At 48.1% G+C, this 71442-nt stretch overlaps 3 protein-coding genes and 1 pseudogene across 3 annotated transcripts; 1 reads left to right on the top strand and 3 right to left on the bottom strand.

The window, feature by feature from the left end:
- Window positions 1-20591: 20591 nt before the first annotated feature.
- On the bottom strand, window positions 20592-22813 carry LOC136454572 (uncharacterized; annotated as a pseudogene).
- Window positions 22814-31430: 8617 nt separating this feature from the next.
- On the bottom strand, window positions 31431-32338 carry LOC136454571 (tropomyosin-like). The gene is made up of 3 exons (XM_066454953.1): window positions 31690-32338; window positions 31510-31614; window positions 31431-31438 (listed from the first exon to the last, which is right to left on the bottom strand). Exons 1-3 carry the CDS (start codon window positions 32336-32338, stop codon window positions 31431-31433), a joined length of 762 nt encoding a protein of 253 aa, XP_066311050.1.
- A 16710-nt stretch (window positions 32339-49048) lies between these two features.
- On the top strand, window positions 49049-53747 carry LOC136452079 (uncharacterized). The gene is made up of 9 exons (XM_066452718.1): window positions 49049-49563; window positions 50698-51234; window positions 51693-51758; window positions 51848-52014; window positions 52114-52261; window positions 52348-52435; window positions 52533-52888; window positions 52978-53082; window positions 53174-53747. Exons 1-9 carry the CDS (start codon window positions 49450-49452, stop codon window positions 53441-53443), a joined length of 1851 nt encoding a protein of 616 aa, XP_066308815.1. The 5' UTR covers window positions 49049-49449; the 3' UTR covers window positions 53444-53747.
- Window positions 53748-56103: 2356 nt separating this feature from the next.
- On the bottom strand, window positions 56104-61219 carry LOC136452078 (pentatricopeptide repeat-containing protein At1g02370, mitochondrial-like). The gene is made up of 2 exons (XM_066452717.1): window positions 60718-61219; window positions 56104-57585 (listed from the first exon to the last, which is right to left on the bottom strand). Exons 1-2 carry the CDS (start codon window positions 61054-61056, stop codon window positions 56479-56481), a joined length of 1446 nt encoding a protein of 481 aa, XP_066308814.1. The 5' UTR covers window positions 61057-61219; the 3' UTR covers window positions 56104-56478.
- Between the last annotated feature and the right edge of the window lie 10223 nt (window positions 61220-71442).

The raw sequence follows: 71442 nt of genomic DNA, 5'->3' as shown, positions 1-71442 counted from the left end.
GAGGACGCGGGGCAGCGGGCGATCAACCGCGCTCATGCCGACGCGCAGAAGAGGCGGAAGGATGCTAAGGCGGCAAAGCGCACGAGGCATATCCTTGCGCGCGAGGCGTTGGATAAGCGCCGCCGTCAGCAACGGAAAGATGGTCTCCTATTGGAGGAATCCCCGTCGACGTCGTTGTCGACGGAGGCCTTGGACGGGAATGACAAGGGCGAGGGGGGGGGCGAGGCCCCCTAGACCACCTTCCAGACATCGAGGAGGTGGCGCCCGGGGCGTCGGTAAGCAGCCTGGCACCCCCGGGAAGGGGAGGGGAAGCGGACCCGGGGCCGGTGGTGGCCCCCTCCGGGGCCGAGGCCGACACGCCCGAGGCGCAGGCGTTAGGCAAACGCGCCGTCAGCCTGGTAAGTTCGGCGGTCGCGGCGGAGCCGGTGGCGGTGGAGGCGACGCCACTGGCCCCGTAGAGGATCGAAGGGGCGCCGGGGTCCGCCGAGGACCGACCGACGCCGATGGATACGGATGCGACGCCACTACCGCCGCCTCCGCCATTGCGGAGGAGGTTTGCTGTGGCGAAGCTGGGGCTACCCCGTTCAAAGTAAGTGTGTTTTTGGCGAGGTTGTGGTGTCTTCCATCCGCTTTTTTGGTCTCATGCTGACCCTGTAGGTTGACTTTCTTTAGTCGGAAGCGACCTGCGGATGACCTCCCCTTGGCGCCCCTTAAAGCGCTTAAGGCGAGCCCCGGCTCCTCTGCCCACTAGGTGGCGGAGGCACAAGCCGCCATCCAGCGCGGCGCGGCGTCGGCGAGGGCTGACCCACAGGAACCGGCTGCCCAAGGAAGGGTTGCCGAGGCGGCCCCTACACGGTCGGATGGGGCCATCGTGCCCTTTGCTGCCGAGGCTCCCACGGCCTCTGGGGGTGAGGCGATGGGGGCCCTAGCGCCCATGACCACCGAGACCGCAGTGTCCGCGGCCGGCGCTTCTGCATCTGCCAAGGCCATAATGTCAGAGGCCGGAGCCCCCGAGACCGCCGAGGCCGTGATTGCAGAGGTCGGAGCCCCCGAGGTCACCACGGTCATCGTGATGGTAGCGAGGCCGTCTGTGCAGGAGGCAGAGATGTCGGTGGCGGAGGCCTCGGCCGTGCCCTTGGCTCAGGGCCCGCCGTTGTTGCGGGAGAGTGCCCGGGAGACGGAGGTCTATCCGATCTCCTCCGACGATACTTCCCGGGCACGGGAGGTGGTTGGTGCCGAGGAGACCGATGCCGTGGAGCAGCCGGCGCCGCTCTTAGATGAGGGAAGCTCGACCCTCGTGCGGGTGCGACCCGAGCCCCGTGGGTGGGATCACCCACGGGTACTATGGCGGAGCCAGGACGACCCTGAGGGCGAGCCTTTATTCGCCCTCGAGGATACGGCCGAGGGCGGGCGCTGGAGTACCTTCGAGCAGTACCGCGAGTTGGCGGAACGGTCGCTACGTACGACGCTGTCCGTGGTGGCCGACAAACTGCCCAGAGTCGTTCAGGTTCGTGTTTTCCTTTCTCGCGCGATGTTGTTCTTTCCTTGGTTTTGTCGCAATTGACGACCTCTGCTTTGCCTCCTCAGGAGCTCGAGACCCGGTCCCTCAGGAAGTCAGTCTTCCTCCGGCGGGAGAGGGGAATCTGGGACCAGCTTCAGAGGCAGAGGGGCCTTCTTGCTGATGCTAATGAGCTTCTGTCGGCCCGAAGCGCGGAGGTGGAGGACCTCCGCCTTCGCTGTGCCGACGCGAAGGTCGAGGTGGCCACAGCCTAGACGCAGCTCGCCCCCTTGGCGACGCGGATCAAGGAGCTGGAGGAGGAGCTTACCCACGCCGTCAGCAACCAGGATGCCTTCAGGTCCTGGGCTAAAGAAGCGACGACCTCGGGCAAGGCCCTCGTCGGGCAGCTGGGGGCAGAGGAGAGTGCGCACCGGCTGACCAAAGGTGCTCTGAACGAGGCCCTTGCTGCGGTTGAGGCCTCGCAAATCGAGGCTGTGGTTTTGAGGGGGACGGTCGAGGGTGAGTTTGAATCCCCTTGTTTTGTTTTCTTCTCCTTATGCTCGCTTCCTAACTTCCTTGTATGACACAGAGCTAGGGAGTGAAGCCTCCAGGGTGGCCGAGGCCTCTCGAGTCGAGGCCCAGCGGTTGAAGGAGAAAGCCGAGGCCTGTCAGGCCGAGGCCCGACGCTGGGAGCTAAAGGCCAAGGGTGAGCTCTGTGGGCCCCCGTCCCTAACTTAGGTTGTTTTTTCTCTGGCTCGACCTCATTTCATTTTCCGTGGTGCAGAGTCAGAGGCGGAGATCGTTCGGGCCACCGAGGCTTCCAGCGCGGTGCAGACGGTGCTCGAGACCGAGATCGGGGAGCACGAGGCGCTAAAGCGTGCTGCCCTCTCCGCCTGCGAGGCCCTGGAAGTCGAGGGGGTTCAATCGGGCAGCTCCCTGGTGAGCCGCTTAATTGCGCTGAGCAGCCAAATGCGCGAGTGGCTCCGAGGGGCGCTGCACACGGGTGTCAAGCGGGCGATGGCCGTTATCTCCTCTCACTACCTTGGCGTTGACCTCCCAGCCATCAGTGAAGGCTACGTTCTGCCTGATGATGACGAGGAGGCCCACGCGGCAGTCGTGAAGCTGCTGGAGGCGGCTGAAGGCCCTGGCACGGCGCTGGCGACGCTCTTTGAAGACGAGGTGGTTCCTCCCCTACCCTCTGCCGGAGCTGAGGGCCCTGAGCCTTAACCTGGGCCCCGAGGGTTATGTAAAGATAGAATAGGGGTTATTTTTGTATCATAACGCTTGTGGCCATTGAGGCTTTTATTTCTGACGTATTTGTGTTTCTTAGTTGTTTTTCTCATGTTTTCGAGCCTTTGCCCTCTGTTGCTCCTGATCTGATTTCGTTTGCAAAACACCCCTTTGGGGCCTAAGCCGTCCCTTGAGCGAGAGGTAGTGAGGGAGTGCCGTAGCCCGGGGGCGTAGGCCGTCTCGCAACTCAACCGGCCTCTTGCTTAGGAAACAGACCTTGGTCCGAGGGGTCTCTACAAATGATTCATCAGGGCCTGCTAGAGACTTGGCGTAGGAACCTTTTCAAAAAGCAACTAAAAAATGGTGCGTGGGACCTAGGGGAAGTCCCCCATCTAGCCCCCGAGGGAGGCTTGGTTCTGCTGAGGCAGAGCCGAGTCTTCCTTATTGTGTTTATTGTACTACCGAGACCTACGGTGGGCTCGGGGGGTTTCTCGAAAAGTAAAGACCAACTAAAGAGCGCTTCTTAATTGCATTTCGAGAAACGACATATACAATGCTTGGAAATTTAGGGATAAAAGCGACGTAGCTGTTCTATGTTCCAAGCGTTGGTGAAGATTTCGCCCTTCTCGTTGGCCAGCTTGTAGGTCCCGGGCTTCAGGACTTGGGCGATGATGTACGGTCCTTCCCATGGCGGGGTCAGCTTGTGGCGACCCTTGTTGCTCTACGCTAGCCTCAGCACCAGGTCGCCTACCTTCAGGTCTCGGCCTCGGACGCGTCGGGCCTGATAGCGCCATAGGCTCTGCTGATACTTGGCCGAGTGTAGTAGCACGATGTCTCGGGCTTCCTCCAGCTGATCGAGGGCGTCCTCTCGGGTTGTGCGATTGCTTTGTTCGTTATAGGCTTGCAGCCTCGGGGAACCATACTCCAGGTCGGTGGGGAGGATGGCCTCGGCCCCATAGAGTAGGAAGAAAGGCGTGAACCCCGTGGCTCGGCTCGGAGTGTTCCTCAGGCTACAGATGACCGATGGGAGCTCGGCGAGCCATTTCCCGCCAAACTTTTTCAACCGGTTGTGAATTCTTGGCTTGAGGCCTTGTAGGATCATGCCGTTGGCATGCTCTACTTGGCCGTTGGTTCTTGGGTGCCCTACGGCCGACCAGGTCACACGGATGTGGTGGTCATCGCAAAACGTCAGGAACTTTTTGCCGGTGAACTGCGTCCCGTTGTCGGTGATGATGGTGTTGGGGACCCGAAACCGGTGGATAATGTCAGTGAAGAACAGCACTGCCTGCTCGGATTTGATTCGAGTGATCGGACGGGCCTCGATCCATTTGGAGAACTTGTCGATTGATACCAGTAGATGGGTGTAGCCCCCGGGGGCCTTTTGCAGAGGCCCGACCATGTCGAGCCCCCACACGGCGAACGACCATGTGATGGGGATGGTTTGCAAGGCCAGGGCCGGGAGATGTGTCTGCCGAGCGTAGTACTGGCATCCTTCGTAGGAGCGTACTAGCTTGGTAGCGTCGGCGACCGCCGTCGGCCAGTAGAACCCTTGGCGAAAAGCGTTCCCTACGATCGTTCGAGGCGCCGCATGGTGCCCGCAGGTGCCTGCATGTAGGTCCCAAAGCAGGGCTTGGCCCGCCTCGGTACTGATGCATAGTTGCAGGACACCTGAGGGACTTCGCCTGTATAATTCGCCATTGTAGAGGGCGTAGGTCTTGGCTCGGCGCACGAGCTGTCGTGCTTTAGTTCGGTCGTCGGGAAGCTCCCCCCGATCAAGCCAATCGAGGAACGGGACTCGCCAATCCATGTCCTGATCATTCTACGGAGGCTCGGCGTTGACCTCCATGACCTCGGGCTCGGTCGAGGGTGTCTCGGCAGCAGAGGGGGCGTCGGGCCTTGTCATGAGTTCCCCAGGTGGGCCCTCCTCCGCTGTTGAGGTGCAGCCGATGGATGGTTTGTGGAGGTCTCTGGCAAAGACGTTCGGGGGGACCGGAGCCCGTGTCGAGGCCATCTTTGCTAGCTCGTCGGCGGCCTCGTTGTACTTTCGCGCGACGTGATTTAATTCGAGGCCGTCGAACTTGTCTTCTAGGCGACGTACCATCTTGCAGTAAGCCTCCATTTTAGGGTCGAGGCAGTTTGACTCCTTCATCACCTGATCTATGACGAGCCACGAGTCGCCTCGGATGTCGAGGCGCCGTGCCCCAAGCTCGATGGCGACTTGCAAGCCATTGACGAGGGCCTCGTATTTGGCCACGTTGTTGGAGGCGGCGAAGTGGAGCCGCACCATGTAGCGCATGTGTACTCCGAGGGGCGAAACAAAGAGCAGACCTGCGCCTGCCCCGGTCTTCATCAGGGATCCGTTGAAGTACAGGGTCCAGCACTCCATCTGAATTTGAGTAGGTGGCAGTTGGGTATCTGTCCATTCAGCCACGAAATCGGCCAAGACCTGAGACTTGATCGCTTTTTGAGGTGCAAAGGTCAAAGTTTCCCCCATAAGCTCGACAGCCCACTTGGCTATCCTACCTGAGGCCTCCCGGTTATGAACTATCTCGCCCAGGGGGAAGGATGATACCACGGTTACTGGGTGCGACTCGAAGTAGTGGCGCAGTTTGCGCCGGGCCAGGACCACGGCGTAGACTAGCTTCTGGATGTGGGGGTAGCGCACTTTGGTCTCGGAGAGCACCTCACTGATGAAATAGACAGGTCACTGGGTAGGCAGAGTATGCCCTTCTTCCTGCCTCTCTACTACTACTAGGGCCTCGTCCATGACCGGGGGTATTAGCACGGGAGGATTGGTGAGCAGCCTTTTGAGTCTGTCGAGGGCTTCCTCGGCCTCAAGGGTCCAAGAGAAATGCTCGGACTTCCTCAAGAGTCGGTACAGAGGCAAACCTTTCTCACCGAGGCGCGAGATGAAGCGGCTCAGGGCCGCGAGGCATCCCATGACCCTCTGCACTCCCTTGAGGTCTCTGATTGGTCCCATGCTGGTTATAGCCGAGACCTTCTCTGGGTTGGCCTCAATGCCGCGTTTCGAGACTATGAATCCCAAGAGCATGCCTCGGGGGACCCCGAACACACACTTCTCGGGGTTGAGCTTGATGCCCTTCTCTCTAAGGCATTTGAAGGTTACCCTCAAGTCATTCACGAGATTCTCAGCCTTTCTGGTTTTGACCACGATGTTGTCTACGTAGGCCTCGACGGTCTGCCCGATGTTGTCGCCAAAGACCTGGGTCATGCACCGCTGGTACGTGGCACCTGCGTTTCTGAGGCCGAAGGGCATCGTCACGTAGCAGTACATGCCAAATGGTGTGATGAAAGAAGTCGCGAGCTGGTCGGACTCTTTCATCTTGATCTGATGGTAACCAGAGTACGCATCGAGGAAAGACAGGGTCTCGCACCCTGCGGTGGAATCAACGATTTGATCGATTCGAGGTAATGGGAAGGGGACCTTTGGACAGGCTTTGTTGAGACCGGTGTAGTCTACACACATTCTCCATTTCCCATTTTTCTTCTTGACTAAAACGGGGTTAGCCAACCACTCAGGGTGGGATACCTCCTTAATGAACCCGGCCGCCAAGAGTTTCTGTACCTCCTCTCCGATGGCCCTGCGCTTCTCTTCGTCGAAGCGGCGCAGGCGTTGCCTCGCCGGTCTAGATCCAGCCCGGATGTCCAGGGCATGCTCGGCGACTTCCCTTGGTATGCCCGGCATGTCCGAGGGACTCCATGCGAATATGTCGGCGTTCGCACGGAGAAAGTCGATGAGCACGGCTTCCTATTTGATGTCGAGGGTGGCGCTAATCCTCAGCGCCCGGTCGTCGGGGCAGGCGGGGTCGACCGGGATGAGTTTGATGGTTTCAACGGGCTCGAACGCCCCTGTGCGACGCTTGGAGTCAGGCACCTCGCCACTGAGTTGGTCGAGGTGGGCGATGAGGGTCTCGGCCTCTGCCAGAGCCTCGGCGTACTCGATGCACTCGATGTCGCAGTCGTATGCATGTTCGTACGTGGACCCGATTGTGATGACACCATTAGGGCCTGGCATCTTGAGCTTGGGGTAGGTATAGTTGGGCACTGCCATGAACTTGGCGTAGCACGGTCGCCCTAGAATGGCGTGGTAGGCTCCCCCGAATCCGACTACCTCGAAGGTCAGGACTTCCTTGTGGTAGTTGGAAGGGGTGCCGAAGCAGATAGGAAGGTCGATGCGCCCGAGGGGTTGCATGCGCTTCCCTGGCATGATGCCGTGGAAGGGTGCGACGTCACCTCGTAGCCTCGACCGGTCGATCTCCAAGAGCTCCAGGGTGTTGGCGTAGAGGATGTTGAGGCCGCTGCCTCCGTCCATCAACATCTTGGAGAGTCGGGTGTTGCCGATGATCGGGTCGACGACCAGTGGGTACTGCCCGGGGTTCGGAATACGGTCGGGATGGTCACCTCGATCGAAGGTGATCACCTCTCGAGACCAGTTGAGGTACTGGGGGGTGGCCACCTTGACCGAGAAGACTTCACGGTGTTCCCTCTTGCGCTGCCGCGCCGTAAGGCATGCCGAGGGCCCACCAAAGATCATGAAAGCGTTGCGTACCTCGGGGAACCCATCGTCCTTGTCTTCGTCCCGACCGTCGGCGCCCTTCTGCTTGGCGTCGTTGTCGGGGAGCCTAAGCCAGGCGTAGTAGCGCCGCAGCATGGTGCAATCCTCGAGAGTGTGCCTGACGGGGCCCTGGTGGTAAGGGCAGGGTTTCTTGAGCATGTCGTCGAAGGGCCTAGGGCCTTTGGGGCCTCGGGGATTCTTGCGCTCTGTGGTCGCAACCAGATCAGCCTCCAGGACCTCCTGCTTCCCTAGGCGCCCCTTTTTCTTTTTCTTAGGGAGGTGGGAGGCTGAGGCCTCGAGGGCCTCTTCCCTCCGCTTACCCTTGGTGTCGGCGTCGGGGAAGATGGCTCCGACGGCCTCTTCTCCTGAGGCGAAGCTGGTGGCGATGTCGAGGAGCGCTGTGGCAGAGTGCGGGACGTTGCGACCTAACTCTCGGACCAAGTCCCGACAAGTGGTGCCGGAGAGGAAGGCCTGGACGATCTCCGAGTCGCCGACGCTGGGTAGCTCGGTGCATTGTTTGGAGAAGTGTCGGATGAAGTCTCGGAGAGACTCGCCCGACTTCTGGCGACAGCTCTTAAGATCCCAGGAATTCCCAGGGCGCACGTATGTGCCCTGGAAGTTCCCGACGAAGATCCTAACCAAGTCGCGCCAGTCATGGATTTGCGAGGGAGGGAGATGCTCGAGCCAGGCTCGTGCCGAGTCCGACAAGAGCAAAGGGAGATTGCAGATGATGAGCAGGTCATCGTCCGCGCCACCTAGCTAGCAGACCAGGCGGTAATCGGCGAGCCAGAGTTCTGGGTTGGTCTCGCCGCTGTACTTCGCGAGATTGGCCGGCTGTCGGAACCGGGCTGGATGGCTCTGCTGAAGACCCGAGGGCCTGGCGGCTCAGGGGAAGGACTGCGGTCCTCACCGCTGTCGTAGCGACCGCCTCGGTGTGGGTGGTAGCCCCGAGCGGGCCCCTCGTTGTCGTGGCGTCGTCGCCTGCTGACCGCCTCATGGTCTCCTTGCACCTCGCGTCGATTGCCGAGGCGGTCCAAAAGCACGGGGACCCTATGGTCTATTGGCGCTCGGTCGGGCTCGGGACGAGCTGGGGCTTCCCTGTCCTACCGAGGCGGTGCCGTGAGAAGGTTCGAGGCGCCCCCGCGCCGTCGGGAGGCGGAACTCTCGGCCTGCTGAACCGCAGCGGTCTCTAGGAGATCGCGGAGCTCGCCGCAGACCCGCCGCCCCTCCGTGGTAGAAGGCTCGGGCATTGCGCGGACTAGCATTGCCGCCGCCGCGACGTTCTGGCTGGCGCGATTGAAGACTGGGGGTTGCTCGCTCCCTTCATCGTCATGGATGCGGTGATGCACATCGCGGGCTCTTCGTCGGGCTCCCCCGCGTTCGCTGCGGCCTTGCTGTTCCTGTTCGAGAGAGTCTCAAAGCTGCTGCAGAAGAAGTTGGTCCTGCTCGACCTTGGCCTGGAGCTCGCGGAGCTGCTCTAGGTCTGGGCGCTGAGGTCGTGCAGGAACGACGTTCTCATTTCATGTGGCAGGCAGGACATTGCGTGGGGGCGTGACGGCGCCCGCCCCTGGACGGAGTGGGGAGCGGCTACCTGCCCCCTCATCCTCTTCGCCTGCCCTCGGCATCCCAAGCCCGACGTGGAAACACTCACGAGAGGGGTCGTAAGTGCCTTCGTCGTCGGAGTCGGAGTAACCGAAGCAGTAGTCGCTTGCGGCCAAGAACTGGCGCAAAATCCCAGGGTCGTGGAGCCCGGAGAAATCCACTCCGGGCCATGCCTCATCCTCATCCGAGCAGTCGGCGTGGGTGCTTAGGTCGAGACCGAAGCGTAGGCAGCGCTCTGAGGGATCCTCACGAGCGGCGGCGTAGGTGTAGGCGTAAGGAACAGTGGCATTTCTCAACCCAAAGGGGTATGGGGATGGTGCCATCGCCAGATTCTGCTCCACCAGGGTCAGTTCTCTAGGGAGTGCTGGAGTGGAGCTTGACGACAGGGTACCATCACAAGCCACCGGCGTTTTCCCTTTGTCCAAGCTCAGGCCAGACAGGTCCCCAGCCAGGGACCCCGTACCAACAGCTGGTCGTAGGGTATTGGCGGGGAGTGGCGTGCCGCCCCGGGTTCGCGTAGCGTCGGGGTGGCCTTGCTCGCGGCGTGCCTGGCGAGCGCGGCGAGAGCGGCCGCCCGGGCGCCGCCTGCGCCTGGGCTGCCGGTGCGTAACTTCATCGTCGGACGGTGGGGCTCGTGGAGTGAGGAGTACCATGTCGTACTCATGCCCTAGAGACATGAACTCTAGGCTCCCGAACCGAACTACGGTGCCGAGACGCAATGGTCGTACGGGGTCTGCCATCCGGAACTTGCTAGGATGATGAAACCGACACGCAGAATCCCCTACCTGGCGCGCCAACTGTCGGTGTTTCGGACCGGGGGGTCCTCAACCGACTAGTGAATTTGTTCTGCGTGATCCCGAACCGGATGGTGATGTAAAGAGACACAAGGTTTGTACTGGTTCAGGCAATCGGTGCCCTACGTCCAGTTTGAGAGATTGAACTTGTATTCCTTGCACCGAAGTGCTCGTAGTAGGGGGTTACAAGCTAAGGGAGAGAGGGAACTAGTCCCAGGTCTCGGCAGGGTGTCGTGCGGACCGTCTGAGACGTTGCTCTCAAGCGGCTGGAGTGTGTGCGTGTGGGTTTTTTGGTCCCCCCCCTAAGTGACCCAAGTCCTCTCCTTTTATAGTTGAAGGGAGGACAAGGGCAGTACATGTATTACTATGCGGCGTCGTGTCGATAGGGACGGCATGTCCGAGCCCTGTGGCCTGTTCCTGTGGCGGCGTGGTCGTCGGAGTGGTCCTTCCTTGGAGTACTGGGGCGGCGTGGTCGTCCCATCAGGTCCTGTGCGTCGTGGGAGCCCAGGGAGTGTCTCGGAGCAGACGTGGCGGCGAACGCGCAAGCCATGGTGGACAGATTGTGCGCGAGGCTGAGGCCTGGTCGGTGCCGAGGTTTGTACTGCGGTGGGGGGGGGTCTCGGCAGGCACGAACCCCAAGACTGCCGAGGCCCTGGTGTACAGTGCCGAGGCCTCGAGCGGGCGGCGGGTCGTGGGCACAGTGGTAGGACACAGTGACCGGTAACCCCCGTCATACCCTGTCCCAGGCGCTGATCGTGGGCATAGTGTTGAGACACAGTGGCCGGTAACCCCCGCCGTGCCCTGTCCTGGTCGGTACGGCGCTGATGCGACTTCGGGTCGCGTCGGCCATTCTGTGACGTTGAGCCACTGTCCGGCTGAGATTGCGGGAGTGGTTCAAGGTATTAATGAGACGTGACGCGCTGTCGGAAGGGTCGGCCGAGGCGGGGGCGACGGACCGCTGACGAGCCGGCCTCGAGCGACACGGAGAATGAGGCCTCGCGCGAGACGGAGACCAGGCTCCTTTCCGAGGCCTTGCGCGAGAGGCCTCGCGCGATATGGAGAATGTGCCTTCTGCCGAGGCCTTCCGTGGAGAGCCTCGGGCGAGGCGGAGACGGTGTTCCCTGCCGAGGCCTTCCCTGGGGGGCCTCGCGCGAAGTGGAGTTGGTGTCAGGATGCCGAGACCCCCTGCTTGAGGCTTGAGGCGAGGAGGGGGAGGACCCAGTGGGCCTGGTCGCGACGGGGAGGGGCCCACGACTTACCTTTTTGCCTTTATTATTTTTTAGATGGGACTTGGGCAACCCATTTGATGTTTTGCTTGGGGTACCCCATTCCGAGGTACCCGACAACTTGCAACATTTCCTCCGAAACATCTGAAACATACGCTTGCAACATGCGCTTTTAACAAAACCTAGCAGCCAGGCGGGTGGAGCACTGCATAGCGGGATCCGGCTCTGTGGTCGCAGTGGAGAAGGAGGATGGCAGCGGTGGGCGGCTGTGCGGCCCCATGTGAGCGGCTACGCTGCCCCAGCGAGCGGTGCCCGCGGTGGAGGCGACAGCGCCTGTGCAGTCGTGGGGGAGCACGTTGCAGCGGTGCGAGCGCGGCAACTGTCGAGAGGAAGGGCGGCAAGAGGCGCGGTGGAGAGGAAGGCGTGCGGGAGGCGCGGCGGAGCCGGTGGCAGAGCGCAGTCGCGGTTGCGTTAGTTTTTTTTATAATCTATTGTGACCGGAGGGGAGTGGAGGGAACAGATATGAACATATAGGCTCCTGGACGTCGGGTCCACCAACACAGGCATCCGGCGTGGACAGACGTCTGACTGCTAGCATTACTTTTTCAAAAAATATTACTTGGTATATACTTTTGGATTAGCACAGAGACCAATATTATTGCCAAAGGACCTTAATGCACCTATAGCACGAGAATGCACAGGGGTGAGTTGTGTGGAATTTTAGGTCCTAGCCCCACACAAAAGCTGTTTCTATAATGCTAGCCTCATAACCCTAGGTGTGTTCCTTTTGTTAAATTTTAAACGTTAGATTAAAAGTGCATTCTTTTAAAGACGGGGGAGTATGAACGTTAAAAAAAACAGATTTGTTGTGACTTAAATGTCCGATAGTACTATTTGAATACAAACAATTCTTAAAGAAGGGACATAAGTTTTCTTTTTGTTTTTAACGCCGCTGAAACCTTAAGATTTGGATTTGATGCCTGCTACAGCCAGTTAAAAAGAGACCGCTTGGTTCCCGACAAGTCTTACCTTGCCTAGCCTGCCGAGCGAGTCTTGCCTTGCTAGCGTGGGCGAGCTAATTTTGCTCTCTCACATAAGCAAGGCAAAGCCTTGTCTGTACAAACTACTACGAGTTCACCGGCTCAAGATCATCTGATTTCTACTGCATGCACAAGACAACACAGGAGCGAAGAATCCAACCAATCAAGCAGGCCCTAGAGCTCGATTGTTTTGACGTCACGGAGGGGGAGGGTTTGGTCTACCTTCGGGCATTTCTTGCCGTAGGATTGGACCTTTCTACTCGAAACGTGACGTGACGCGCGTACCCAGCTGCTGGCCGGGCTCGGGCTCGGGCTGGCCACTTCGCGCGGGGGCACACAGACACGGTGACACTGGTTGACTGTACGCACGGACACACCACTGGTCACTGAGCTTGGCCTGTCCCTGACGTGACGCGAACGTGCCACGCACGGACCCGGACCCGGACCCATCCATCCATGTTCTCTCGCACTCACGGTCACGACACGGCTCATTGACTTGACTCGCCGAGAAAAAACAACTATACTCCGCACTGCGCTTGCTGTGAGCCTGCCTCGTGGTATGAACACAAGTGTATGTACACGCGCGCCCTTTACTCTCTGCTGTCGCCATCACGTACGCCCCGGTGGCCGGGCGTTCATCTGTTTTCTGTGTTGTGGTGCGCCTACCTCTACAAACGAGGAATCCAATCGAATCGAATCGCTCTCGGTTCGTGGTTGTCCGTGCGGCCGAGCTGGCTTTAGGCGGAAGCGAGGTGCGGCGTTGAAAGGACCTCGAAGGAAGCTTAGACGGGGTGAATTGGTCTGTAAAAATTTAACTCGAAACTCTGTTAAAACATAGAACGGCATTGTCGGCTTTATAGAGTGGTGCTGCCACACTTCAAAAATAAAGCAGACAGCGTTGAGATTTTACAGATATGCTCAACTCTGCAAATTCAACTCAAAACTCTGTTCGAACAGAGGGTGGCACTGTCGCTCTTCAAAAATAAAGCAGATAGTGTTGAGATTTTACAGATAGTAACCTGACCCTCTCAACTGCTCAATCCTGTAACAGAAAGATAAAATCCAGTTCGAAGACTGGATACCACAGAAATCTCACACAAGATAGGATCGAGCTACCAAACCCTAACAATAGCTAGCAAAGAGCTGAACCAGCAAGAACACAAAGTGAAGCACGCGAGACACAAAATTTATCATGTGGTTCAGCTCGCCACCAAGACTTGCCTAAGTCCACGTTGTTGAGGCATCCACAAAAGGATTGACTCGCCACCATTCTCAAACCAAAAGAATAAACTCTTGATTTGATGGGTAATTTCTTAGCTGTAGGATGAGATTATAAACCTTCCAAGGCTGCCACACGAGTTGACAAGCACAAGGGCGATGCCTAGCCGGCTAGGAGCAAGCTCTAAGGGTAACAAATCCTAGAACCGCCGGCCAAACGTGAACCAAATGCTCTTACACTTTAGGAATCAGTGGATCTACTCTCCAATCAAGTTTTATTATCTTTTCTCTCAAGTTTTGATGGTGGAAATCAAGAATTGCTTGGGAGCTTGAAGGAGCAACAATGGAGGAGAGAGATGTGAGCTTTGGTCTGTTCAATTTTGAACTGAACCGTTGGAGAAGAAGGCTCACCGTTGTGGGTCGGCCCAAATGGTATTTATACCTCTTGGGTCCCAACGGTCGTTTATGGGCGGCACTGCCGCCCTCATAGGGAGGCACTGCCGCCCTAGCCAAAACAGGTAGAATCAGGAGATTTTTGGCTAGCTGCTTTGGCTGGATAAGAGGATATAGATCTGTAGTTTTAAGCATCTAGTTGCACAGTTGACCAACTGTACTAGAATCTCTCTTTATAGTACGACTTTTCCTAAACTTAAATTCAAAGCATAAAAGAATGTAAATGCCTTTGAGCTGGTTGCCACTTTATTTGGCAATTGAGGACTTCTATTATCGAATATGTTTTCCTCATTCTCATTATACCTTGATTATGTGACTTGAACCATTTCCATACATATGAGTTCACCTTCATGGCTTCAAGTCACTTCCACTAATGATTTGATCTTCAACACAATATGACTCTTCATAGCTTGATTAGTACCTCGACTCAATGCAAGTACTCTCTTCTTCACCTTAGCCATGGTACCTTGGTCGCCAAGCTATCGCTTGCCCTTCATCTTCGCTTAGTACCTCGAAGCCCTTTCCTTGCTATCTTCACCCTATCAAGCCATACTCAAGTCATATTATATTAAGCATCAATCGAAAAACATTTCTTCAATATTTTGATCATTGCTTGAATATTTTCTAGATATGAATGTTGAGATCAATCAAGCTTCAGTTTATCTCACATAGAGACATACATGGATCAACATCAATATGGTCAAGCTAATTCATGATTCCTTATTCCCTTCTCATTTTAGCTTGATATTCCAATTGATCTTTCATATATTCATCCATGTAAGCAAACCAATGTAGAGACTAACTTATATCCACTATACATTGTCATTTACCAGTATGTTTGCTTTCACATGATGCTATGATATCCTACAACATAGAGGCTATTTCATTGATTCTATTTGCATTGTTGTCTTTTGCTTGAACTAGATTGCTTCCAAAAACTTCCAATACAACAATACATAGTTTGTCATTCACTTTAACACAATGTGGCATATCATCAAGTTTGTCTACTAGTTGAACCTTATATATACTTATTAATACATAACCCACAAGTATATGCAATAGACTCAATTTCCTGTTCAACACTTAGCAAACTTATTAGACCTTTAATTGTGTTGTCATTCAATTTACCAAAACCCACTAAAGGGCTAGATGCACTTATAATCTCTCCCTTTTTGATGATTGATGACAACACAACTAAAGCTTACAAGAGATTGATAAACATTAAGATTTTGAATCCTATTATATAGTGAGCTCCCGCTAAATGTGTGCATTGAAGGAATTCAAATTTTACCCTCAAATACCAAATGCACATATTTAAGATGAAGTGTGAGAACTCCCCAATATCTTAGCATCCATGGGGTGCAAGGTATAACATGATAACCGTGATGCTCATGACAGTTCATGCACTCAAAGATTGCTGACCAGCAGAGGGCGTCACTGCCACACCAGAGAGCGACACTGCCGCACCTGCCTGACCAGCATAGGAGAAAATAAGCATCACTCAAGGCATGAATGCCACACACTAGCATAAATGGTTCTTATCAAGAGCATCAATTTAAACTATCCTTGCACACACCACAATATAAATTTTTAAACCTTATATGTATGCCTCTCCTTTACCCCTTTCCATCTTTCATCCTCATATCAATCTCTCTCCCCTTACATTCTCCCCCAATATTTCTTCTCCTTTGGCATTAATCTCCAAAAAGGATCTCTCCACCAAAAGAAAGAAATGATGGTCGATAAGTGAGGGCAAGAGTAGGTAAAAGTTTAGCATATGAGATTTCTCACTTATTTTCTACCAAACAAAGTATGCAACTTTTAGGTCAAGATTCTTGAGAGGTTAGCATGTTTGGTTCATACCTCACTTAGATGACAGTATAACATGAGATAAACTCCTTCCATCACCACAAGAGGTATCAACCAAACATCTAAAGAATTCTCTAATCGCCACCACAAGAACAAACTTATGGTGTGACTCAAAAATTGCATACACATGCACACACTAGCATGTAAAGGCCTAGATGCACAAAGATAATACATGAGTTCATGGAGCGATATACATTTGTTCTAAGCCTCATAATCTTCACTATGAAGATGATTTCAATACTTGGATTTAGTGCTTTGATGGGACTAGTACTTTTTTATGTAAGATAATTTCATTTGTGCCCATCTCTCATCATCATCATCTTCAAGGAGATATCATAAACTTGTGCTTGATATCAATTGAAAGTCCATTGCTAGCTCTTGTTCTCATATTGAGATATCAGCTAAAGACATATTTCTTGATATACCAAGTTAAAATTATCAATCAATACCAATTGAAATATGATCTTCATAATTTTGACACCAATTAAGAGTCTCCATAAGGCTTTGTAATGTTTTGGTCGTCAGCAGCTAGCCCAGGGGCCGTGGGATGAGTATATATACACCCAAAACCAAAACTAGTCATTGGAGTTCAAAAACTAGCCATCAAGACCTGTACAGGTGTGGCACTATCGCCCTTATGCGCGGCACTGCCGCAGCTCTTAGAAACAACACAGGTCACCTCACGAAAAACGTCATATCTCTTTACTCCAAACTCCGTTTTTAGTGATCTTGGATTTTCTGGAAAGCTTGTTTCAAGAGCTATCCAGCCCAACCAAGAGAAATCCCAAAGATCAACAAGTGCGAGTGTTGTTCTATTGAAAGGATCTTCACTAGTTGATGCCAATTGAAATGAATGCTCGTATCTCATAATGTCACCTAGGAAATGCTCATAAAGACAAGAGATAGCATTAAATTGCACAAGAGAATTTCACAACTAGTGATCATTTTAGATGTGGAAGGCATGTAGATCACTAATTGCAAAACCTTATAACATAGAATAAATTCCCTTTTTTTGATAGTGCATACATATACATGTGAAAGGCAAGAACATAGGCACTTTTGGTCAATTAAGTCTAAACAAGGGAATTTAAGCTATATTATGGAGAGTAGCTACTTAAGAGATAAAAATACAATCCAAATAAATATGAGAGACAACCAATTTGGATTGAGTCAATGTAGCATACTCATGAGAGACTCATTCTCAGCAAGAGACTACACAAAACTCACTATAAGAAAAGGTTAGTCTTAAAAGACACAAGGCATAGGATGGGCTCCCCCTTAATATGTGCATCAAGTGCTTGAATTACTTGTGAAATGCACTAGAATCGGTTTAAGAGTCGAGGGAAGTTCATCCTATATCTTGGTCAAGGCATGATAAATTTGCAACAATTGAAATTATGCCAAGGAAACATACCACCACCAAGATAGATAGATCACCACATAAATTTTCATCGACATGACCATCATAGGTGAGACTTCAATGATTTGGATGGCTATAGTTCTCACTTGATGAAATGTGGTAAAACTGAGCTCTTATGATCATCCAAGATCCATATTAGTTTCCTTGTTCTTTCTTTACCTAGAGCAACTCACATAGAGAGCAAATGTAAAATTCATGAAATTTGCAAGTTATGAACTAGGAGTTACCACTCTTTGTTGATAAGATCCTGGGAGATCAATGGGATGAATCATAGGTACTTGATGAGCACTTAGAGAGGAGAAATAGCAATGAAAGCCCACTCTTCAATTATTTTCTCCATCTCATCCAAATCTAGGTCCATTTAAAGGATTGGGACATTCAACATTTAAACTAGGAGCAATTGGCTTATAAAGACCGAGACCTCCTAGAATAATTGTGAAACACCTAGAGAATCGAAAGGAACTACCCATCCTCCTTTTTTCATGTGTGGGACTGCACATTAAACACTTGAAAGAAACCAATAATCCCACAAGATATAGGCTAAGCTCCCCCTAAATTTATACATATAAGAGTACGCAAAGTTCACTTAAGCACAATAACAATATGAGGTCAAGGGAGTGACTTGCACTATACTTCAACTGATTTGAACTCCTTGAAACTGCTTGCAATTCAATAGTTTCAGCTGATTACTTCTTGTTCCAACTAGTTGCAATCACTTGCTGCTGCTTGTACTCTGATTGCAACTTATTTGGACCCTTGTGTGAGTTCTTTTCTTTCATTAAAACTCCTTTAGACCAAATTTATATTTCTCATATTTACTGATTCTTCATGACCAACTTGAGAGCTAACTCAATCTTGTTGCTACAATGCAGTCCAATTCCATTTAGTCAGTTTTTAGATTCTGTCATCCTTAGAAAGGAAAAAGAAATCCTTATCTCTCAGACCACTAGCCCAATATGCATGAAATTTGGTACAGATCTTCATCTATGAGCCCTCTAACTTCTCTAAAAAATTAGCTCATTTGAACTCTATTTGGTCTGTGAAAATAATTTTCTACCAGAACTACTCAAATATGAAACTGCACTGTTGAAGCTAACAGAAACCAACTCAAAACTGATTTTCTTCAAAACCAATCTTCATACCAATTGTACAGCAACAAGTACTAGATGTGTATAGCATGCTCACAAAGTTTCAGATCAATCTATCAGTATTTGAATCTCCAAATCCATGCTTGAAGGCAGTCAACTCAGATTTGCAATTTTCTGGACAGATTTGATGATCGATGATTCTTCTTCTTTTCCTGTCCAATCTTTGAGGTGATTTTAGTTGAGAATACATACAAGATGTTATATCCATTCAGTCCTCTCATCAACACTCATAATCTTGTGAATTCTTCTTGTATAGCTTATTCAAATCAACCTCAAACTTGATTCAAGCGAAACTGAAACTTTTGATCTAAATGGCCTTTAGCTGCAACATCTTTCTTTAGGTGAAGAATAACCTTTAAGCTTGTGAATTAAATCAGCACAACATCTTCTTATTGATTTTCTATGAATAAGCTCAATCACAAGAATACATTAGTAACACAAGCACTAGTTTTCCATTTAGTAACCATTTATATGTGGATGACAAGTGGGTTACCAAAATGGAGAAACCTCATAACATGGACTAAATCTCCCTTGATGTCTCATGCACATTCTTTTGAGTGGAATAGAAATGTAAATGTGCATGGTTGGTCATTTAAGTCCAAAGGGTAGATTTAAGCCATATTATGGTGAGTGGCTAACATAGACAAATCTAATCCAAATTAGCTAGAGAGAAAATACATTACATGGTTTTGGATTGATATCCTTCATATAATAACACACTCTATTTGAGAAACACATTCTCATTTAGTGAGACTACATAAATCACTTAGAGAGAAAGATTAGTCTCACAACTCTAGCCATAGATTAAAGTCTCATTTTATAAGTGCTCTAAGTATTTGAATTTCTCACATAGCACTTTATTCATTTAAGAACTTGAGATTTTCACTCTATGTCTAGGTCATGGCAACAATAGTGTAATCAATTTGAACTATGCCAAGAGATACTCACAACCATTATAGCATGTAGATGCCCATAAGATGAGAATGAGAATTTGGCAATCTAACATATGACAAGATTCCATCAAGTAGGAAGTTCTTGACTTGTGAGTAATAAGTCCTTTTACTTGACTTGAGCTTGATTCTTTATTCTTGGCCATTTTGAAATCCACTTGTATCCTCCAATGTGTACCAAGATTCCAAATCCATCAAACCAACTCATAATGTGCACGAACATAAACTTACTTTATCTTGTTTTTCTTGGTTTGAAGTCCACAAAGGAAAGTCAAGTCACCTATTTTGCTTGATGTGGATGATCGATTCAATTTTGATCATATTTCTATTCTATGACCAGCAACCAATGAATATCCTCAAGTGCTTCTATTATCCTAAGTGGCTACACAAGACACAAAAGAGTTTAGTTTCAAATAAATTGCACTTGAGATTTAGATGTTACCATCCTTCTTGATTGTAATGGACGAGGTGGTCTTTTCATCTTCATATTGCACATATGAAGGTTGTAGATTTATCCACGAACTAGAGTGGAGTCAGCTGCTACTATGTAGGAGGGATGGCACTACCGCCCTTGGGTGCGGCACTGCCGCCCTGCTGATTTGCAGCAGGGGTGTGCTGCACCGCTGCATTAGAGTTGTCAGTGGAATTTGGTATAGCAGCAACTTGAGGAGCTTCCACTTTTGTAGCATGTACTTCTTGTGGTCTTATATCATCAATGACCATGACCCAATCTAGATCTCCAAGTGCTTGTTCTACCTGGAGAGGTTCCAAAGAGGAAGCAAACGAGTAATACTGACAAAAATTTGCTAAATATGAACGAGTTGTTACCCCCTTTCGAATGCTCCTAAGGATATTGTCAACAGGGTGATCCCGTTGTATAGTATGACATAGCCTTGGATGCTCAACACCTCCTTGTTCTTCCTCTAGACTTTTAGCTTCTTCTTGTTCAAAGATAGGCTCCTAGTTGAGCCCTTGAAGTGGTGGAGTAGGAGTTGAAGGAGCTGCTGCTGAGGTGGATGGGGCGACACTACCGCCCTTAGGAGCAGCACTGCTGCCCTGCTGATTTTCAGCAGGTGAGTGCTACCCTTGTCGATAGAGTACGTCAGCGGAAATTTATGTAGCAACATCTTATGGATCCTCATCATCGGTGGCTCGATCTTCTTGTGGCCTAATGTCGCCTATAGCCATTTGCTTGATTGCTTCACATGGTGGATCCTCATTACCTACAACATGAATAAGATCTTGCTCTACTAGAGAGCCATTAAAAGCATCATATGGCAAATGATTCACTTAGACTTAAAGTACTCTAGCCACTCTTAATAATTCACAAACACACATATATTTGTGAACTATTAGAGACTACACATGTCAAGTGGCTAGCTAGCAAGGGTTAGGTACTAGTTACCGAGGTGAATATGAAGTTTGAAGTATTTCCATTGATTCATCTTTGGGTCAACCATATAAGAATATGCAATGTGAATTGATTGATAACTTGAGTGAATATTTTCAATCAACTTGCTCAAGCACCCCGAAGCTTCATATCACCTTCAAGTACCTACAACACTTACTAAGCACAATTTGGTACCCAAACTATGTTGGGTCCATTATGGTTAGTCACACGAGACTTAGGCATCCAAATGGCCTATGTGCTAGCACATGGTGAACCAATCACCTTTCTAGCACAAGTGTCATTTTTGGGCCTCCTAAGCATATTTAAATCAATTGACAAGTTGAGCTTAGAAGTGTTACCCATGGGACAATCCTTACTTAAATGTCCCTTTCCTTTGCAAGTGTAGCATAGGCGGTTCTTGCTCTTTCTAGCCTTCTCTTCTTGCACTTTGCTTGTTACCTTGCTAACGAACCTCTTTGTTGATGATGACAAGCCTTCACTTTTCTTATTAGGACATGAGCCAATTTTATGTCTCTTCTCATGACAACCATAACACTTCCTCTTGCTTCTTCTTGTCTTGTTCTTTGGAAGTGTGGCTTGATCATCGACCTTGTTGGAACACATAGAAGCAGTGTGTCCCATGTTGGAGAACTTGACATGAGCCATCTTCTTCTTCTCTTGGATCTTGCTCACACCCTTCTCTTCTTTCTTCAAGGGGCAATCTCTGACATGGTGACCATATTTCTTGCACTTGAAGCAAGTGATGAGAGTCTTCTTTGATTGACGTTGCACCTTGATGGCCTTGGGAACTTTTCTGTTCTGTCTAGGTGCGGCACTGCCGCCCTTGGGGTGTGGCACTACCGTAGTCTGTGTAGCTGGCTTAACTACTACATTCTAGATAGATTGCACTTCTTTAAGTATCCCCTTCACTTTGTCATTGTTGGACTTGTAACCCTTTTGATAAGGCTTGATGCATGCATCGGTTGATCCCTTCTCAAGCTTCTTCACCATGTCTTCATGGTTATCTTGAGAAGGTTGAGCATTGCACTTGCCCTTCCATTGAATCAAGTCCCTTTTTAGTATTTCAACTTCTTCCTTGAGCTGTTCATTTTCTTTTACAATGGAATCATCACAAGTTTCTACAATTACATGCTCAATGGAAGGTTGGCTTGCTTGAGAGCAACACTTGTTAGCACATGATAAAATAGATGAAGCTTGTGTATATGTGCATTTGTGAGTGTGAGGTTGGTATGATTTTACCGTTGTTACCACAACCTCATGAGCAACTTCTAGCATGAGATGAGACTCCATAAGCTTCTCATGAGAGCACAAAAGCCCATCATGACTTTTTTGCAAAGTCTCATTTTGCTAGTAAGCCTTTCCAACTTGTCTTTGAGCATATAATTCTGATCTTCTAATTGAGCAACACAAGATAGAGAGTTAATAGTATGAGTTTGCTCAATTGACAAGTTTTCATACCTTTGGACCAAGCTAGCATGAGAGCACTTAAGCTTTTCATGCTTTTTGGTCAACTTCTCCAAGCATTTGATCTTTTCAATGAGAAGCTCTTCTTGCTTGTAGAGATCTTCTTCTTGCTCTTGAATCTTCTCTATGAACTTGATCACTATCAACTTGTCTTTCTTGCTTAGACGTGCAAGGTGTTGATTGATCTCATCATCATCACTACCACTGTCACTGTCACTCTCACTCTCACTCTCACTTGCCACTTTCTTCTCTTTCTTTGCCATGAGACCGATATGTGAAGTGGTATAGAGAGTTGAGCTTCTTGGTAAGGTGGATTCATCATTTGGCTTCCACCGATCACAAGCTTCTTCTTCCTTCAAAATGTTAGTCTCACAAGAACCAAAGAAAGTAGAAGTACCACATGTAAAAATATTGTTCTCACCAACTATTTCATTACCATCCAATAAGTCATATGTTGGCGAGGAAGTGGATGTGGCATGATCAAATAGGCCTTTTGAGAGAATCACTTGAGGCTCATCATTTGTTGATAAAGTTGAGCATTCCTCAAGTGGTTTTTCCAATGAGAGGTTGCTCTCTTCACATTTGGAGTTACCATACATTTCCTTGAGCGTGGTCCAAATGATATGAGCATCACCAAGTGGTTCACCATCTCCAAATATGACAGCATCAAGTACATCTTCACTCAAAGCACTAAATAAGACATTAGCAGCTTGAACATTGAGTTGTAAGCATTTCACTTCCTCTCTAGAAAGGTAGATCAAATCATCATGAGGAGGTGAAATGCTCACATCTACAATCTATTCTATTTGAGGACCCATGGTCCTAAAAACATCAAGCACACTAGCAGACCAAGATGTATAATTTGAGCCATCTAAAAGTAAAAGTTCTAGAGATACCTCCTCACTTGTCGACATCGTTCTCTCAAGGCGGTTAAGCCCAAAATTAAGAGCCAGGCTCTGATACCAATTGAAAGGACCTTGATGTCACCTAAGAGGCCTAGAGGGGGGGGGTGAATAGGCCTGTAAAAATTCAACTCGAAACTCTATTAGAACAGAGGGTGGCACTGCCGACCTTATAGGGCGACACTGCCGCTCTTCAAAAATAAAGCAGACAGCGTTGAGATTTCACAGATAGTAACCTGACCCTCTCAGCTGCTCAATCCTGCAAATTCAACTCGAAACTCTATTAGAACAGAGGGCGGCTATGGGGGGTACGACCCTGGATACCCATGATAGGTCACATGGGCTATGCCTCCAGGGGTGGCCCAGCCCACAAGAAGGAGCCTTGCGGGGCACAATTTTGCTCGACGACCCCCGCAAGGCACGGAGAGGATATCCTAAAGATGTTACGAGATCTGATAGGATACGTACGATCCCATGTTTCTTGTAATCTATTATTACTTTCCGATTATCTCTCAGATCTAACCGACTTGTAACCTTGCCCTCCAGACTATATAAGGCGGGCAGGGACCCTCTACGAATTCACGGCAAATCATACGATAGCTAATACAAACCAACAGACCATAGGAGTAAGGTATTACGTCATACTGACAGCCTGAACCTGTATACCTCGTGTGTCTCTGTTGCCTTCTTGTTCTTGATCACACGCTCCTCTACCAATCAATCTACCATCGTGAGATACCCCTCGGTGGACTGCCGATGATATTCTGTCGATAGTTGGCGTGCCAGGTAGGGGTGTGCGTGCTGTTTCCTTATCGAACAAGATGGTTTTTTTCCATAGGCTCTTCGTCCCTCCCGTAGCCCGGCCAGATCTTCATAGTCGGATCCATCACGTGGGTCATCAACGCCGACGGAGTTGGAGAGCTTCTCGAGCCGGTGCAGATCTGTTCTACACCGACCACCCTCGCACCTGCAACTGTAGATCCAATCTTAGAACCACTTCTGGGGTTGACTCCATTAGCCACCCGCCGCTCGCTTCCTTGCTACCAGAGGAGGCATGTCAACAATGATGATCTGATTGAATCTATCGATCGGGTCGGCCTAAAACTTGCCGATTGCCTCTCCATTGCTGAGTCGGCTCTAGACACCCTTGTTCAGCACCGAGCACCCTCCGATCCCGATCTATCGACGTTCAATGCTCGGCAGACTCTAGGGCTCGCCGCCCTGCCCTTCGAGCTTGCCAACACCGCAGCTACATATCAGGATGCCCTGAGGGGCAAATTCGTCGACCAGCTTCCACCAACCGTCAACATGCTGCACATCGGTCGGGGTCTCGAAGCATCTCTCCAAACTTCCTTGAGGAAAATTCAGACTCCGAATCTCAAGGATCCACCGAGCCCCTTGCCAAGACCTTCACCAAGCAACTCCTCTCCTGCCTTTCTGGGGTGGCGCGATCTTCAACGTCAGTATCGACAGCCCCCCTCGAAATGGCGAAACAGATGAGGAACACGCCGCCCGTGAAAACAGGAACGCCAACCATGCACAACAGTGTGATAATGAATGCGCCATTGCGATGGCCGAGGCCGCTCGTGATAACCAGTTCGATTCACAAGGAAGGCCCCTCCATCGCAACCTCAACGAAGAATTCCTCTGCGTTGACGGCCATGACATTTTCAAGACTCCGAGCGCTAATCTAGCCGTGGCCACCAACAAACTTGCTCACCTCCTACAGACGCCCGAGCTTGCTAAGGTCGCCGCTATGCTTAAAGCGGCACACTGTCAAGTTAACGAGATCCGAGAAGTTTAGAGACCTTCATGCTCCACAAGCGTGATCCGCTGATCAGCTGATCCTAGATCTAATTACCGCCCCAGTCAAAGCCGCTTCGCTGACCAGTCACCACCTCCCTAGGGGGGAGTTGGAAGCCACCACGCCGAGCATCATCGCCAGCACGACCAAGAGGTCGAACAGGATGCCCGAGTGCACCTCAGCAACCTTCGGGATGCACGACGGCGTATCGATCAACGACGTTTTGGGCGCCATGAAGATGAAGTATGATGTTGCCAGGAGTACGAGCAAGAGTACAGCAACCCGAACTCAGCTCTGGAGCCAATTGTCGGCGTCAATACTGCCGATGTCAGCCTCGACAGCCCGGAGGGCCCCCTGCGTTCACTAGGGCACTCCGAACGCTCCAGTGGCCCCGTGGTTTCTAAATCACCGGAGTCGAGCCCTATGAAGGAAGGATGAACCCAACTCAGTGGCTGTAGGCTTACGCCACTGCCATCCGTGCCGCCGGAGGAGACACCAACGTCATGGCAAACTATCTCCCTGTCATGCTCACGCCAGCCGCCATGAGCTGGTTCACAAGCCTCGCCCCGGACTCCATCGGCTCTTGGGAAGATCTAAAGAGAGTCTTCACCGACAACTACATGGCCACATGTAGGCGGCCGGGCACCAAGCACGATCTCAACCGCATCAACCAAAAGCCGTCCGAACTACTCCACAGCTACATTAGATGCTTCTCCGAGATGAGAAATTCTATTCCCAACATCACGGAGGCCGAAGTCATCACCGCCTTCGTCCGAGGGCTTCATCACCAAGAACTCCGTTCTAAGTTCAATAGAAAGCCACCTACCGGCATCGACGAGATGATCACAACCGCCAACCAGTACGCCGGCGCCGAGGAAGCGGAGGTGCATTTTAACGAAGATACGTGCACTAATCACCCGCCTCGCCGCCACGACGACCGCAACGACGACCGATAGCACAACGTTCGCCGCCACGATAACTGCAACGACAACCGATAGTACAACGATCGCCGCTACGACAACCGTAGTTTCCACCAGGACAACGGACGTGATCGGCTAGATGGATTCAAACCTAGTCAGAATCGCCGCCGTCGACCAGATCACTTTGTTGCCAACGTCAATGAGCCACGCGCAAAGCGTAACTACGATGAGCAGTACAAGAAGATCCTCGACGGTCCGTGCCCCCTGCACAAGAAGGCCAAACACAAGATGAAAGATTGCCTTGGTTTGGCTAAGGAGTTCCAGGAGAAAAAGTACAACGACGACAATGGTGGGAATAGAGGACGCCGACCACCAGGGGATAATAATAATGCCTTCCAGGACCACGACAAGGTGGTAACCACCATCTTGGGGGGTTTTGCCTCCAACGAAAGCAGAAGGGAACGGAAGCTCGCCGCCCGACGAGTGCTCGCCGTAGTTTCAGAAGAAACTACCGCCAACCCCAGCTATCGCCCGTGGTTCGAAATCACCATCACCTTCAGCAGGGCTGACTAGTGGGCAGACATACCCTACACAAGGCATTTTCCCCTCGTCCTTGACGCGACTGTTCAGAAGGTGCTCTTCAGAAAAGTCCTCGTCGATGGTGGGAGCGCTTTGAATCTACTCTTCGCTAGGGCCCTAAGGGAGCTTAGACTCAGGACAACAGACCTCACGCCCTCAGACTCCTCCTTCTGGGGCATGGTACCTGGCAGGGCATGCAAACCACTTGGGGAAATTACCCTAAAAGTACAGTTCGGCATGGCAACCAACTACAGAGTGGAGCATATCAACTTTTATGTCACCAACTTCGACACCGCCTACCACGCCATACTAGGGCGTCCGGCTCTGACCAAGTTCATGGCCGTTCCACACTACGCGTATTTGGTGTTGAAGATTCCTTCGCCTGCAGGAGTCCTGTCTCTATGGGCAAACCTCTCCGTCGCCTACGCCTGCGAGACAAAAAGTCTCACCCTCGCCGAAGCCACCAACCTCTCCATCCAGATGGCCAGCGTGGTCACCGAAGACAAGACCGCATCTGCTGACGACATGGAGATCCTAGAGCCTCCTCGGGCCTCCGCCAAGTCCAAGGAAGTCAAGGAGATTGGCCTCGGCCTCGATGACCCTTCCAAGACGGTGAAAATTAGGGCTCACCTTGACCCCAAATAGGAAAGCGCGCTTGTCTCCTTCCTACATGCCAACGCCGATGTGTTTGCTTGGAAACCTGCAGACATACCGGGGGTACCACGAGAGAAGATCGAGCACTCCTTGAATGTCTCGCCGACCGCTAAACCGATCAAGTAGAAACTTCGCCAATTCACGCCGGACAAAAATGAGGCTATTAGGGTAGAAATAAAACGGCTCTTAGCTGCCGAATTTATAAAAGAAGTGTATCATCCAAATTGGTTAGCTAATCCTATTGTTGTTAAGAAAAAGAATAAAGAATGGAGAATGTGTGTTGATTATACTGATCTTAACAAACACTGCCTAAAGACCCCTTCAGCTTGCCTCGGATAGACGAGGTTGTAGACTCCACCGCCAGCTGCGAGTTGCTCTCCTTTCTTGACTGTTACTCAGGCTACCATTAGATCTCCCTCAAGGAGGAAGACCAGGTCAAAACGTCGTTCATCATGCCTTTCAGTGCATACTACTACACCACTATGTCCTTCGGACTAAAGAATGCCGGCGCGACCTACCAAAGGGCTATCCAGATGTGCCTCAACCAACAGCTCGGCTGCAATGTCGAAGCCTACATCGACGACATGGTCGTCAAGACTAGAACCACCGACAATCTTATCACCGACCTTGAAGAAACTTTCTCCAACCTAAGCAAATACCGATGGAAGCTGAACCCTTCAAAGTGCATCTTTCGAGTTCCATCCGGTATCCTGCTCGGCTACATCATCAGCGTTCGGGGCATCGAACCAAACCCTGACAAAGTCTCCGCCATCACCAACATGAAACGGCCGACGTGTGTTAAGGATATATAGAAGCTTACAGGCTGCATGGCTGCACTAAGCCGATTTATCTCGCGCCTCGGTGAAAAAGGGCTACCTTTCTTCAAGCTCCTCAAGGCCTCCGAGCTTTTTTCTTGGTCAGAGGAGGCAGACATAGCTTTCAAGCAGCTCAAATTGTTTTTAACAAAACCTCCAATCATGACAGCGCCATGACCAGATGAAACTCTGCTGGTTTACATCACCGCCACTTCTCGAGTTGTCAGTACGGCTATTGTCATCGAACGCGAGGAAACTGGACACACCTACAAGGTACAGCGTCCGGTCTATTTCATCAGAGAGGTACTTAATGAGCCCAAAACTCGTTATCCTCAGGTGCAAAAGCTATTATATGCAATTCTAATCACCTCACGCAAGCTCCGACATTACTTCGAACACTACAAGATCGCTGTGGTCACTGAGTTCCCTCTGGGAGACATTCTCCGCAATAAAGAGGCCAATGGTCGTATCATCAAGTGGGCTGTTGAGCTTGGCACCTACTCCATTGACTTCAGAAGCAGGCCGACCGTAAAGTCATAGGTGCTCGCCGATTTCATCACTGAGTGGACCGAAATCCTAGAACCCATCGCCGCCACTTGCCCTGAGCACTAGGTGATGTACTTCGACGGCGCCCTTAATATTAATGGGGCCGGTGCGGGCATTCTATTCATCACACCGACAAAGGATAAACTCCAATACGTTCTTCGCATACATTTCCCGGTCTCCAACAATGCCACGGAATACGAAGCATGTCTCCACAGCCTTCGTATAGCCGTCGAGCTCGGCGTCAAATGCCTTATGGTATACGGGGATTCCACGCTGGTTATCAATCAACTCAATAAAGATTGGTCCTATTCCAGTGAAAAGATGGACGCTTACTGCACCGAAATCAGGAAGCTTGAAGGGAAATTCTATGGCATTGAGTACCACCATGTGGTACGGGATCAAAACCAAATAGCCGACCAGCTATCGAAGATAAGATCTTCTCGCACCATGGCTCCGCCGGGAGTCTTCGTTCAGGACCTCTTGACACCATCCATTATGGAAGACAAGGAAGTTGTAGAAGTACCCCCTGCCGAGCAGTTGGTACTCACGATACCTTCGCAGGTCACCGATTGGAGGGAACAGTTCATCAAATACCTCTCCAACGGTGAAGTACCCGCCGACAAAATCGAAACTGAATGACTAATTCGCCAAAGTAAGCACTACGTGTTGGTGGACGGTAGCCTGATGAGGAAAAGTGCCAAGGAAGGGATACTGCAGAAGTGCATCACCCAAGATGACGGTGTGAAGCTACTATCTGAAATTCACTCTGGCTCCTGTGGCAATCATGCGACTTCGAGAACACTGGTCGGCAAAGCTTTTCGAGCAGGTTTCTACTGGCCCACGGCCATTATCGATGCAGAAGATCTCGTTCGATGATGTGAGGGATGTCAATTTTTCGCCAAGCAAATACATGTGCCAGCACAAGAATTACAAACCATTCCAGCTTCCTGGCCATTCGCATGCTAGGGACTAGATATGATTGGGCCTTTCAAACCTGCGCCAGGAGGTTTCCGGTACGTGTACGTCGCCATTGATAAGTTCTCCAAGTGGATCGAGTACAAACCACTCGTCGTAGCTACTGCTAAGAAAGCAGTCGAGCTCTTTGAAGACATCATACACAGATTCGGTCTCCCGAACAGCATCATCACCGACCTTGGGACAACTTTTACCAGCCATCATTTTTGGGACTTCTACGAGGACAGGTGCATCTCTATTAAATACATTTCTGTTGCTCATCCTAGAGCTAACGGTCAGGTTGAGCGAGCTAACAGTATGATCCTCGACGCCCTCAAGAAAAGGCTCTATCAAAGAGAAGAAAAGCACCCAGGCAGATGGCTCAAAGAACTACCAGCTATGGTCTGGGGACTGTGCACTCAAGCTAGTCATAGTACCAGCGTATCTCCATATTTTATGGTCTACGGCTCAGAGGCCATACTTCCAGCGGATATTGCATTCCGAGCACCCAGAGTAGAAAACTATGATGAAGACCAAGCTACAGCTGTTCAGACAGAAGACATTGATCGGGCCAAGGAAGAATGTCTAATTACTTGCGTTCGCACATCCAAGTACCTCGAAGGTCTGCGGAGGTATTACAACCGTAACGTCAAAGGTCGTTCGTTCGCGATCGGCGACCTCGTCTTACGTCGGAAACAAAAAACCGAAGGGCTTCACAAGCTGTCTTCACCGTGGGAGGGTCCTTACATCGTAAGAGGTGTTACTCGACCAGGGTCTTATCGCTTATGCGACTTAGATGGACTCGATGTTCCCAACTCCTGGCACATAGAGCACCTTATACGTTTCTACCCCTGAAATAACATAGATATGTATTCTTTACTTTAATATTAATAAAGTTCTGGTCTCCATAATTTCTCTACATTTTTTCCTTCATCATAAGCTTCACTTACCGTTAGCGGGATATAAGCCACTCCGCGATGGCCTCCAATACGCTCGACAAGTACGCCCAAAGCGCCGAGTACGATTTCTCCAAATCGCCGAGCACGATTTCTCCAAATCGCCGAGCACGATTTCTCCAAATCGCCGAGCACGGTAACTCCAAATCGCCGAGCACGGTAACTCCAAATCGCCGAGCACGGTCTCTCCAAATCGCCGAGCACGGTCTCTCCAAATCGCCCAACATGTTAACTCCCGATCGCCGAACACGACTTCTCCAACTCGCCGAACATGTTAACTCCCAATCACCAAACATGATTTTTCCAAAAATCGCCTACTATGCTTCCTCCGGGTCGCATAGGTTTTCTACAAAAACAACGATGGTCTTGCGTTCCAATTTTCGCAACATAGCCCGCCGATCGTCAAGCAGCACACCTTTTTCCTTCTGTTTTCTATGGAAACGACCCAGTCTCTGACTACATCCTACACGCGCTTAGGGGCTCCACCCTCTGCGTTACGGTTGGTCGGCTACGGTTCCTTGGCCATGCCTGTTCGTCCTACACGTGTCAGCGCCTCTGCGCTCGACGTTATGGACTATGGGCTAGTCGAGGCCTAGATTTTAGGCATGAACTAAACGCTCGGACGCCGCTTTATCCATTTCTCTCGCCACGTTACTCAAGTTGGCTGCTGGGCAGCACGTTTTTTCGCAATAGTAACTCTGGAGGACACCAAGGCTCTAACATCCCACCAAACGTACTATGAGCTCGGTGCTCCACGTGTTGGGCGGTAGGCCACGGTCTTATGACAATGCCTGTTTCTCCAACATACGCATGGGCTCCGCGTTATGCGTTACGGATCACGACCTAACTAAGGCATCAAGTTTAGTGAAAACTAACTAATCGAACACAGCTTATATTACGCATTACTGCATCGGGTTGATAATACGAAGATTCTTCATAGCTAGATAAATCAAGTATTACAGGCGGTAATATCCGGGCAGTTCATTAAGCTTCGCCAATAGTTTCTGTTTCGCCAAACAGGTCTATATCGCCGACAAGCACTTTCGCCACATCCTCAACGTCATCCTCCAGCTGTTGGGTTTGCGCGTCGCTCAGCCCATCGGTGAACCCACCACCTATCGACTGGATGTCGATGGACGGATAATGGGACCGAACCACTGCAAGGGCATGAGTAGTGGCGGTCAAAACGGCGTCGCGGTTGAAGTTTTTGAAGTTCTCCCACGCTGCCTTGCATCTCTGAACGATGGTGTCTGGTCCTTGCTGCCTACCATCAGGACGGGGCGCCGGTTCAACGTCGACACAGTCGAGCACTGGTTTTATTGCGGCAATTATAGTGTTGAAGTTGTCCTTCTGGACTTTGGCTTCCTGCACCAGTACATCGATCTGTGCCTTGGTTTTATGTCAATAATCTGCAAGAATTACAATGATTCGTCACGGCAAAAAAGTATTACGACGTCACTTCCGATCAGGGGAAACCTACCTTTCAATTCTTCGGACAGTTTGTCGGCTCGCTCTGACTCCTTCGTTTTCTCTTGTCGGATTTGTTCGATGGTCTGGCGAAGCTGGTTGAGTTCTGCATCTTGCTCTGCAAGCACAAAAGATAAGAAATGGAAAAATATATGGCCACTTACTGCAAAGCACATTATGTGAAAAAGAATACCAGATTTCAGCTTGGATATATCCTCCAACTGCTGGCACTTCCGGTCGAGCTGCTCAGTTTTACTATCGAGTTCTCCGTTTTTCTTGCTCAACTGCTCGAACATTTTCTTAAGTTCCTCGGATACAATCGCTAGCTCCTCAGATGTCTTCTTCAGCTGCTCGGATGAAGCCGTTAGTCGCTCAGACAGAAACCCATTCTGATGTTCAAGGTCTCGCCAGTTCGACTCCTCAAGGTCCCGCTCATGCTGGGCCCTCTGAATACTTTTCTCCGAAAGACTTAAAGCCTCCTGGAGTATCTTATTTTCCTCGGCGAGGGGCTCCATCCTCTTTATCAGTTGGTGCCGTTGATCGGCTGTCCGAGCTATCCCCTGTGGATTAACAATGAAAGAGATAAACCTTGATCTTTCAACGATGGCGGATTTCAACCTCTTTATCTCCCTGGTGGTGTTTTCTTCCTCGATGACTACCACCTCTTCCCCGCGTTTCCGGAGAATCCGGACGGACTGGGGCTCAAGTGCGGCACACTCGATCTCCACAACCTCGTCCTCCTCCGCCGTCGCTTGAGGCACCACCGGGGGGCTCCGTGGTCGGACCGCTGCTCCGACCACTCCTAGCATCCCTACGGGCGACGACGTTTGCTCCTCAGCCATTGACGGAGTTGCATCTGTAACCTCCGGTGCATCAACAACAGCCGTAGTTTCCGCTTCCAAGGTAATGGCTTTTTCGGTCATAGCCGAGGTTACGGTCGCCGACGCGCCGGTCGTGTGCGCCAACGATTCACCATCGCCAGGTCTGCTGGGAGCGGCGGCTGGCCCGTCCTCTATTCATCGAGCACTAGGGGACTCTCGGATGGGAGCAGTCGTCGTTTTTTCTTCTGAGGTCATGGGCCTCGGCGTCACACTGTGTAATATCGGCTTCTCAGTAACAAGGAGAAATCAAGGAACAATATTATTACTCCAAGGCAAATATACTTACTATTTGGTCTTCCGATTGATTTTCTTGAATCGACGATGCCTGCCTGACCCCCTAGGTGCGGCTGCTTGGTCGGCTTTATGGGAGGACTCCTACGCCTCTACAATGGGCTGCCACTCTTCTTGGTGCCCGGGGGCACCCCCTTCTATGCGTTGTTCGGGGACTTCGGTAGTTTGCATCACCGAGACGTCCGCCGTTGCCCGACCATAACTTTCCCGTGATCGATGCTTGGGAGCATCAGCATCCGCCGGTGCCTCCATCGTGCTTGGTGAAAGCGCTGACTGGTCCTCGTCATCATCCGACCACTCCAGCACAGCCGTTCGTCGTGGTCGAACTGCTTGGTCCTCTCCAAGAGAGATGCCGCCTGGTTTGTGTGCATGAGAGCTGGCGGTTTTTCTCCTTTTTTGGACCAGCTCATCTACTGCCGGTCTTTTCCCGTGGACCTTCTCTGACACTGGGGATGGACTATCCGACGAGGAGCTCGGCTCATCCTCTTTGGGCTGCAGTGGCCGCTGAGGATCTACTCCTTTCGGCCAATCAGCTCTCGGCACGTCTGAAAAAGTATATTGCCCTATCCTGTGAATGGATCTTTTCATAAGTAAGTCAGTCCTATGCTCGGCAATTAATGCCTGATAGACATGAAGCGAAATGGTTACCTGAGGAGGTGGATTGGTGCAGTTGAAAGCCTTCGTTCCTTTTGGCCAACTGAATGAGACATTCAAAGTAAATAGATCCATGGCACGGTCTATCACTTCCTTCTTCGTCAGACGGTCTATGTTTTCCCGGGTACCGTCGTTGTCACCTTTATAGTCAAATGCCGGGTGGGCCCTCTCTTTGCAGGGCTGAAGGCGCCGCACTATAAAGCTAGCCGCCACCAGTTCACCCCAAAGCTCAACGCCCTTAATCAAGTCCAGCAGTTCCATTACCTGCTCCATCTCAGCAGTGTTGGGTCTCTCCGACTAGTTAATATGATTAACCGAGATGTGGTGGACGTCGCATCGAATCATTGGGTGACTTTGTTTGATATAGAACCATCTGGTATTCCAACCTTTGAGGGAGGTATTTAGTGGAACGCTGATATATTCGCTGGCCATCCCATCCCTGAGTTGTAGGTAAACGCCGCCGACCACCTTGGAACCGCTACCCCCCTTCTTCTTCAGATAGAATAGGTGCCTAAAGAGGTTGAAGTGTGGAAGAACACCGAGAAACGCCTCATAGAAATGGATAAAGATAGAAACATGCAGAATGGTGTTGGGGTGCAGATTACAGAGGCTAATCGCCCAAAACTCCATAAGATCCCTCATAAAGGGGTGGACAGGAAACCCTAATCCTTGCCAAAAATAATCCTCAAATACTACAGCCTCATCAGTATGTGGTGTCGGGAAGGGCTCACCACTAGCTGACCGCCATCTAGCAGTGAGACGGTCTAGGAGAACGCCCACCACCACCATCTTATTGAGATCCATCGCCGACGTCTTCGACGGCACCCACTCCTCATCATGGCTGGCTCTGGTGGCCACTTTCTTCGGCTTTGCGGCTCCTTTTTTCGATGCCATTTCCGATGGATTGATCCTAGGGTTGGAGGCGAATGCTCGCGATTGGTGTGGAATGTGAAGCACAGGGATTGCGAAGGCAGGAAGCAGGGTGGCTTGACAGGGGTAGGAGGCGATGTGTGTGGCGGTGCGGTTATAAAGCACTTTCCTCACTCTCCCTTGACTCTGAGGGTTTTTGGGAAACCGTTCCCGCGATTAGCGCTACTTCGACTCCTCCAAAATGGTTTAATGGGCCGCAACTTGGGCTATCGCGTCACAGTAGCCCACGCCGCTCATTTATCGCCGCCACTTATTCTCCGAATTCTCCGCATTTTAATGAGGCTTAGTAACTAATACTGTACAGCCATTACTCCGAATTTCTCGCCAAGGTTTGATTTATCCGATATCTACGCCAGAAACACGGGGACTGGCTACCTGCTCGGACGGTTTACTAATTTCTGAGCCTGGCACCATGTGACTACGTCACCTACTGTTAGGCTCGGGGACTAAGTGGGCATACTTCACCTTGCGGTGAATGTGTTTGTTTTTTGTATCGAGGCTACGCTCAGAGACTGGCTGCCTGCTCGAACGGTTTGCTAATTTCTGAGCCTGGCACCACGTGACTATGTCACCTACTGTCAGGCTCGGGGACTAAGTGGGCACACTTCACCTTGCGGTGAATGTGTTTGTTTTTCTGAAAGACTCTGAGCCTCTAAAAGATAAAACCAGGTATCTTTACCTTCGTTTTTGGATTCTAAGTGGGCACACTTCCCTTTACCATGCAGGAATTTTTAATTTTGGACTTGAGCTCCTTACACCCTTATGACAAGCCGTGCTCAGAATAGACTGCTCGGCGATGTTGTACGCTGCTCAGCAGCTGCTCACAACTGCTCGGCGACTCCTTATGGTGGTCGGACCATGATTTGGACAGCTCGGTTTTGGTTCGCACCTGCTCGGAAAGTCTCAAGACAGCGTTGCACAATAGATACAAGGTGCTCGGGGACTAGCTGTGGGGGGTACGACCCCGGATACCCACTGTAGGTCACATGGGCTATGCCTCTAGGGGTGGCCTAGCCCACAAGAAGGAGCCTTGCAGGGCACGGTTCTGCTCGACGACCCCCGCAAGGCATGGAGAGGATATCCTAAAGATGTTACGAGATCTAATAGGATACGTATGATCCCATGTTTCTTGTAATCTGTTATTACTTTCCGATTATCTCTCAGATCTAACCGACTTATAACCTTGCCCCCAGACTATATAAGGCGGGCAGGGACCCCCTACGAATTCATGGCAAATCATATGATAGCTAATACAAACCAACAGACCACAGGAGTAAGGTATTACGTCATACTGACGGCCTAAACCTATATAACTCGTGTGTCTCTGTTGCCTTCTTGTTCTTGATCACACGCTCCTCTGCCGATCAATCTACCATCGTGGGATACCCCTCAGTGGACTACCGATGACATTCTGTCGACAACGGCACTGCTGGCCTTATAGGGCGGCACTACCGCTCTTCAAAAATAAAGCAGATAGTATTGAGATTTCATAGATAGTAACCTGACCCTCTCAACTGCTCAATTCTGCAATAGAAAGACAAAATCCAGTTCAAAGACTGGATACCACAGAAATCTCACACAAGAGAGGATCGAGCTACCAAACCCTAACAACAGCTAGGAAAGAACTGAACCAGTAAGAACACAAAGTGAAGCACGCGAGACACAAAATTTATCTCGTGGTTCAGCTCACCACGAAGGCTTGCCTAAGTCCACGTTGTTGAGGCATCCACAAAAGGATTGGCTCACCACCAAGGCTTGCCTTGCCCTCGTTCTCAAATCAAGAGAATGAACTCTTACAGTGATGGGTAATTTCTTAGCTGTAGGATGAGGTTACAAACCTCCCAAGGCTGCGACACAAGTTGGCAAGCACAAGGGCGACGCCTAGCCGGCTAGGAGCAAGCTCCAAGGGTAACAAACCCTAGAACCGCCGGCCAAACATGAACCAAACGCTCTTAGACTTTGAGAATCAGTGGATCTACTCTCCAATCAAGTTTTGTTACCTTTTCTCTCAAGTTTTGATGGTAGAAATCAAGGATTGCTTGAGAGCTTGAAGGAGCAACAATGGAGGAGAGAGAGGTGAGCTTTGGTCAGTTCAGTTTTGAACTGAACCGTTGGAGAAGAAGGCTCACCGTTGTGGGCCGGCCCAAATGGTATTTATACCTCTTGGGTCCCAACGGTCGTTTATGGGCGGCACTGCCGCCCTCATAGGGAGGCACTGCTGCCCTAGCCAAAATAGGTAGAATCAGGAGATTTTTGGCTGGCTGCTTTGGTTGGGTAAGAGGATATAGATCTGTAGTTTTGAGCATCTAGTTGTACAGTTGACCAACTGTACTAGAATCTCTCTTTATAGTACGACTTTTCCTAAACTTAAATTCAAAGCATAAAAGAATGTAAATGCCTTTGAGCTGGTTGCCACTTCATTTGGCAATTGAGGACTTCTATTATCGAATTTGTTTTCCTCATTCTCATTATACTTTGATTATGTGACTTGAACCATTTCCATACATATGAGTTCACCTTCATGGCTTCAAGTCACTTCCACTAATGATTTGATCCTCAACACAATATGACTCTTCATAGCTTGATTAGTACCTCGACTCAATGCAAGTACTCTCTTCTTCACCTTAGCCATGGTACCTCGGTCGCCAAGCCGTCGCTTGCCCTTCACCTTCGTTTAGTACCTCGAAGCCCTTTCCTTGCTATCTTCACCCTATCAAGCCATACTCAAGTCATATTATATTAAGCATCCATTGAAAAATATTTCTTCAATATTTTGATCATTGCTTGAATATTTTCTAGATATGAATGTTGAGATCAATCAAGCTTCAGTTTATCTCACATAGAGACATACATGGATCAACATCAATATGGTCAAGCTAATTCATGATTCCTTATTCCCTTCTCATTTTAGCTTGACATTCCAATTGATCTTTCATATATTCATCCATGTAAGCAAACCAATATAGAGACCAACTTATATCCACTATACATTGTCATTTACCAAGCATGTTTGCTTTCACATGATGCTATAATATCCCACAACATAGAGGACATTTCATTGATTCCATTTGCATTGTTGTCTTTTGCTTGAACTAGATTGCTTCCAAAAACTTCCAATACAACAATACACAGTTTGGCATTCACTTTAACACAATGTGGCATATCATCAAGTTTGTCTACTAGTTGAACCTTGTATATACTTGTTAATACGCAACCCACAAGTATATGCAATAGACTCAATTTCCTGTTCAACACTTAGCAAACTTATTAGACCTTTAATTGTGTTGTCATTCAATTTACCAAAATCCACTAAAGGGCTAGATGCACTTATAGGTGCGCCTAGTGCGTCGTAGTAGTACGTGTTGCTAGCTATATTTCTACTAGTCCATGATGCGCGCCATCGCGTGCGCCGGTAAATCACCTGGTAAAGGCACAGATAAAAAAATATGTTTAATCTTTGCATAAAAACAATATTAGAAGTTTAATGTAGAGGACTGTTATTCCAAACTAAAAGGTTGTGCTGATGAACATACCATGGCTTTATGATCAGAAGACTTGGTCATTTACATAGCATAGTCAAACTATTACTGAAGAGTAAATATTAAAATGTGCAATACAGGGATGGAACCAAAATGTTGACAGATCTAGTATATATCAGGAAGAAGTATTGGATCCTTTATTCATCCCTGCCTATATAGTGACAACATACTACTGTAATGAAGAAAAGTGAACCGATTTACATAGAAGAATCTCCAGAATGGTAGACAAAATCCGTTTCATGCATAAGGGCCTTAGAATATGTTCAGGTAGCTACACATGCATATCTCACTTCCATTTATGATTATGGAGATCGTGGTAGTCTCCTCTTCAACATCTATGTACTCTATATATCCTTTTGAGAGCAGTTCAGGCTAACCTTCATCAAGACTGTCCTGGATAAGTGGAGAAAAGGATAGAAGAAGCTAACGAGGGAAACTAAGCACATGGAAATCTAAGTGGAAGCCAGCAGATGTCGATCAAAGTGAGACCCTTTGTTGTAAGACTCTGATATGTTCCTTCTTAAAAAGGATTACCTCGATCAGTTATATATATATATACATATATATAACTTGTATATATGAGTGGGTAATAAAAAGCGGTAGATTTGTTTAACAGAACTTTTTGTATAAAATCAGTTTTGTCTGTGACTAATCTAATTTGCCTTTGAATGTGCAATTAGAATGTAACCATGGAAGGAACCTATCTTCTTAATAACCTAAGAGTCTCAACCAACAGGTGAACATTCTGAAAAAGAAGGCATCTAACTTGAAATATCACACACAAGAGTAAAAAATAAGCATGAGACAAGGCATGAATGGACTAACCAAATGTTGGAGGACTCAGGTGCAAAGGACCCACCCAGACCTCAATCTCGGATGTTTAAGACTTGCATACAATATAGGAAAAAAATAGCTAATCGGGCATCAGAAAAGAACGAGCACTGCCAGCAGATTACAACAAAGAGGAAGGCTATCACGATATCTACATTGTATCTGGGCATATGGAAATGTAATAGCTATTAATTCAGGCAGCAACTGGATGTTAGTCAGAAATAGAAATATCTGTGAATCCTAATAGCAATTGATTCAGGTAGCAACCGGATGCTACTCAGTAATGGTAATAGTTGTCAATCCTATTGGGTCCCCTACTGGTTTGGGTGGGTGGGTGAAGGGTCGAGATGGCGACTAGAGGGGGGGTGAATAGTCTTTTCTAAAACTTAATCGCGTCGGCTAACCGATACAAATACGGAATTAAAACTATCGGTCTAGCCAAGACTATACCCCACTATATATGTTCACTAGCACATTGCAAAGATAACAATTATGCAACAAAGGTGCCGGGCTAGCTAGAGCTCTCCTAAACAATTCTAGGAGCAAGGTTACACAAACCTATGCCACTAGTACTTTAAGCGACAAGGGAGCTCCTACACATGCTAGTAAGCAAAAGCACAAAGCTAACGATGCTCACTAGCAATGCTCAATAACAAGGCAACCAATGCCTAATTAGAGAGCGTAAATACTTAGCTACACAAACTAAGCAATGTGACTAACAAGGTTACTAAAACCAAATTAGCCACGCAAGGGAGCTACTTCTATGCTACACAAGCAAGAAGGTAATTAGCAAGCTACACAAGCTATCTAATTACAAGAGCAACTACACAAGCTTAATATGTATAAAAGTAATAGCAAGCTTGTGTAATGAGGATGCAAACCAATGGGAAGAACAAGGTTGACACGATGATTTTTCTCCCGAGGTTCACGTGTTTGCCAACACGCTAGTCCCCGTTGTGTCGACCGCTCCCTTGGTGGTTCGGCGGCTAATTAGCATCACCCGCTAAGCCCGCACGTCGGGCGCCGCAAGAACCTACCCCTTGAGTGAGGGTAGCTCAATGGCACGCTTTACTAGAGTTGCTCTTCACGGCTCCCGCGGGGCGAGCACAATGCCCCTCACAAGCACTTCTCCGGAGCGCCGCACAAGCTTCTTGCGCGCTTCGACGGAGACCACCACCAAGCTGTCTAGGAGGTGGCAACCTCCAAGAGTAACAAGCACCACCGGCTTGCAACTCGATCACCTAGTGCCACTCGATGCAACCTCACGATGCAATCGCACTAGAATCGCTCACTCACACAATCGAATGATCACTATCAAGTATATGTGTGAATGAGGGCTCCCAAGCACTTACAAGCATGGACACTAAGTCCCTTGAGGTGCTCAGCACCATCCATGGCCGAAGGCCACTTCTATTTATAGCCCCAAGGGCTAAACTAGCCGTTACCCCTTCACTGGGCAATGGTCGAGCTGACCGGATGCTCCGGTCGTGTTGACCGGACGCTGGACCTTAGCGTCCGGTCACTCGCAGATGACCACATGTCCCGATTCCAACGGTCACTTGACCTGACCGGATGCAGTAGCTTCAACTGACCGGACGCTGAACCCCCAGCGTCCAGTCGTTTCCAGTAAGATACCGACCTCGACCGGACACGTCCGGTCACACTTGATCGGACGCAGCCAGCGTCCGGTCACACTCTAGCTTCTGCGTCATTGTACATCAGCCTGATCAGACGCAGCCTGCCAGCGTCCGGTGCATTCAGATCCAGCGTCCGGTCAGTTGACCGACGCCAGCATCTTCGCGACCAACTCGTTTTCACTTCTAACTTTTTCACCCTTGCTCCAATGTGCCAACCACCAAGAATTTTGGATCCGGCGCAATAGAAAATAGACATTTCATTTTTCCAAAAGCGCCGAATCTCGCTGAGCTTTACTAAAGTTGCTCTTCGCGACACCCGCGGGGCGAGCACAAGTGCCCCTCACAAGCACTTCTCCAGAGCACCGCACAAGCTTCTTGCGGGCTTCAACAGAGACCACCACCAAGCCGTCTAGGAGGTGGCAACCTCCAAGAGTAACAAGCACCACCAGCTTGCAACTCGATCACCTAGTGCCACTCGATGCAACCTCACGATGCAATCGCACTAGAATCGCTCACTCACACAATCGAATGATCACTATCACGTATATGTGTGATTGAGGGCTCCCAAGCACTCACAAGCATGGACACTAAGTCTCCTTAGGTGCTCTCCTCCAGCCATGGCCGAAGGCCACTTTTATTTATAGCCCCAAGGGCTAAACTAGCCATTACCCCTTTACTGGGTAAAAATCAGGCCGACCAGACGCTCCGGTCGTGTTGACCAGACGCTGGACCTCAGTGTCCGATCGCCCGTAGACAGCCACGTGTCTCGATTCCAACGATCACTTGATCTGACCGGACGCAGTAGCTTCAACTGACCGGACGCTGAACCCCTAGTGTCCGGTCGTTTCCAGTAAGGTACCAACCTCGACCGGACACGTCCGGTCACACTTGATCGGACGCAGCCCAGCGTCCGGTCACACTCCAGCTTCTACGTCACCATACGTCAGCCTAACCGAACGCAGCCTGCCAGCGTCCGGTGCTTTCAGACCCAGCGTCCGGTCAGTTGACCGACGCCAGCGTCTTCGCGATCAACTCATTTTCACTTCTAACTTCTTCACCCTTGCTCCAATGTGCCAACCACAAGAACTTGCATCCGGCACAATAGAAAATAGGCATTCCATTTTCCCAAAAGCGCCGAATCCCGCCGAGCAAGCTCGGCGGGAGGGAGAGAGGGACCCAAACCCATCTCAACCCTGCAAACACCACCTCCTTTGTAGATGTGCCAACACCAAGTGTACACCACCATGTGTATGTGTGTTAGCATTTTCACAATCATTTCCCAAAGGATGTTAGCCACTCAACTTGCCATACCACTTGATCCTAGCGACAATGCAAAGTTAGATCACTCGAGTGGCACTAGATGACCGATATGCAAATAAGTTTGCCCCTCTTGATAGTACGGCCATCTATCCTAAACCCGGTCATAAACTTCTCTACACACCTATGACCAGTGAAATGAAATGCCCTAGGTTATACCTTTGCCTTGCGCATTCCATTCCATCTCCTTCAATGTCGATGCAACACATGCACCAACACGATCAACAATGATATGATCCACTTCATATCATCACATGATCATATTGGTTCATCGATCTTGACTTTACTTGCTCTTCACCGTTGCTATCGTCCATCGGTGCCAAGTCTTGCTCAAGCTTCACCGCCACGCGATCCATCACTCCAAAGCCTTCGACTTGCCCTTCACGCTTGTAACCGGTCCATCAAGCCAAGTCTTGTCTTGATCTTCTCCACCTTGATCACATGACTTAATGTCATGTCTCATGTGCATTTAAGCTCCTTCATCATTCACATGTGTGAGCTTTGCAACATCTCCAAGCCATTTTCACCTTCATGGCATATGTTGCTCACACACATGTACCCGTGGACTAATCACTTGTGTATCTCACATAAACACAATTAGTCCACCTAAGTTGTCACTCAATTACCAAAACCAAACAAGGACCTTTCAATCTTCCCCTTTTTGGTAATTGATGACAACTCTACAAAGATATGTAAATTAAGCTTTTTTGGATTCATGTTGCATGCCCAAGCAATTTTACCATGTGAAAATGATTTTGGACAAGTACCACAAACCCAAAATAGTAGTATTAGCTCCCCCTACATATGTGCTAGAGTATTTAATTTGAAGCTTGCACATATGCATAGATTGAAATTGTGGAAGAGTAAATACTACAAAATGATGCTAAGGTGTATAGAATAAACCTTTGAAGCGTGTACCAATCGGAGTTGCACCTTTAAGTTCATCCTTAACACCATGGTTAGCTAGACATCATTTGGCAATAAAAGCACTAGATACCTTGTGAGATTAACATTAAAAGCAAGGTACTAGCATTACATGAAAAGCATACCAAGTGTCTAGCTATCATCCTATGCATGCTAGTTATCAAATCATCATCCAAGTTCTACAACTAGCATACACCACACAAGCATGCATATTGAATTTAAAAGCTTATGTAATGCAAGCAAGCACATGAATATGCACATATCAAATGCAATCAATCAAAGTTCATGAGCTTGCTCCTCCTACTTGTGTGCTTCTCTTGTCCAAAAATTTTGATCCATCTCTTTTCTTCAAAGTTGCTCCCTCTTTGTCCATGTCCAACCTCTATTTCTTTTGTATCTCATCTCTCCCATTGTACAATCTTTCCCCCATTCAATCAAGCTTCATATCTTTGTACAATCTCTCCCCCTTTGTCATCAATTTCCATAAAAGGTGTGCTTCTCATTGATGCAAAGGTATGCATTTTGGGGTAGATGGTTGAGGCTTGAATCTTGTATTTTTTATGGACATCACTTGATTGTTGGAATGACACCACTTGTAACTTATACCACTTGTATCTTGTGTAGGGCTTCTTGAGATACCACATGTAGGATCTTTGATCTTGATACCAATTTGTGTGACACTTCCCCCTATGTGATAGCATGGGTCATCCATTTGATTTCACTTAAGCTCTTGTAGGTGAGGGATGCATTCTTTATTTGATGATCACTTAAAGTTGAGGATCACTTGTGGAACCATCGTCTACTATGTATAGATACCACTTGTAGGAAGTGAATACCATTTGAAAGAATCTTCTAGTATGGAACCACTTGTTTGATTTATCAATAAAGACTATTTCTTGAACATTTGCTATCTTCATGAGTACCACTTATAGGATATCACTTGTGAGTTGAAACATACAAACTAGATATCCATTTGCATTGTTGTCTTGTGCTTGTACTCTTATCACTATCATGAGCTTCTATGATTGACTTGAACTAAATTGTTTTGCCTAAGCTTCCAAGTCCGGTTTGAACCAATGACAAGCTTCTTCACACCTCTTGCAAGGGTTATCTTGCCAATGTTGTACTTGTCACTTGTTAGCAATCCAAATTGAGTCAAGTACTTGGGTTCACTAGCTCATGAACAAATTCATATACTAACCACTAGATCAAGTAATCATTCAAACAATAGTGGTAGGCTATGAATTTAAACATTTCATTTGTTATGCATGATCCTATAAAGCATGTACTATATGCACTAACCGCATACTAGTAAGGGATGAAATGATCATGCACATTATAATGATACCTTTGCTATGTTGGAGTAGAGGATAGTCACATAGATTCTAATTCATTACTCCAATAGCAATGTGAAGTCCAATTAAAAGCTTGGTGAAGACCAATAGATACCAATTTTAATCTTATTCTTCACCCATATGAAATGAATACCACTTATGATCAAGTGCACTTTCTTGTTGTGGTTGACTTGCTTTATCTTTTGATCTTTGCTTGCATGAGAGTATCAATTTGAGAATACTACTTGAAATATCATGATTATCTCTCTTTTGGGTGTTGCTTGCTTTTCTTGATCAACTCTTTTGATTGCTTCAACTAAGCATCTCAAATGTTCCTCGGATCACCACTTCCATGTTAGCCTTCCAAGTACCACACTTGGTTTACCTACACATAGGCGGCAAGCCCCTACACTAGGGAGAAGTGACCTCTTTCCAAGAACCATTCTTGATACTCACTTGAAATGATTTGATTGATTGATCCAAGTTTGATCCAACAAGGACCTTTCAGTGGGGTGGGGGGGGGGGGAGGGGGCTTGGAAAATGACCTGACCATAATCAATCAATACAGTGCTTTCATCCATTCTGTAAGGCATTGTCTTAGAGCATATCTTCGTTGCAGATATCTTCTTGGTGCGAGTCTGCAAACAGTTGTAGGTACAACTGCTGAGCTACAGGAGCATGTACATCATCATATCAGAATGTTACCTAGAATTATTGGGAAATATGAACCATAAATATCCACGCCTTTTAATAGACCACATATTTATATACTGTATTACTTGAAACATATAGTACACAGAAAATAACAAAAGAAAGTAAATCTGGATAAATCAAAGGTACTGAATGTATAGCAAGCAATGAATTAACAACAGTGCTTGATCCAAATGTAGAAGAACCATCTGTTACCTTCTGGGGATGCGCCATGAGGATCGATGCGTAAGCATGGCAATGAGTTGGGTTGTAATATGTTTGCTTCATTGGTGGAGCATTAGGTCTGTATACAGTATTGATGGAAAACTAATAAAGCATGGAGAAATGCTGCACCGGACTTGCCCCAAAACTGATAGCCGTTGCTGTTAGCCGTCACTTTTCTCAGACACTGCACATGAGTGCATGACCATACAAAATTGATAAATAGTAGGAGGATCAGCGGCCTAGCCCACGTGAGTGAACTTGCATAATATAAAACCTGATAATATTGCAGTAGCGTAACCAAATTTCCATTAAACCTTGGTAATTCAAAATAGCATTTATGAGTGGAAATAGAACACAGAGGACAAATGAGTAGAACTGACCAAGGATGGACAGATGAGCAGCAAGTAACTAAGCTATTAAAAATAGATTAATCATTTTTTTGTTTACCAAATTAATTTAGCAAACAACATAACTCAAAGGATCTTCTGTTGCCATCTTCACTATGTATGACTGTATTAACATGTTCATTTGCATTACTGGAAAAAACATATGACAACAACAAAAAATATATAAGCTTAGTATCAGATTATGATTCAGAATAATTAAGCCGTGGCTGTAAAATTTCAGTGCCCATTTGTAATCTATATCTATATGGTTCTTAAAATTTTAATCAACCTATGGTACACGCTTAAATGCTTTGGCCTCCCAAATAATAAGTATAATGCAGTAGCGTTCGGGAAAAGAAAAAAATATATAATCTAATTGTATTACCCAAATTTTTTTGAAGAAACCATGTTAAATCCAAATGCACTGCATTGACATTTGTAGCTAATATCTATTTTGATAAGCTTATTAGCATTCATGACTGGAAACACAGAATAGAGGACAAATGTAATCCAAAAATTTCAAGAAACCTTGGTTATACCAAGTCCACTGCACTATCATTTATACTTAATATATTTGTTTTCATAAGACTATTAGAATTCATGTTTGGAAATCGAGCACACAGGATAGACGAGAAGAAACGTCAAGGGATGTAAATTAGAATTTATGTTTGGAAATTCCACAATCATTTTAGGCTATTTCATTTAAGTGGAAATCACATACGCATCGACAAAATCATAACTACAAAATCCAAATAGATGAGAACCTGGAACTGGTACACAAGCCCAACCAAAACATGTTAACGAACCTGTTGTGGTTACAAAGCACTCAAATGATGCAATGCTTCTCTTCACAGCTAAAACTGAAACAACGGTTTTGGTTAGTTTTTTTACCCAGGAAGAAGATGTGCGGACTAGAAATCACAATGTCATACATACCTATAGAAGGGTGCAGCCACGCCGTCAACCAGCAGGAGGGCTCGCTGGGTCACGTCGTGCCTGGGGACGGCGGCCGTCTGGGCCCCCTCGACGGGGGGCGGCCACCCGAGCCACCGGCGCAACACTCGCCGGAGGGCGCCATCGCTCCACCCCTGCGACGCGGGGTGGGGGGGGGAGGGCCATGGAGGAGGAGGAGGGTGCTGAGGGCTGGCGCTGCCGCCGGCGAGGAAGAGGCAGCTAGGGTTCCGTTGAGCGCCCGTGGATCGCCGGGAGGATGCAGCGCAGGGGAAGCCGTGACGGCATCCACCGGGGGGCCTATCCGCGCCGCTCCGTGTCTGGGGACGGCCACCGGTGTGGCGCACGTGCGGCGCTGCACCGCGTGCTAAGGGCGCCGGCGCTCCGGCCATCCGGCTTAGCTGGGCCTGGCCGGCACGCTAGCATGTCGGGAGAGAGGGAGAGGGAGGAAGGAGGAGGACTGCCGCTGCCGCTCCGAGGACCGGCTGCTGTCGCCGTCGGCCGCATGACGTGAGAGGGAGGGAGAGGAAGTGGAGAGAAGCGGGAGAGAGGCGACGCGATATTTGTTTAGAAGCGTCTAGAAGCTGAAGCAGGAGCCGAGTATATATTTGTTTCTCCCGGATTCTGATGAGAAGCCAGGCGATAATGATCATTACAAAGCAAAGCAAGTAAAAGCTAAACATTAAAAGAAGAAGTAGATCCGGGAGAATCTGGCGGAAGGAACCGAAGCCGTCGATCGTGCAGATCCAACGGACAAGCGAATTTCGGGCGACGTGGCCACCCTGGTTGGCGGCCAAACCTCCCTGCTTTGATAATAAGAGATAGCCATCAATCAGAAACATTGCATTTTGATTTGATCATTTGTATTACTCATGTCTTTAATCCATCCTAATGCATATGATAGGCATACCCAGTTAGCTACCCTAATTGTAAGAGCAGTTCCAATCATCAAAACTATGGAATGTTTTTCATACTCAGGGCAGTCTCAAACGCTGAAACTGCGAGATAGTTTTCAAGATATATTAATTACGTAGTAAACCCAATGTATGTAGAAAACTTAGCTAGGCCACCCCTCTTGAGGTACAGCGTGTCAGTAGAGTCATGCGCCACGACATGGAGCGGCCCGCCCGTTTCGACGTAGGCTACACTCAAGTTGGGGCTGGGGTTGCCGACGACGGTGGAGCTCGGGCCGTTGTGGTCGCTAGAAAGAAAAAAAGAAATAAACCCCAACTCCACTAAACTTGAGTTTTCAGAGCACCTCTTGAGATGCTACGTGAAATCTATGAATCTGGAGGCAGATTTTATAGATTTTGTGGAGCCACTCCACGGCGCATCTGAACAGTGTTTGAAGAAGTGACTGTAGCTGCCGGAGCTCTTCCAAATGGACCATAAGACGAAGACAATCACTATCATAATTTATGGTGTACTAGTTTTTTTATGTTAACAGAGTAACACATATCTGGAGGCAGATTTATAGATTTAGTGGAGCTACTTCATGGCAGATATATCTGGAAATGTTTGGCTTGAAAAAGTGGATCTATAGCTGCAAGAGCTCTTCCAATTAGATCCTAAGGCGAGGACAGTCACATTCATAATTTATGGTGTAGTACTAGTTTTTATGTTAACAAAGTAATACATATGTTGTAAATAGAAACTATATTTTTAGTGGATAGATTTTTAAATTTCATCTAAATATTTATCTTCTCTCGTGTCATCTAAACCTATTGTATAACTTATTTCCTTAACCTTCTTCCTTAATGGTATTTTAATTTATCCAATGAAAATAATTCTAGGCATCGTGTTAGGACTGGCCCTAGGGTGGCACAAACAGCACAGCTTCCCATCGCATCGCGGCCACACACCCCAATGCCGCCTCCCCACACCAGACCCCACCATTTTGAGCAAGACAAACAAATCACAAATCCCCCGTCGTCCAAGCAAGGGCTTGTTTAGTTCCCTTTAAAGTTCCAAGTTTTTTCACTCTCTCTCCATTACATCAATTTTTAGACGCTTGCATGGAACATTAAATGTAGGTAAAAAAAATAACTAATTGCACAGTTTAGTTAGAAATCACGAGATGAATCTTTTGAGCTTAGTTGGTCCACGATTGGACAATATTTACCAAATAAGACGAAAGTGCTACTATTTATCTGGTTGAAATTTTCTTCAATCTAAACAAGTCCCAAGCGTCCAAGCCAAAGCCACGCGCCTGATCGTTTGAGCTGGTTCCCGTCGCTGGAGGTAATGTTGACTAATTTAATGCGAAAAAAAATATGGTTGGATAAACCAGGATTTATAAGCCGCCGATGGTCCGTCATTAATGGTTAGAGTGAGTGTACTGTAGTAGGTGTGCAATTTTGATACGCCCTCACACACTCCCAGGCACACGTTTCCCCGTACGCCCACACACCATCCAGTCCAGTCCAGCCCAGTCCTCTTCATTTCCCGTTTAGATCGTAAATTTTTACGATCCGGACATTGTAGCATGTTTCGTTTGTATTTGACAAACTTTGTCTGATTATGGGCTAACTAGGTTCAAAAGATTCATCTCGTGATTTACAACCAAACTGTGCAATTAGTTATTTTTTTACCTATATTTAATGCTCTATGTATGTATCAAAAAATTAATGTGACGGAGAGAGAGTGAAAAAACTTGGAATTTAGAGGTGATCTGATCAAGGCCTCATTTCGTATAGCAGCAGTAGCCAGTAGATGCTGCCTGTGCCTGTGCGGCTGTGCGTGCGAAAACCTGTACCACACCACAGAGAATCAGAGAGATAGCATAGCAGAGCAGGGCGCCTTTCCATCGCGAGGTCACTCGTGTCCCCTCGCCTCCGTCCCCTCCACGCAGCAGCAGCAGCTGTGTGTGTGTGCCGGTCGCCGGTATTCAGATCAGAGCTGGGGCTGCGAGAACCTTGGACATGAATTGAGAGGTCCTATCTTTTCATGTCCATGTCCATCTCCCGAGTGAGCGACCGACCGATTGATTGATGTGTGATGCCTCACTAGCTGACTGTGAGAGCGCCCTCCCCTTTGCGGCAAATCTCATCAGCAACAGAGACGGCTGGTGTGACACCTTGTGAAAACGCTCGCTCGCTCCGTCTCTCTCCGTCTCTCTCCTCCCTCCTCGTGCCGCTTGCTGTCTCCGTCCCTCCCTCCTCGTCTCTTTCCTTTGCCGCTTGCTGTCTCCCTCCCTCCCTCCCTCCTCGTCTCTCTCCAGTCTCCACCACCCTACTGCTTCTGCTTCCTTTCTCATCCTCTTCCTCCTTCTCCTTCATCAGAGAGGAAGAAACTAGAGAGAGAGAGAGAGAAAAAAAACAGAGAGGTCGGACGATACAATCAACACAAGGAACCGAGAGAGGCATGGAGCGGCGGAGGAAGGCAATGTGGCTGTACCCCAAGGTGGTCGGCTTCAACCCGCCGGAGAGGTGGGGCCACTCCGCCTGCTTCTTCGAAGGGGTCGTCTACGTCTTCGGGGTATGTAACCGACGGTTCTGTTTCATCCTCTTGATTGAGCCCGTCTTCTCCGACCATGTTTATTTTTGCTCTGAATTCTTCGACAAGTTTCGCATCTTTCTTTAATTTGATTGATACCTTCCTATCCTAGTAGAGCTTAATACTGGTAGCTGCGAACTAGTTCATCAGGAAGACGCATGCTCTCCGACCCCGCCTCTCCCGGCTGAGGGGAGGGCAGATTCTTTTGCAGAAAAAGTTGTATCTTTTCTGGTGTTCGTCCTCTTGGAGCTGTGTTTTGTCCCGTTGCTCCTCCCACTGATGTAGCAAGCCAACAAGCAAAATGTTGTGCAGCTTTCATCAAAAGTGAGGGAGTCCTTGGTCCGTGCTTGCTGTAATATTCCTCCATAATGAAAAAGTAGCAGCGGTAGCAAAGCAAAAGTAGCTTCGCCTTTCGTTGAATTATTACTGTCACAGCTCACAGGTCAGTTTGTCACCGCCCCACCTGCAATTCTCCAGTTTGCTGCTACAGTAGAATCTTGAGGCCTCACATCACATTTCATTTTATCCCAACAACTTGTTAATTCAGTGGTTTAGCGGCAAATGTACAGGAGTAGGACGAAGATCAGATGGAAAAAGGAAGAAGAGAGCCTTTTCGCTCTTGTTTCTCTTTCCCCCGTCCGCTCCGCTTGGGAGGGTTGCAGTTGGAGCAGCTAGGACCACTCCGTCCCGCGTTTAAGCTTCCCCCCTGATTGGTATGCTGTGCTGCTGTGGTGGTGGTATGGTCAGTGGTCACGCAAAGAGAAAATGTTTAATGCCAGCAACACTGACACCCGCTCGCACCTCACATCTCGGATCGGTGCTACTTACTGCACCGACCCAGACGCCGTCCTCTCTCCTCTGCTGGACGATCCGATCCATGGAGGAACGAACTTACCAGTACACGACACATGGTTCCACTTGCACAGTGATCTTGATCAGATCGAACGAACAGTCATTCTGCAATCTGTTTCTTTCTTTGTTCATGTGGTCACTTTTCTTTCTAAGGTGGTAACAGTAATGGAGTACTAGTGATTCGTTGCTGTGTCGTCGGAGTTGTGTTGTACTGTAATGCGACTGATTAATTCTTCGATGATGCCATCAACTCCCTCCATCCAGGGATGCTGCGGTGGCCTGCACTTCGGCGACGTGCTGATGCTCAACGTGGAGACCATGGCGTGGAGCTCCCTGGCCACGACGGGGCAGCGCCCGGGCACGCGGGACAGCCACGGTGCCGCGCTGGTGGGCCACCGGATGCTCGTCTTCGGGGGCACCAACGGCGGCAAGAAGGTGAACGAGCTGCACGTGCTGGACCTGCGCACCAGGGAGTGGACCCGCCCGCAGTGCAAGGGCGCGCCGCCGTCGCCGCGGGAGAGCCACACCGTCACCGTCGTCGGGGGCGACCGCCTCGTCGTCTTCGGCGGGAGCGGGGAAGGGGAGGGCAACTACCTCAGCGACGTGCACGTGCTGGACGTGCCCACCATGACGTGGTCCACGCCGGAGGTCAAGGCCGCCGCCCGCGCGCCGCCCGCACCCAGGGACAGCCACAGCGCCGTGGCTGTCGGCGGCAGGCTCTTCGTCTTCGGCGGGGACTGCGGCGACCGGTACCACGGCGAGGTGGACGTGCTCGACGTCGACACCATGGCGTGGTCAAGGGTAAGCGCCATGTCCTTGTCATGTAGGGTGGCCTGACTTGGCTCAAATTTGACAGCTCTGCCAGATGCACATGTTTCCGGTGTACAGCATGTTCGTTTGGTCGTAAACGATCGTGGATTATTTACTGCTGGCTGGTTTGGTGTGAGAGAAAAATACTGTTCCAGCTTATAATCCACGATCGTATACGAGCAAGTAAACAGGTCGGTAGATTATTGATTGCCATTATCTTTCGCTTTCCAAATGTGATGGTGACTTGCTAGGTTACATCTCTCAGTCACAGAGTAACGAGGAGTACTCCTATAGGAGTATTCATCTGTTGATGCTGACTGCCATGATGCATGTTTAACTAAGCAACTCCCCTTCTTTCACCTTGAAAAAAAAACATTCAGCCCACACAAGAAATTTCTCATCCGAGTATCATCGTGTGTTGCTAACTTAACTTCAATGATTATTCGCAGTTTCCGGTAAAGGGTGCATCGCCTGGCGTCAGAGCAGGTCATGCAGCTATGAGTGTTGGGTCTAAGGTTAGCATCACCAGCTATTTGAAATAAAAAGGAACAAATTTCGCGAGAAAATGTGGTTACTGGATCCTGAACAAAGCACGTCTGTGTAGGTCTATATTGTTGGAGGAGTTGGTGACAAGCAATACTACAGCGATGTCTGGGTTCTTGATGTCACAAACCGTTCGTGGAGTCAGCTTGAGGTATGCGGGCAGCAACCCCAGGGAAGGTTTTCTCATACTGCAGTAGTCATGAATACTGACATTGCAATCTATGGAGGGTAAGTTTGCAGGGACAGTTTTTTGTTTGTAGTAGATTTGATATTATCAAAACACAAAAATTATATTTAGCTAACAATTTTGTATACCTCAATTTACAGATGTGGCGAAGATGAGCGTCCCCTGAATGAGCTTCTCATTCTGCAATTTGGCTCTGAGCATCCAAATGGCCGTTACAACATTTCAATGTGCAAGGTTCTTAGCAACCATTGGAGCCAAGAGAAGAGGAAATTCCTCAGATCAGAAACTGTAAGTAGCTTAATTTTCCTTGATTACTTTTGGTCTTAATTTGTTACACAAACACCAGTGTGACTCATCATAAGACAATATGGCAGAAAGATGCCAGTGTGAGCAATGGAGAAATGGTTCAGAAACCTCGAGAAGCAGAAATCGAGCAAAGAAATCCGTTCCTGCGTGGCCTAGGTAAGTGAATGAAAAATAATGAAAAGAAAAACAAGACTTCTATTCTGCCGATGTTATATTTGTGACACATGTATTGTTACATTGTCGGTATCTCCAGAGAATGGCCGTACGAAACGAAGGAAAACCGGTGAAGTTCGCCCGAATGAGCCTGAGTCAGAGCAAGAGGAGCACTCACTGTCTCTTTCACAACATTCCTCGCCGTCACAGTCAGATCAAGAGCAGAATGGAGCTCACAAACTTTCGGCCTCCCCCAACACATCGATTTCAGGCCTGCAACCATTTGTTCGTCTCAAGGCTAATGGCGCTCTGAGGTCTCCTGGACCTGGAGGCATTTCCTCAAGGCCTCTGAAGACAGACCAGTTTCTCCGCAGCATCGCACCACAGCATCGGCAGGAAGTGCAGTTCCTTTCCTCCGATCATAAGCCTCAGCCCCGGCCTCCAGGCCCACCCCTTGTACGCCACTCTCACACACTAATTCGTCAGGAACAATGTTCAGTGTCGATCGATCATGATTCTTAATAGCCATTGCTTTGTATCTGCAGATTGGCGCCGAGGTTCATGGGACGATTGATGGAGCTTTCGATTCTGGGTACCTCATGACCGCCGTCGTGAATGGGCAGCTCTTCAGAGGTGTTCTATTTGCTCCTGTAAGCAAACCACCCAGAAACAACATATAGATGATATCAGGGCTCCATTCTTGGTGTGTTCTTGATGTTTCTTGCCTTGGCTTTCTCTCAGGGACCTGGAGTTACAGCGCCGAGACCGACAATTCATCACCAGATCCTGACGAGCTCAGCCGTGCCTCCCCAGCAACGGCCACTGCTGGCGCACGGCATCCCTGTCCACGCCCGCCCGGTGCCGCAGGCCACGGGCTTCGTGCTGCCGGACTGTGCCCACCACGCGCGGCAAGGGTTCCCGGCAAAGGCCGTCAAGTCCGAGCCGGAGCGAGGCAGCAGCGACCTGCACGATGTTGTGCTCACGCTGGGAGGGCCTGGAGGGGGCAAGTGAGCCCCCTCAAGAACGGGCTGAACGGTCGAGGTCCTGGCCTACTGCTGTTTGCATCTTGGATTGCTTTGTAAATTAGACATTCTGGTTGAGGAAAAAAATAAGACTAGCAGCTTTTCTGTAATCTTTCTCGGGTGATTCTAGGGTTCTTTAATCTGTGACTTTACATATATGAATATAGTCTTAGCTTGATGCAGCTAGTTTTGTTATGGGCAGTTGGTGTCGTGAGATTCCTTGGACTCTTGGACGTGTTAGTATTTTCTGCACGAATCGGCTTCAGCGTTTTGGAAGGAACACTTTGCTTGAATTTCATAGATGTCCGTTTGACAAGTCAAATTGAAAGTCTGGTGCATCTTATTATACTTGAAAAGACAGCAAAAGCCACGAGCCAGTCCGGCAGTCCGATGTCTGTCACAAACGAAAAAAAAAACGTGTTGTCTGTTGTCCCTCGCATAATTAATAAGGAAAAAAAAACCAAATCACCTCTGTCCGATGTCCGGCAAAAATGTTTAGTGAAAGATAACTGCCATACCACCACGTCATGAAACCTAAGAACCCTCTCTATACGTATTTGTACGGCCATTTAACTGTTCAATAAACCAATCGAACCTAGGACACATACGCAATTTATAATCAAAATCGATTAGCTTTACTTGCTTCGCGCTCCCCACTCCCATACCACCACATCATACATGTTGTGCTTAAGCCCCTTATATACCTACTTATCCAAAAGTGACAAGAAAACCCATGACATCCATGTGTATCTTATATACGATAATTTAGTAACATGAGGAAAATTTGTGACATGATGACAACTCCCTCCGTCCCCTAAAGAACACAATAATGGGTAACGTGCCGGTCAAACAAGTTCAACTTTAACCAAGTCTATAGTAAATAGTATTAACATTTATGTCTCCAACTAAATTTATTATGGAAATCTATTCTATAACTAATCTAACGATACTTATTTTGTTTGGTGAGGATTAGTATATCTATAAAAGACTATAAATTTGAGGGGTGTCCCATCGCAATTACTGTTCATCCAGTGCGAACACGGACTCAGTTCCCTCTAGATGAACAGTACAAATCACGATGAACAGTACACAACCCGCAGAGGAACAGTACCATCGTTTTCCCCCCTCTTTAAGCGTTCACTGCTCGCGGGGTTACCTGCTAGTTTTTATATAATTTTAGTCAAAGTTTAAATTGTGGACTTCTTGAAATACGAGAATTGTATTTTTTTTTTTGGACGGAGGTACTAATACATAAGAACAAAACAAATTTACACCTTTCTTGTCTAACATGGAAGAGAAACAAAGACGCCAAGGCTAAAGGAGATAAAGCTTTGAGCCAAGAACTAGAGCCTAGAGTTGCGTGCATGCCGACCACAGTAGCGACACATGTGGGGGTACTGGGGGATGGTGCAGGTGTATGAGACAGGGTAACGACTAACGAGGATCACAAACATGCAAAAGCAATGAATAATTGAAGCGCATGGTGCAATTATAACCATGCAAAAGCTATTTAAAATTCCTTCATATATGTAAAATTCTTCTCCACGCCTAAGAAAAGAGAATGGAGGGAGTATATCCGTTGTAATATATGAAAATATTTATTATAATAAAATAGAATTATATATCACAACATATAAAAAAAATGCCCAACAAAGGCCAATTTGGATATACATGGCTAGTTACTAAAAAAGGGCGTACTCGGTCTGGGGAAGGGTGTTAGTGGCAAGCTTTATCCTCGCCTATGCAATACGAGGAGACCGCGATTCGAATCCGGGACCTTCTAGTCACAGACGGTAAGACTCTACCGCTTACACCATGCTCGCCCTTCACATGGCTAGTTACTAATTTAGACTAAATATTAGCCCAAATTAGTTAAGATTGACTAGCTAGTTAGTTAATAACTAGTCAAACACTCAACTCAGAAATTAACTCACCTATTAACCCTCCTGATTGAATGCACTAGAGCTAATTTTAGCTGGCTAACAATTAACCCTTAGTTCCAAAGAGGCTCTCAATGTTGCTTACATGGTTTGAAAATTTCTAGTAGCAGAAACACTGCTAACGTTGTCTTGGGTAGAGGTCACATGATTGTCGAATCCTCAATGTCGACAGCATATATTAGTTAGTATAAACTGACAATATGCAAACTGTTTTACGAAAACCATTCCTCATCTTTAAAACGCCGCATAGTCGTAAGGATGTTTATGATAGTATATTTGGCAACAAATAGTCACATGACAAAAAATGACACAATACAACTAAGTAAACTAAGTAGACTAACACGTTCAGCAACTGTATGTCTGTACCACCAAAAAAAATCTCTCGATTTCAGGTTCACCATTTTCACGGTTTGACACGACAGAAGCCTAGGCACACCTGTAGAGAGCTTTCGACCACCGTCCGGCAGGCAATTATTTCCAGCATGAATCGCTGCTCTGTTCACAGAGACCTATCCACACTACGCTTCTCGCGAGCGTGCACATATCATTGTCAGGACATCAACCTGATGGCACACTGACCACAAGACATGGAAAGAGAAGCGGCTCTGTAGTAGGATTCGTGCTGTAACAGCAATTTCATTGAGAAGAAGAAAAGTAGAACAAAGGAGTATCTCAAAAAAGCCTAGCTAGACAAGACCTCACGCTGCACTTCCAAGAATCTAATTGTTCCCCACTGCTTTTTGTAAGAGCACCAAAAGCTCGAAGGGCACCAGCCCAGGCATGAGCTATCCTTTACATGGAACAACGAAAGAACTGATATGTTTCCAATGCGGACACCCAAACCGTTGGATCTACATTTGATTTCTGATGCTCATTCATGGAAGGGATCAACAGAATTAACCACTCAAGCAAATTGGAATGAAGATAGATAAATATATTTATCTCATCTTCCGTCGCCCAACCTCTTGAGTAGCTTCCCAATGTCATAGCAGATCTCAATCTTATCGTTTTTTATCTGTTGATGGAAGTGAACAGCTTTTCTTACCAGCTGCCAAGTATGTGTGAAAGAGGCCAAGAGGGACTCCTATGCTTTCCCGTCAATGCACCCTAGCGTCCTCAGGCAGTTGCAGAACCTCTCGGCACTGTCAGCATCCTTGTGTTCTTCAAAATACTTCTGGAACTTGTAGATCATGTCTTGATCGAGCTTCCCTGCTTTCTTGGGGAGTTTGGTCATGTTCTCTACCCAGTTCAGTGCCGAGTTCATGTCCCCTTTGCCCATGTAGTGATCAAGAAACAACTCACATGTTTTGGAGTCAAACTCCGCACCTTTTTCCTTGGCCTTCTCCCTCAACGTTTCTGCTTCTTCGCTCATGCTAAGCTTCAGATGGCCACGAATCATCATATTTGTCAGTCTTACATCATAGGTTTGATAATTAGATTCCCACTCCATATAAATCTGCTTCATGCGGTCAATATCATTGAGCTTGTAAAGAGCATGAAGCATGCCGAGGTAGCTTATGTTGGTTACCATGGAGAATTTGGCCTTTATCACATCCCATACCCTATTGATCTCGCTCAAATTGCCTAGTGAAGCATATAGGCTCATAAGGAAATCAAAAGGTTGCCTGCCATCTTCAGCACTAATAAGCCCCTCGAGTTTCTTCAGAGCAGATTCTGCTTTTTCAACCTGTCCAGCATTTACATAGATAGAAGCAAGTGTGCTATATGCAGACCACCCAAGAGTCACATCTTTTTCTACCATTTCTTTAAGAAGTTCTTCAATGGCATCTATCTTGTTCGATGCTGCATAGCTGGTCATCAAAATGCAGCATGTGAGGTTATCCGGTTTAACATTCTTCACTTTCATCTCCTCAAAGAGACTATCAACCTTCCTATGCTGGTCTAACTTCATGTAAAGGGACATCAGATTATTGATGGGTAGCGTACCGGACCAGATGCCAAGTTCATCCATCTGGCGGTAGAGATCTGTTGCTTTCTCTTCCATTTTTGCTGAGCAATAACAACTAAGAAGGGCGCCATAAGTTCGATGATTCTTGGCTGGATCAGGGAGGTTAGCAAAATAATTCTCAGCTGCCTCAAGGCCACGCACTTTATAGATGAGATCCAGACGTATTGCACGGTTAGTGACTGACATGTTCATACCCCTTGCATTGACCATCCAATCCATCACCTGCATGAAAACGATGGCACATTATAGATCAAGTAATACCAACCACAACTTAAGCATCAATAGCAGATGTACAAAGAAGAGCAATTGCATATTTGCTACTACTCTAACTCTCTAACTTGAATTTGACACTCACTGTTATCGAATTATCTGTCTCTAAGGCACTGACCAAATGATTCGTTGCAATTAGTTGTCGACCAGCTCGATTAGTTGAGCTTAGTAGTCCTGCATATACCAGGACTGATATGATATATAGTATATAGTATAAAGCAAGCTGCAATAGTACAAAAACACCAGAGCAGTAGATTCTTGAGAGATTTAATGGCTAGTAGAGCTAGAGCTGCAGCAGCAGTAGAGCAAGAGGCAAAGAGCAGCAACAGAGCTAGAAAAGGCAGGGTTGCAGATCAGAAATTAAAGTAGAGCAGATGTAGCAAGAAGATGGAGGATTGGAGGACAGAAGTTTCATCTTCAGGAAGGAAGAAGGGACCCAGTGGCAGAATCTGGTGGCGCTTGGCTGCTGCAGTGGTTGAGGGATGGGAACCCGTGGTGCTTGGCAAAGGCAGGGACTGGAGCTGGTGGCAGCTTGAGGAAGGGATCCGGTGCAGGCAGCAAGGAAAGCGGACGGCAGAGGCAGCTGTGCGACAGCCAATGTTACAAAAGGCGTTAGGCGCTCTCTAGGCGGTGACCCTCCAACCTAAGCGAGCCTAGGCGTTTGTATTATTGTATATACACACATATATGTTTAAAAAAGAAAACAAAAATAGGAAATAAGTGGACCTCATTAAAGAGAAAGGCCCATCAGACAGCCCAAAGCCCAAGTCTGAACACCCCACCAAGACCCCATCCCTAGTTCCCTACGTATTCTCTGTGCTCTGCTCGCCTACTCAGCCTCTCCCGCGTATCAGCCGCCACCGCCTGTTCCTCTCCCTCTCCCGCATCTCTCTCTGTGTCCGCGTTGCCGTCGCCTGTTCCTCTCCCTCTCCTGCATCTTTCGCTCAGGCCATGCCCGCCGCCGCCGGTTCCTCTCCCTCTCCCTCATCTCTCTCAGTCCGCGCCCGTCGCCGCCGCCCGCAGACGCTGTCCGACTCCGCTCGACGCTCCTCCTCGCCCACCGGCGACCTCTGCCCGACGCCCCTTTCTCCTCCACCGCCGCCCAATGTCAGCGTCGCCTACAAGAGTCATGGATCTGCGTGCATCCGTCGCCGCCGGGCTGGTGCCGCCTATGGTACCGCCTACCCCCATAGGCAAGGCGGTACCCCTCCACCCAGCGCAGAGGCGCGCCTAGGCGAGCGCGGAAGAGCACCTTTTTGAACGCTGGCGACAACGCGAGCTCGGGGAGACAAGAGCACTCCCGTCTGGAGTCTCCTCCCCGGACAGTGGAAGACTGGAGGCCCATGTATAGGCCTAACCCTAATGGGCCAAATTAGCAGCCCAAAAGCTCTACCTCGCAGCACACATGCACAGGCCCACCCAGCACCGGTTATGCAACGATTAATCAGATGACTCAAAAGCTACTTGACCAAATCAGGTCAGTGGACCTAATAGGAGGCAGGGGACCGACCAGGCTGATTAATCAGACGACTTGGTAACACTATTGACACTACAAGAACATGGAATTAATCGGACGACCAGCACCATGCAGTAATCAGTGGTGCAATGTGACACAGCGACATGAGCAGGTGATTTCCATGACAGGGTAGTGTTTGAGGATGTTGCCCACAGGGTGTTTGAGGGAATGACACTTGAGGAGGACACAACCCCTAGCTGAGCAGGTCATGTTCGGGGTTACAGTATCCGGAGGACCTGCATATGTATTGTTCGATGAAATGTCTCCCAAGGAAATGGCCACAACACATCTATATCAGGCTGCCTTCATGCCACCGATGATGTCTGATGGTGATGCCCCCTAAGGTGTTGGCTGAAATTTCTGGATAGGTTGTGTGGGATTAAATACCAGCTGACATTGGCACACACCACGGTTTACTGCAGCAATTAACTCAAAGTGGAGATTACTTTGATGAAGAGAGGAAAGTACTGAACCAGCCATCAACAACTTGCTCACTCATGCCAATGACCATTTTTATATGTTGGCAATTGGTGTGGATTCTATGCATGATATGTTTGTTGAAATGCATCTTGAGAATGAAGCTATATTACTGACCAAGCAGGTTGAGTTTGTGGATATAGTGACATCACAGGGAGCTTCACATGTGATGCTTCATGCAATGCGTTGTATGGATGTGGTTTGCGATGATGCCCTGCCGGGCGGCCATGAATATCAGGAGCAAGTGGAGTCTAAAACTGCAGCCATGATGAGAAGGATATGTGCCAATCTGGACAAGCAAAAAATGTGCCAATCTGGACAGGCAGAAAATGAGTGGATCGAGCAAGTGCAAGAAATTGCAGGTTTATCTTGACAATAGTGAGGTGTTAGCTGAATGCATAGCAGAGTTGTGTGGGATTCGAAGATGCATTCTGACATGGACAAATATGAAGGTCTGTTACAACAGCTAGCCTTCGGTGTGGATATCAAGAAGGCAATGTGCATAGTCGAGCTCAATGCCCATCTATGGGGCCCAGTTGTCATGGGCTTTGGTCCTTGTGGTTTTGGGCTGGCAGAACCGAGCGGTAGCTATATAGGAGAGAAGCTGGAGACAGAGGGCAACAAGAAAGAATTGAGAAACAGAAGAGAGAAAGGGAGTCGGACTCCCTCCTCACATTATCAGGATCATCTAATTATCTGTGATTTGCTGACATCCGTGTTTCGATCTCGCTATGGGCAACGCGGGTGGTGACAATCCAGCAATTGCACCCACACCGCCTCCCGTCAATTGTCTATATATCTTGCCAGCCAGCACCACTGCTGTCCATCACAGAACCTACTAGCCCTCTGAAGCGAAGATAAACAGGGCTGGCAAACCCCAAGCCATGATTCCACCACCGCCATCATTGATCTGCTGTAACCACCGCCAGACAGGAAAGGGTCCCTAACTAACTGCAAGTCTTCCTAAACCTATGTAATAAGCAGCAAACACCGGACGATTCGTAAACCACAAACAAATTGCCTAACCCTAACCAGAACTCAAATCGAATGGGTGCGCTTGGTTGGTAGGCAAGGCGGAGCCAGGCGTATACCTCGAGGGCGTGGGCGTGGCGCTTGTACCTGCGGAGCTCCTTGACATGCTTGACGAGCTCCTCGCTTCGCGGCGCGCCGCCCTCCCGCACCCACTTGTTCAGCACCCGCGACACGCTCCCCTCCCCGGCTATTCCAAGCGCCGACAGACGACGGTAGAGCAGCCTCGGGTCCTTCTTCGCCGGCTTCGTGGCGGCGGCGGCGGCAGCGGTGGGCGCAGCGACACCGGAGGCGGCGGCAGGGGCGGAGGGCGCAGGTGTCTCCGCCGCTGCTTCGGTAACCGTAGAGAGCAGGCGGCGAAGTAGGAGGCGGGGGCCGGCGGAAGGGGCCGGCGGCGCCATGGTTTAGGGTTTTGGGGGTTTGATTGCTGGAGAGAAAGAGGGGACAAATCAGGGGTGTTGCGGGTACGGGATGCAAATTTTCACCGCTTCGATCGAATTCCCATTTCTCCTTGGTAAATTTTGCTCAAGTGATTGCATCATTTATTTTTTATTTCTGCGCGCATCTTTACCGGCTTTGGGCTGCGGCCTGCGGCGACGAGCTCATCCAACAGGTCTGAGCGGGCCAAACCAGCAGCAGCGGGAGCAGGGAGAAACAGGCCTGACTGCACACACTCCAGGCCTGCAGTCCAGTCCTCCAAGGCCGAGCCCAGCGCAACGCCAATACTGTCGTCACGTCGTCTACCACCTAACCGAAGACTGGAATAATAAAGGGTCGGATGGGTTCGTGACCAAAATTTGCAAAGTCAAAGATTTGATAAGCTAAAGCTAGATAAAAAATTTATTATAGATTTGGCAAGCCAAATATGAGAGATTAACAAGTTTTGGTAGAAAACCAAGCAATAGTCAAAATCATGGTTTGTCAAAGACATATTTTGAAAGCCAATCAACAAGGCACAGAAAGCAATGTCAACTAACCTACACAGACAAAGCTGATAAAAAAAATAACCCACTTAGTTTCCCTAACCATGCAAAATCTTAGGCGTAAGCCTAAACAAATGTCGAGTACTATGTCAGATCTGTTGACGCGAAGGTCGGTCATATATTAGCTAAAGCTAGATCGTCCGGGTCGCCACGTACCGAATAACACAGCTAGGGCTAGATTGTCCGGGTCACCACGTACCAAAGAACGCAGCGGGTAACCAACACATTTTCGTGGCGAAGAAGGACGAGGTACGAGAAGAACGCAATGATAACGTACATTTCACATTTTAACAACCTCATAAAACGGACAATTTTTTGTTGTCAACAGGATCAATTCATATCAGGAGCCTCAAACAAAAGCCTAACTCAGATAATGACACAATCTGTTACCCTTGGGTTGTCGTACGTTCTCTTGATCGTTATTAGGCACGGCCGTCCGCCGTCCGCCGCCCACTTGGCCACTTGTCGATTTTATGTTCTCTCAGCTAGTAGAACGTGCCGTGCCTTTCTGATTCGCGCTGTCCTTTCCATATCCTTCCGTTGCCATCATCACTTTGCTTCTCTTATAAGAGAAGCGACCAAAATATTGTATTGGCCTTTCTACTTTAGGCAAGATCTAGAGCGATTTGAGATAAAAAAAAAAAGATCTAGAGCGATTTCCGCCTAGTAAGTCTGACACTAATGATGGTATCCGCTGAACCAAGCCACACCACTCGTCACACCCTTTTGGCGCCATAAACAAATCTCATCTCCACTAATCATTTGACCAAGCAGCTTGGATTGTGGACGTAGAGATCTCAACAGCCGGTGGCGGGTAGGGACATTCTAAGAACATCTCCGGCAATTATAACACCCTCGGTGTTACACTGTAAATATTTTGTTAAAGCATGTCATCAACATCATGGTTATGTGTAAATGCATGTAATATAAATGGTAGATCAATTTCTGTAACTTGAAACGATCATCGAAAACACGAAAAGAAAGTTACATTTCATAGTCAAGTTATATCACCTAGGATTTTAAATCAATTTTTAAGCGAAAACACTATAGAACGTGTATACGGAAATTTAATAAAGTTTGTAGTACAAGTCTTGTAGAATTCACTAGCTAGCATACTTAATAGCTTGGAAATCGAATTTGTCACGAACCAGATCAAGACAGTCGATTTCGTAAGTTTGAAAGAGGTTTGACGAGACCAAGTTTGGCAATTTTTTGTAGCAGAATTGGATTAATTAGTGATATGGTTTCATAGCTGGTTTTGATAGCCTAACATGCCCTCTCGAGTATAGAATAGGTGGTTTAGCAATTGAAGCATCGAATTGGGTTTTTGGGACGCTTAAAAAAGCGTGCATGACACGTTTTGGGCCGAGTTCCTCGCGTGGACGCGGTCACCGTGCCTCGGCACTCGGCGTCACCGCGTCGGCCGCACGGCGCACGCACGCCCGCACACATGCCACCGCACTGGCCTGGTCGCTCTGCCCGCAGTGTCATTGTTGTTGCTGTCGTGGGCCAGTCGCTCTGGCCGGTCCGCTGCCGCCTGGACGTCGCCTCGCGTTGTCACCGTCGTGCCACGAACCGCCGCCGTCCCATCACCGTACTACCTCACGCCGTCACCGTCGTGCCACAACACGCACACATTTCCTCCGCGCCGCGTCATCACATCGCGTGCACCTGCGTTGCTTGCGTCGCGTCGCCACTACCGCTGCTGCGCGCGCCTGCTGCACCGACACATGGCCGTGTCGTCGTCGGTTTGCCAATTAAGGCGCTGCGACCGCGCGAGCCGTGTCGACCCCGTACGCGCACGTGTAGCCTCCTGTGTGTGCCCTTGTCCTCTTCTATTGAATGGCAAGCGCCATGCTGCGCTCCCCATTCACCTCCGCCTTTAATGGCGTCGTGCCAGCGTCACCGAGCCACATCTGAGCTAGCTTGCAGCGTCCGGTCTAATCCAAGCAATTGAGTGCACCAGATGGTTGAGTGGGAACCTAGCTACGCACCGTGATCGCCACTGCTACAGCCGTGTGCCGTAGAGCTCCAATTTAGAGTCTTCTTCCCCATCGGCATCTTAAGGCCGAACGACAACGCTCACCCCAATTAGCCTCGCACCGTCCACCTCCATCCAATTCCTTGGCACCGTGTCTTTGCCTTGATCCCCTCCACCCCCCACACACCTCAGCCTAGTCGCTACCGGCCCATCGTGGTCACTGACGCGACGGTGTCACCGTGGTGCGACGCCGCATCTCACCGTCGCACGTGGCCAGCTCAGTTCGGGAAATCCCCAGCCAAATCGCCCCCACAGCAGCAACAAGGGTACGCTATTGGTGCTTTAGGGCTAGCTATCTCTCACTGTGGTAGCTTAGGGTGGCTGACATGGTCGTGCCGCCATCGCGCCTGGCCGCGCGTCGTGGCCACCGTTGCCGTGAGCTCCGTCACCCCTGTAGCTTCGGCTAGGGTATGCTGTTCGCCTCGCTAGTTTGGTCAGAGCGGGTCCTGGTTGGCCAGCGTGACCGCTCAGTGCCAGCGCCACCGCGCCGATCCACGCGCGGTGGCCCGAGGACTTGGCCGTGGTAAAGATGGTTTGTTTCGAGGGCTAAATCGCTAAAGTCTAGAATGTAGGAATAGGGCGCATTGGAGTCTGGGAAATAGCGGTTAGATCGAGGGCGTTTTTGCAAAAAGGCCGACGCGCGGGCCTCCTCGTCGCGGGTCGTTGCCGCACGGATGGACCGCGTACCCGCGTGGGCCGTGCCGGTGGATCACGTGTGTGCGCGCGCGCGGTGCGGGTGTGGGGCAAGCCACGATGGGCCGCGCGGATGGATTCCAGTTTTTCATTTTTTCAGGGAATTAGTAAATGTTTATTCAATTTAGTTTTGAGCTAATCTTTGTAAAATTATAGTAAATTCTATAGGTGTCCAAAAATAGTGAAACAAAATTTGTTATGTTCAAAAATATTATCTATCTGTTGGTGTAGTTAGTTTATAGTTATTTGTAATAGTGATATATTCATTAATTTATTTAGGAAAGCTTAGTATTATTTAGCTTAATATTTGTAGGAATTTTTGTGGTAAATTGGTGATAGATTGAGCCATGAAATTTTTATAGTAGATTCATTAAATTATTATGTGCTCAATGTAATTTTTGTAGCCCTAGAGTAGGTTGATAAATAGAGTAGCTAGTACCCCTTGTTTTATCATATGTAGAGTAAATCGATATTAAGAATAGGAATGCCTTTAGTTGCTAAGATAATGCATGCAATATTTCATACCTGCTAGTGATAATAATAAGTAACTTAGCATCTTAGTTGGTAGAGCTAGCTTAGTAGCTTGATAGCTGTATTTTATTTTAAGGGTTGCTGTTGCCGTATTACTAAGTGTTGCATCATCATTTCATACATGTAGATAACAAGTTGATAGAGTTCGTGTCTGCAGACAAATAGGAGTACGAGGACATCATTGAGAAGTACGAGGAGGAGATTCTCGTATAGGAGAGAGTCCCAGAGCCATCAGTTGCTGACTTTGTTGACACCCCGTCTGTCCAAGGCAAGCCCCGATGCATAACCCCTATTTTTGAATGATCACTAAATGTATATATATGATGTGCATTTACGTTACATGCATTTTATGAAAACTACATGCATAAATATAATTACCTACGAGTCCTACTAGTATAGGTCGAGTAGCTGCTATGCTCAGAATTTTGGTAGCATAAGTAACCTGTCATTACTCACAATAGCTGATTGTTATCACTCATGATAAAATGGTGGAAAGGAAAATAGAGACTGAGCAGGGATATGGTTTGGGTATTGGTGGGTGTAAGAGGTTGTGTCCTGTGGCTAATAGGGCATAGCTTAGTTACACTTTTTTCCTATCTGTGTCAGTTAAGGACCGGCCATTGCATTGGGTTCTAGGTAAGTCATAGACTTATTATCCCGAGTACATACTTGGGTATGGGCGTAGGGAAGACTCACTACTCTCTTATCGTAGGTTCTGGCTCTTTTGGACCGACTGATTGGAGGTGGGGATGGTGGAGGTCTAAGCACCGTACTGAGTCCGAAACTTAGGAGCGGGGGCTTAGAGTCCAAGTTTGGATGGAGACCTGGACCCCATGACAGGAGAGTGATTGGCTGGTCCTGCTTGTGCCTGGGGTACAAATGGGGTGTGTGTTTCGGGGTACCTAGCTGGGCACATTGATTCACGAATTGCCAGTGTTTCGGTACGACTTGTCTACAGTATAGCACCGTAGTAAGAACTGAAAGATGAAAGGTGGTGAAATAAAACTGTTTGCTCAACTCTTGCTTAAAAGTAGAACATGTGCTTACATAGAATGGCTAGATAATGAATTAATCATGACTACTAATAATAACATAAATAAGAATTCACTATTAGTATTGCTTTCCGCAAAAAGGGAACCCAGCAAATTATAAAGCTTATCATATTCCTTGGAGTTGGGAAATTATTCTTACTAGTCGGATAAGTCTTGCGAGTACATTGTGTACTTAGGGTTTATTTACCCCTGTTGTAGGTACTGCTTGAGGAGTAGACGTTGTGTGAAGGATTCTTCTGGCGGGCATAGACGGATCCTTGTATATTATCGATAGATGTTTCTTTATTTACCCAGCATAGAAGGATTCTTCCTTAGGGTGTGCTCGATGGAACCCACCGATGTAGCTTGCTTTCGGGGTGCTTAGTGTCTGGTAAAAGACAAGCGCCTCCGTAAGTGCGTTATTTCGGGCGGTTCTACCACAGTTGGTACCAGAGCCAATAATGAGCCTACGAGTTTCATTACCCTTTTCCAAAACCTAAAATTTGACAAACAAAAGTTTTGCGAAAAGTAGGATGCGTTAAAATTATCTAAATAAGTGTAAGCCCTAGCAATATGGTCTATCTAGGATAGCGGCACTGGTTTTATCTAATCAGTTTTCTATAGGTACACTGACTTACGCTGCTTAAGAATCGTTAGCAAAGCAAAAAGTGAGTGTGCGATGTATCGAAATTTTGCGAATGCTGCTATATTCCGGCTTGATTGAGCGTACAAGCTGATGCATGCATCATGATAAGGGAATCTTACTTAAAACTAAATTTCTCCTACACATATAATTTAGATTAGTAAATTGATAGGATAACTAAAAAGTGCTTCAATAAATGTCTTATCATTTCTCTAGTCTCTTATTCTTAATCTGGAGGGTTGTCCTAAATGGTTGGTTCCTATCTGTTACAGATGAACCTAAGGTCCGATCGTGGGAGCACCAGTGCCCGAGCGGGCCACGGTCTTAGCGAAGGCCAAGGTGAAAGTGGCCGGGGCAATGGGAACAGCAACGGGGAGAGCCATGTGGCTCCACTTCTGGCTCCTACTCCTCTACCATCGCCACCTCCAATGACTCATGCGGAGATGATGGCGGAGATGTTGGTTGCTCGTCGTGAGTCAGATCGTGCCATGGAGCTGCTGGCATAGGCTATCGGTGGCTTCGTCCGTGGAGGCCACGGAGGTAATGGTGGGAACAGGGGTGGTGCCCGTGGTCCTGAGGGACCCTGCACTTATCAGGATTTCTTAAAGATGTACCCACCCATGTTCACGTCGATGGCTGAGCCTCTGGATGCGAAGCATTGGCTTCGTATCCTGAAGCAAAAGTTTCTGCTTCTCACCATAACTAAGGAGCAGAAAGTGCGCTTTGCGGTGCAAAAGCTATTGGGATGTGCTAGTGCACGGTGGGACACAATTAATGCCATCCAGCCGGTGGATCACTGGTGACCTGGCAGGAGTTCACTGCAGCCTTCAGAGAGTATTATATTCCTGTTGGTGTTCTAAACAGGAAGTTGACAGACTTTCTAGAACTTCAGCAAGGAAGCATGTCCGTGATGGACTATGTCAACAAGTTCAATCACTTGTCACAGTATGCTAGGACTCATGTTGATATAGATGAGAAGAAGAGGGATCGTTTCTATCATGGCCTCTCTTGTAGCCTATAGAAGGAGTTATATACTAGGAACTACCAGACCTTTGGGGCTATAATGAATGTTGCTATTGCCATGGAGGGATTGCAGCGTGACTCTTAGGTAGAATGGAAGTGCAAGTAGGTGGCTACTAGGTCTTCTAGTCACCCTATGCTTAGAAAGTACAGGTTGTCAGACGGGTGCCCTATCAGTCTTTGGGTGGGCATTCATTTCGATAGCCTCAGCAGGCCTTTTAGGCACCTTTCACTCAGTACCGTGCACCGACTTAGTAGGTGCAACCTTAGTAGCCCTAGGGATAGTAGGTCCCACCTCATTAAGGACAGGGGAACAAGCCTGGTGCTTGTTTTAAGTGTGGCAAGGAAGGCCACTATGCCTAGGAGTGTCCGCAAAACCAGCCTACCCAGTCTGCTCAGCCCTCAACTAACTCTCGCCTGATCAAGCGGACAGTTATTAAGAAGAAAGTGCCAGTGAGCTGATCTAGACAGGTTAATTTCACGGAGGCTGAGGAAATATTACAAAATGAACCGGTGATGGCTGGTATGTTCACCATTGATTCCTATCCAGCTTATGTATTGTTTGATTCTAGTGCATCACATTCATTCATGAGCATAAGATTTGCACACTGACATAATATACCTCTTATGGCTATATCTTTTACCTATAGAATCAGTACTCTGGGTGCACAGTTGTGCGTTAATACTCGGACAGACACAATGGGCTTAGTATTAGCCCCTCATACTTACCGTCTTCAGTTCATGGTGCTACCTAGACAAGGCATTGATGCAATTCTAGGAATGAACTGGTTGCGGGTATATAGGGTAGTCTTGGATCTAAAGCAGAGAGTTGTTGAGTTATGGCTTCCTTCTTCTGAGGATAGGATGTCTCTTCTTATACCCTTAGATCCATCCTTACCTGTTGCTGCTCATGTTGAAGCTTCTCCTGATCTTACCTCTATTCCTATGGGCTGTGAGTTTTCGAATGTCTTTCTTGAAGATCTACCTGGGTTGCCACCGAATAGAGATGTGGAGTTCTCCATTGAGTTAGAGTATGGCACTGCCCCTATCTCCCGATGCCCGTATCGCATGGCCCCAAAGGAATTAGCTGAAATAAAGAAGTAGTTAGAAGAATTGTTGGAAAAGGGATTCATCCGTCCTAGCTCTTCACCATGGGGTTGTCCAGCCATTTTGGTGAACAAGAAGGATGACACTCTTTGGATGTGTATGGATTACCGCCCTCTCAATACAGTAACCATTAAGAACAAGTATCATTTACCTCGTATTGATGCTTTGTTTGATCAACTAGCTGGTGCCAAGGTATTCTCCAAAATTGATCTCCGTTCAGGCTATCATCAAATCAAGATTATATCATAAGATATACCAAAGACAATTTTTTCTACTAGGTATGGGCTATATGAATACCTAGTCATGTCTTTTGGTCTCACCAACACTCCTGCATTCTTCATGTATCTCATGAACTAAGTCTTTATGCCAGAGTTGGACAAGTTTATGGTGGTATTCATTGATGATATCTTGATATATTCCAAGAATAAGGAAGAGCATGCTCAACACCTTCGGATAGTACTGACTCAATTGAGAGAACACAAGTTGTATGCTAAAATCAGCAAGTGTGAGTTTTGGTTGGATTGAGTGTAGTTTTGAGGCATGTTTTGACACCTGACGGTATCTCTGTAGACCCTAGCAAGGTGCAAGATGTGCTAAATTGGAAGTCTCCCAAATTAGTGCACTAGATTCGTCAGTTCCTTGGTCTAGCTGGATACTATTGGTGTTTCATTCTAGACTTCTCTAAGATAGCTTAGACGATGACCAAGTTGCTCCAAAAAGAAGCCAAGTTTGTTTGGAGTCCAGCCTGTGAAGAAGCCTTCTAAGCTTTGAAGAAATTTCTTACCACTGCTCTTGTTTTGGCCCAACCAGATATTGACAGACCTTTTGATGTATATTGTGATGCCTTGAAGATGGGGTTGGGATGTGTGCTTATGCAGGAGGGGCGTGTGATAGCTTATGCTTCATGCCAATTGAAAAAGCACGAAGTGAATTACCCCACCCATGATTTAGAGCTGGTTGCTATGGTCCATGCTCTAAAAATTTGGAGGCATTATTTGTGGGGCAACAAAGTACATATTTTTACAGATCACAATAGCCTCAAATATATCTTCACTCAGTCTGAGTTAAATATGAGGCAAAGAAGATGGTTGGAATTGATCAAGAATTATAACTTGGAGGTACATTACCACCCTAGAAAGGCCAATGTGGTAGCTGATGCTTTGAGCCAGAAGTCAGATCAGGTTGAAGAAGCACCTTTGTCCCTTAACCATGCTGAGGTGCTAGCTCACATTGCCTTAGTCTCAGACTTACTTGAGCAGATTATCATAGAACAAAGGCAAGACACTTTAGAAATTCCTCACATCAAAAAATTAATTGCCGAAGGGTGTGGACCTCAGTTTAGTATTGATGAGCAAGGTGTAGTGAGGTACAAGAATAGATTGGTGGTCCCATCAAATGAGGAGCTAAGAAGGAAGATTTTGAATGAAGCTCATCATTCCAAATTGTCTATACATCCTGGCAGTAACAAGATGTACCATGATTTGTGCCACTTATATTGGTGGTCCAATATGAAGCAGGACATCACCAAGTACGGCGTGGAGTGCGACACTTGTGGGAGAGTGAAGGCAAATCATATGCGTACCCCAAGATATTTGTAGCCTTTGCTGCTCTCTATGTGGAAATGGGAAGATATTTCCATGGACTTTGTTGTGGGTTTGCCCCACACATCCAAGGGCTATGACTCTATTTAGGTCATTGTGGACCGTTTCACTAAGTCTACTCATTTTCTTCTAGTGAACACCAGATATTCAGCCAGGAAGTATGCCCAGATATATTTTGACCGAGTTGTGACCCTACACAGAGTTCCCCTTACTATCATCTCTGATAGAAGGTCCGTTTTTGTCTCTCATTTCTGGGAGCAACTACAGCAATGTCTTGGTACTCGTCTCCTCAGAAGCTTAGCTTGTCATCCACAAACTGATGGCCAAACAGAAAGGGTGAACCAGGTACTCGAGGACATGTTGAGATCTTGTGCCATTTCTTTTCCTGAGAAGTGGGATGAATGCCTAAAGTTAGCTGAGTTTTTTTACAACAATAGCTATCAAGAAAGTATTCGTATGGCACCATTTGAAGCTCTGTATGGAAAGAAGTGTAGGACACCACTTAACTGGGTTGAAGTGGGAGACCATGGATATTTTGGACCTAATTTCATCAAAGAAGCTCGAGAGCAAGTCAGCATTATTTAGAGCCATTTGAAGGTAGCTCAGAGTCAATAGAAAGTTTATGCGGACAAGCGAAGAAGGCCTTTACAGTTTGCGGTTGGGGATTATGTGTACCTCAAGGTGTCTCCTATGAGAGGGGTGCATCGATTTGGTGTCTGTGGTAAGTTAGCCCCTCGATATGTGGGTCCTTACAAGGTTTTAGAGCAGTGTGGACCAGTTGCTTAACGTCTCCAACTTCCAGATATTTTATCAGCGGTACATGATGTGTTCCATGTATCTCAGTTGAAGAAGTGTTTGTGGGTCCCAAATAAAGCCGTGGAAATTGAAGGACTTCCCCTCCAGCCTAATTTGACTTATATCAAGCATCCTGTCAAGATCTTGGATGAAAAGGAAAGAGTGAGTAGAAATAATGTGGTGAAGTTCTACAAAGTACAGTGGCAAAACCACTCGGAGGATGAAGCCATGTGGGAACAAGAGGACTATATCTTGAAGCATTACCCCATCTTCTTTTTGGTTCATCGAGGTAGTTGTCTACATTGAAATGTAATTCTTATCTATTTTCCCACACTAGACACA

Source organism: Miscanthus floridulus, chromosome 5 (assembly GCF_019320115.1).
Source record: "Miscanthus floridulus cultivar M001 chromosome 5, ASM1932011v1, whole genome shotgun sequence".
NCBI lineage: Eukaryota > Viridiplantae > Streptophyta > Magnoliopsida > Poales > Poaceae > Miscanthus > Miscanthus floridulus.
Note: the sequence above shows the minus strand (reverse complement) of the source record. Positions and strands in the feature narration are given on the sequence as shown.

What these genes read in the sequence shown, in the direction of transcription:
- LOC136454571 (XM_066454953.1), bottom strand. Translation starts at nt 32,338, where the DNA reads ATGGCTGAGGAGCAAACGTCGTCGCCCGTAGGGATGCTAGGAGTGGTC. An exon ending in TATATCCAAGCTGAAATCTG is followed by an intron (nt 31,615 to 31,689) that starts GTATTCTTTTTC and finishes TTGTGCTTGCAG; the next exon opens with AGCAAGATGCAGAACTCAAC.
- LOC136452079 (XM_066452718.1), top strand. Translation starts at nt 49,450, where the DNA reads ATGGAGCGGCGGAGGAAGGCAATGTGGCTGTACCCCAAGGTGGTCGGC. An exon ending in TCCGTTCCTGCGTGGCCTAG is followed by an intron (nt 52,436 to 52,532) that starts GTAAGTGAATGA and finishes CGGTATCTCCAG; the next exon opens with AGAATGGCCGTACGAAACGA. An exon ending in GAGGTGTTCTATTTGCTCCT is followed by an intron (nt 53,083 to 53,173) that starts GTAAGCAAACCA and finishes GCTTTCTCTCAG; the next exon opens with GGACCTGGAGTTACAGCGCC.
- LOC136452078 (XM_066452717.1), bottom strand. Translation starts at nt 61,056, where the DNA reads ATGGCGCCGCCGGCCCCTTCCGCCGGCCCCCGCCTCCTACTTCGCCGC. An exon ending in GCCACGCCCACGCCCTCGAG is followed by an intron (nt 57,586 to 60,717) that starts GTATACGCCTGG and finishes GTTTTCATGCAG; the next exon opens with GTGATGGATTGGATGGTCAA.